Consider the following 70,361-nt stretch of genomic DNA (forward strand, 5'->3'; position numbering starts at 1 on the left):
CATTAAACTTTGCCAGGTATTGTGCTCAGGTTACCACCCCAAACTGATGTTCTTCCCTCAGCTCACCTCTCTCCCTGCATCTCCTGTGAGCAGAATAGCTGTGCTCCTCCTCTGGGTTCTCTCATCATATGGCACTGAAGATAGAGGAGGGGGGATTCAGTGGGACACACAGAGCAAGTATGCAGGAGACGGGGGGGGAGATGAGGAGACAGAAAATCAGGAGGGGTCGGCGGGGAGGAGCGCATCACGAGAGGTCTGACTAAATACAATCTCTTAGCAGCAGGGACCTGATCTACCCGTCAGCTAGCTGTGATTGACAGGTAGATCGAAGTGGAAGCTGTCATGGGGCCCCCTACTGGCAATGCCTGAATGGTCAGGTGTGCGGCACTTACTATTGTGAGCTGTGTCGGCAGCTGCTGGCGTTGCACCTGCCACACAGCTCGCATACTTCAAAGTCTTGCAGGAAACGGCTGCTAACGGGAACTCCCGCAGGACTTGAGCCCTGCCTGCAAACAAAGATATACTGTACAGGAAGTGACTGTCCACAATCACCTTCTTCTATCTGCCCCTTTAAAAAAGCAGCATCCCAGTAGGAACAAAGAGAAACTGCTCTGTCAAGGAGGAATTTTGGAAAGGAATATAATTTATTATAGAATAGATTGAGAGAAAGAGGCTATCCTGAGAAGATATTAAAAACAGCATACTACAGGAAATAAAAAAAATTATAAAATATAGTTGGTTGATCAGAAATCACAAGGTTAAAAATGGATTTGAAAGTTTGGAAATTACTCAGCTTGATCAAGTAAAATATATGGAATACTGAACAAAATGCCTTTGACACACTGTTAAGGTCAGTGTGCATGCGGGGATCCCATATAGTTGTAGTCCTGGGATTGAGCCTGATGAGCCTTAAATAACCCAACCAGCACCTGAAAGGACCATGAGATGGCTGGAGTAATATTGCAGGACATTTTGAGCGGTGCTGTTTTAGCTTTGCTTCTGGGTGAAAAATCTCTACCCTTAGAGGCTAAGTGGATATTTAACTTGGATACTAAGAATCCCAATGGACTAAATATAGCCTTTTCATTTATTTGGAAAAATAACGTTTTATGTGTAATCCAATATGCCAATGTAAATATGAGTGAGCACAATGAGATAGAAAATAAGATGTAAAATATTTTTAAACAAACGGGAAGTTACTTTAAACTAGCATGGATGCAATAATGACCCGAATAAAGAGGTCTGAAAAAAGGAAATACCATTATATGAAAAGAATATAATGAGTAGATTAAAATTGTTAAAAATGATGTCAATGAATTGACCATATTAAGACAATTACATGTTTGTAATTATAGATAAAACGAATAAATTGTAAAATAAAATATGACACTGACTGCTTTACTTGTAAGCACATTGTAGTTTATAAATGGTTGAATATATATATATATATATATATATATACATATGTATATGTATATATATATATATATATATATATATATATATATATATATATATATATATATATATATATATATATATGTATATGGCTTTACTTTTACTTTACTTTTAATTATAGGTGGCTTTTCTTTGAGTTACCTTTAAATTTGGAACCATCTCACAGGAGTTTAGACCTCTTTCACACTAATGTGGTGTGGTTTGACCATGGCTGTAGCTCTGTGTACCACACTGGTTTGATGCAGGTTAGCTGGGTTTTCCCATAGAGTTCTGTTATGTCCATTGGTTTTGATGCACTTTCTGAAAACCAATCCAAAACTGTTGGACATAATAGAATACACGTCAAACCTGTGGTAACACTGCTCTACACATCTGGTGCGATCAAGCCCCACTGCATCAGTGTGAAAGGGAATTAAATAAATTTGTTGCGCTTAATTTAAAAAAATATTAAATGGCAGCTCACACTATATTGCTGGAAACAATAAACAAAATATAGAAAAGAAAAATGTGGCGCACTCAAAAAGTTCATTAACAGATGTGAACATATAAATTGTGTATAAAAAAGTCCAGAAATGTAGAAAAGATTCAACAAATCAGCAGCTGATCTCCCTCCACCTCATCAGACAGATATGAAGATAGCAGGGTCCCATCACCATCACCCAACACGACAGACCCTTACCATCAGTGCAAGGGTAATGCACATGTAATAACACCACTCTGCTTTGTAATTCCTCCCAAGCAATACTCTGGAGCTAGATCTTTCGAATCATGCAACAGGTGCAGGGATCCTTGTACAGCTCAACGGTCATATTAATACAAAAAAATGACATCGCTCATTGCGCAGATATCTTATAAAACATCCATCAGTTTATTGTTAAAAAAGGTTCCACTCACATTTTAGTTGAATCATGAATTCAAAAAACTAAAACGTCCAGCGCTTCAGAAACAGTCGCTGCAGTGTGGTTTGTCCGCGTCCCACGTCAAGCCAAGTTCCACCCAATGTTTCGTCACACAAAGTGCATCATCAGGGGCGTGGTTTTGACGTCTAAAGGGACGTTTTAAATGGACAAACACACCCGGACGCGACGGATGAGAACAACCAGCCTAACCATAAGTATCCCTTTACTGGAACCCCCAGTAACCAACCGCTATTATACGGCAAATATCTAAACAAAGTTCCTTAAATACTTAGAAATACCTCTCTGTTTTATCTATAAAAATAGAAAAAAGGCATCAAATAGGTGAACTAGCCCACTAATGGACTTAATCCTACGGCAAGGCTATAATAGTACATGGACAAACCCTAAAGCAGAAACACCTTGTGGTAGCACAATAAACATACAAATATAAAACATTGAATGGCGCCATATTCAAAAAATAAATAAAAATAAAAACATAAAAAATGAAAATAATAATGAAAATAAAAGCAAAAATAAAAAATAAAAAATAAAAAAATAAAAAAAATCCATAAATCCAAAAAACAGCAATAATAAAAAGTTAATGAAACAATAAAAAAACAATAATCACAATATGCTACACCAATTAGTAACACACTATCACACATGGAAAAAGACCGATTCAACCTCTATTAATAAAATAATTCAGGTCCCACTCAATATTCATTCCATGTGGATGGTATGCCTGGGCCTGTTAGATCCATTTGACTCACAATTGGAAACCCCCCCGAATGTTACTGCCCCCCCCTCCAGTGACCTGTAAATTTATCTATCCCCAAGAAGGTAGTACCTTATGTTTTAACGCATAATGTTTAGTCAGACTATGCTTTGGGTATCCCTTCCTAATATTACCCACATGCTCGCCAAGTCTGACATGTAACATGCGTATCGTGCGTCCAATATACTGTAACCCACATGGACACCTAATCATGTAAACCACATTCTTTGTAGTGCATGAAATAAAGGCTCATTCCCAGGACTACAACTATATGGGATCCCCTCATGCACACTTTTGCCGAATAATAGCGGACTATGAAACTATGAAACTATGAAAAACCACACCCCTGATGATGCACTTTGTGTGACGAAATGTTGGGTGGAGCTTGGCTTGACGTGGGACACGGACAAACCACACTGCAGCGACTGTTTCTGAAGTGCTGGCCGCTTCAGGTTTTTGCCTTCATGATTCAACTAAAATGTGAGTGGAACCTTTTTTAACAATAAATTGATGGATGTTTTATAAGATATCTGCGCAATGAGCGAGGTCATTTTTTTTTGTATTTATATGACTGTTGAGCTGTACAAGGATCCCTGCACCTGTTGCATGATTCGAAAGATCTAGCTCCAGAATAGGGATGAGCCCGGTGTTCGATTCAAACCCATGTTCGAATCGAACATCGTCCGTTCGTCCGATTGTCGAAAACAGAACTTTGTGGGCCGTTCGCATCAAATTCTTGTGATACGAACGGCCCATAATGCACTGGGGGCACCAATTATAGCTCAGGGGGGTTAGTACACACCCCACACTATATAAAGCCACCAGCGCGGCGGCCTTGTGTAGTGTGTTGCGGTATTCATAGAGAGCAGGATAGGCAGGGACAGTGTCAGCTTTGCTTTGCTTCTTTAGATAGCACTGTTACAGTGAGTGTAGTGTTCAAGGAGAGAGCAGGATAGGCAGGGACAGTGTCAGCTTTTCTTTGCTTCCTAACCTAGCGCTGTTACAGTGGGTGTAGTGTGCCTCCCGCACAGCATACACCTGAATCTACCCCCCCTCATTGCTGGTTTTGTGTAGTTGATTTGTGCAACGCAGGCATCTGCCTAATATTCTGTCAGTGTAGTGTGCCTCCTGCACAGCATACACCTGAATCTACCCCCTCGTTGCTGGTGTTGTGTAGTTCATTTGTGCAACACAGGCATCTGCCTAACATTAACATAACATATTTTGGGTGCGGGGTTCCCCTTAATATCCATACAAGACCGAAAGGGGCTGGTAATGGGCTGAGGCAGGGGGGTGATGGGGTAGCCATGCCATTTTTCTCAAAGATTTTCCTCCATATTGCCAGGACAAGACATTACTTAATAATTACTTCATTAATGCTTTAATAGCCGCAAGCAATTTTAAATGGCTTTTTTTCCTTTACAAATGTAATTTTGTGCAGGGACTGTTCTAAACATAGGAAACACATGCCACTTCACAGGCATACTTTAGACACCCCCCAGTTACGATATTTAAAGTAATATTTCACTTTTTATTTTCTCTTTATGCATCATTAAAATGACTGCTCCAGAAAAAACATCAGTTTTTAAAACTTCTTTTTGCATCGATACATGTCCTCTGGGGCAGGTCCCGGGTCCCCAAACCCTTTTTAGGACAATAACATGCATATTGGCCGTTATAATTAGCACTTTATATTGTGAACGTTCGCGTCCATTTTAATTAATAGGGTTCTAACATTCGTGCGAACTTTCGGTCCGTTCGCAGGTTCTGGTGCGAACCGAACCAGGGGGTGTTCGGCTCATCCCTACTCCAGAGTATTGCTTGGGAGGAAGTACAAAGCGGAGTGGTGTTATTACATGTGCATTACCCTTGCACTGATGGTAAGGGTCTGTCGTGTTGGGTGATGGGACCCTGCTATCTTCATATCTGTCTGATGAGGTGGAGGGAGATCAGCTGCTGATTTGTTGAATCTTTTCAAAATTTCTGGTCTTTTTTATGCACAATTTATATGTTTACATCTGTTAATGAACTTTTTTTTTTTTTTTCTCAAAAGATTTTATTCAGTTTTTCATAATACAATGAGTAGGTGACAGTGGATATACATTCTTGTTTAACCAAACGGTAGCACATGTGATAAGTCACAACATCATAAGCGATATATCCATAGAATCTGGTAACCATATAGTCCAAATGAAGTTATACAATGAGTAATATGGTTCGTTTGTTCTTAAGAAATAGAACTGTTGAACATAGATAAACGAGAGAGAACATAAGAGAGGAAAAAATAAAAAACAAAAACATAGAACATCTTCATTGTTGAGAAAACGCTAGTGAGACATAACAGGAGTTTTCTAGTCCGTTAACTAGGATAGTAATAATAACCTGGGACACACACAGTGGGGTGAGTATCACCCCTGAGATACAAAGAAGTGTTGATGAGCTAGCTGGTATCTAGGACAGTGGTAGACTGGGTCAGGAAAGCGGTGAAAATCGGCCATTACCTGAGAGAAGGAAGATGTTCGCCCGGGCACCCCCTAAGGGATCTATGCTGTGCCCGAGCGAGGTCACCCGCCTCTCTGCTTATGTTTGCTTTCGAAAGTCATTTCAAAGATTTAGGATTTAAAGAGAGAAGTTAGGTCAGAGGAGCTGACCCAGTCTCTCCACTGTTGCCATCTGGAAAAAAGTTTACTTTTAGGACCTTGTTTAATTGCTAGTATAGTTTCATGTGAGTAATGCGACTGGGTAGTTTGAACTACCTCCAGTAGCGTGGGAGGATCAATGTTCCTCCATTTTCGAGCTATAGTTAACCTCGCCGCTAACAGTATATGAATTATGATATTTCTTGTCGGGTTAGAGAATTGATCAATAGTCAAGGATAAGAGGGCTAAATGGGGAGATTCTGGTACAGATTGTTTGGTAACTACATAGATGAGGTTGAATACTGAGTGCCAGAAGCCCTGGAGTTTGGGGCAGCTCCAAAAGGTATGAATTAAGTTCCCATAGTGACCACATTTTCGCCAACACGTTCCATCATTGTTCGAGTCGAATTTAGAGAGTTTGTCAGGGGTCAAATACCAACCGTAGTTCAGTTTGTATGCTAATTCCCATAGGGAGGCACAACATGTGGCTTCATAGGTGGATTGGCAAGCTATCTCCCATTGTTCCAACGTAAATGTGCGGTCCAGAATTCTTTCCCAGTGTAGTAGTGCCGCTGTTTTAATAAAAGTAGTTTTATGTTGGAGTAATTTGTAAAAGAGGGAGATACCTTTGGTACGTACCGTGGCGGATTTGTAGAAAAGCCATACTGCACGGGGCAGCGTACATTCCCATGATTTAAGTGACGCGAGGCAGTGTTTGGTGCGCAGATACAAGAAGATATCGGAGTTTGGGAGGCGGAATTCTGTTTGCAACGTCGGAAATGATTTTATGGTTTCGCCGTCGATAAGATCTGTTAGAGAAGTTATACCCTTGGACTTTCAGCACTCGTAGGATGTCGATTGCATCAGTAGATGTAGGGTTTCTATAGGGATATGAACTGTTACCCCTGTGGAGTGAGATTTTACTGATTGGGTGAATCTTATCCAGGTTTTAATTGTTGCTACCATGGGCAGAGAGATTTTGTTAGGGGTTTTGGCCCCTAAGCATGTGGCGAATAGCCACAAGGATAAGTTGCCTCCTGGAATCAGAGAAGCTTCCATTTTTCCCCATAGGGAAGAGCTAGGAGAGAGTGGGGACCATGCTTTGGATTGTGTCAGGATAGAGGCCATGTAGTAGTCCTGGAAGTCAATGTAGCCTGTGCCTCCAGCTAGGCGGTGTTTGATTAGTTGGGAGTGTCTGCATCTGGCACGCTTACCTTGCCAGACATATTTGGATAGTAGTGATTGGAGAGATCTAAAATAGCTAAGGGGAAGCGGGATGGGTAAGGTGCGGAATAAATAAAGAATTTGAGGAAGGTGTAACATTTTGAACGCCGCTAGGCGCCCTGTCCAAGAAAATTCAAGGGTCGCTAATTTGGTGAGATCTGATTGTAGTTCGGTTCGGAGTGGTAGATAATTGGCAGCAAATAGAGATTTCGTAGTTTGGGTGAACTGGATACCTAAGTATGTTATGCTCTTTTCTGCCCAGGTGAAAGGGAAGGATGATTTGATACGGGTGCTAACGGAAGGGTCTAGACCTAAATCCAAGATATATGATTTGGATTCGTTTACCTTATAATATGACACAGCGCTAAACCAGGCGAGTGTCTTTTGGATGACCGGGAGGGATCGTTCAGGGTTAGTTACCATAAGGATCACGTCGTCCGCAAATAGGTTAATTTTGTGGACCATTCCAGCGAGGGGAATGCCAGTAATTTCAGTATTCGTTCGAATTCTTTCGGCAAGAGGTTCCATAATTAGATTAAAAATGATGGGTGAGAGTGGGCAGCCCTGTCTTGTGCCATTAGAGATTTGAAAAGGTGCTGAAAGGACATCCCCAGAGAATACTCTGGCCGAGGGAGAAGAATATAGAGCCAGTATAGCATCTTGTATTGGGCCAATAATTCCAAACTTGGTTAGTACTGCTGCTAAGTAACCCCAATGGACCCTGTCAAAGGCCTTTTCGGCGTCAAGGGATAGGAGAATGGCGGGGAGTTTAGAGGATTCTGCGTGGTGTATGATATTAAGTAATCGTCTTGTGGCGTCTGACGTTTGGCGGCCCTTGGTGAATCCAGATTGATCTAAGGAGATTAAGGAGGGTAGGATGTCTTCAAGTCTATTGGCTATCATTTTTGCGTAGATTTTTAAGTCAATATTTAGTAATGAGATGGGACGGAAGTTCTTAGGAGATGTAGGTTCTTTCCCTGGTTTGGGCAAGGTCACTATCATGGCAGTAAGCATTTCTTTTGGAAAGGATGCGGACTTGGCTGCTAGATTGAGTGTTTGGGATAGAGCAGGCGCTAGTATGTTATTGAATTGTTTGTAATATTCCCCCGTGAAGCCGTCCGGGCCTGGGGATTTGGCACAAGGAAGTTTGTTTATCACTGCTATGATCTCAGTGATCGAAAAGGGCGAATTTAATTCTGAGAGTTGTTCTGGAGACACAGTCGGGAGGGACAAGTTTTTTAGAAATGATTGAATTAATTCAGGGGTAGGTTGGGTGCTGCTTGAGTCTTCGCTAAGGTTATAAAGGTCTTGGTAGTAAGTGCTAAATGCATCAGCTATGGATTTAGGTTTAAGTAGCTTTTCGTTTGAGTGTGGGTGGTAAAGATACGGGATTTTCGTTTTATCTCTATGTCCTTTGATTTTTAGTGACATTATTTTACCCGCTTTGTTACTGGTACTGTAGGATGTGGCCTTAAGTAATTTGTACGTTTTTACCTGTCTTTCCAGTAACAGTGATCGAAGTTCGTTACGTAACGTAAATATTTTAGCTTGGATTGCTTGGGAGGGGTTGGTTTTGTTTAGGGATTCAGCGGAGGCAATGTCATGCGTGAGTGTATCTAACCTCTGGGTTCTTTGTTTTTTGGCTTTCGCCCCCAATTGGAGGAACACACCTCTCATGACCGCTTTGTGAGCATTCCACACCACCCCCGGGTCGGAAACTGAGGATTGATTAATCAGGAAGTATTCTTCTAAACTTTGCTTGAGTTGACCGGAGAATTGTGGTGAAGTAAGGAGGTAATTGTTTACTCTCCATATAAAAGAATCTGAATGGTAGGAGTCATCCGAGATGGTAATGCTAACGGGGGCATGGTCCGACCAGGTGGTGGTGTGGATGCTGGAACCCAAAGTTCTCTGGAGAACTCGTTTATTCGCTAAAAACAAATCAATACGTGAGTAGTGATGGCCGAACGGTTCGCCCGGCGGTCGTTTCGCGGCGAATTTCCGACTTTCGCCGTCCGCGGGTTCGAACGCCTTTTTCCGTCGTTCGCCCCGGCGGACTTACGTGTTTAATGTATACAAGAACTTTAACCTTTCGTGACACGTTTATCATGTGTTACAGGACAACCAATTGAGACATGACAGCTCATGGACACTTGGACATTCCCCCTAACCTATAAATACACCCGATCCGGTGGCCATTTTACATTCTTTCTTCTGTCACTGTAGGGAAAGGATCCTGTGTGGAGTAGGGACAGAGAAAACGCTAGCTATTTGGTACACAAAAGTTCTTTTCAGGACTGGTATAGGTGTTAGGTCAGCAGCCTGAGTTTCTTTTGTCAGTTTAGATAAAGGGACAGAGCGCTGTATGCTGCTATTTTAGGGACAGCTCAGCCAGATTAGTCTTTCTTCATCATCATCATCATCATCATCATTAGCTGTTACTATCAGGTCCACAAAAGAGCTGTTCCAGCTAATCGTTCCAGCCTACTCTTTTTTGCCAATTTGTATAGGGACAGGCAGGAAGCAGTGTGTCAGGCAGTGAGGATAATTTTAAAGACTTGCTGTTACTATTAGTTCCACAAAGGTTCTTTTCAGGACTGGTATCAGTGGTACGGTAATAGGCTTGTACACGTATAATATTCTTTCTTCCAAATATAGAAAGAATATTATACTTGACTGCTGCCCTTCTGCTGCAGTCTGCTAATCATTCACAACTCACTTGTTCCACAAAGCTCTTTATCAGGACTGGTAACTTGGTCTGTCTAGGGTGCTACGGTACATAGGCTTGGGTGCGGTACAGTCTGCTGTTCTGTAAGGACCGCTATCGGTCCACAATACATAGGGTTGCCGTGCACTACTGCTGACCGCTGCCCTATACTGCAGCAGTCCTTCAGCGGTATAGGGACTGACGCACAGTCTGCTAAACACTAATACACAACCTGCTTGGTCCACAAAAGTTCTTATAAGGACTGGTAACTTGGTATAGGGTGCTACGGTACATAGGCCTGAGTGCAGTACAGTCTGCTGTTCTGTAAGGACCGCTATCGGTCCACAATACATAGGGTTGCCGTGCACTACTGCTGACCGCTGCCCTATACTGCAGCAGTCCTTCATTGGTATAGGGACTGACGTACAGTCTGCTAATCACTAACACACAACCTGCTTGGTCCACAAAAGTTCTTATAAGGACTGGTAACTTGGTATAGGGTGCTACGGTACATAGGCCTGAGTGCGTTACAGTCTGCTGTTCTGTAAGGACCGCTATCGGTCCACAATACATAGGGTTGCCGTGCACTACTGCTGACCGCTGCCCTATACTGCAGCAGTCCTTCATTGGTATAGGGACTGACGTACAGTCTGCTAATCACTAACACACAACCTGCTTGGTCCACAAAAGTTCTTATAAGGACTGGTAACTTGGTATAGGGTGCTACGGTACATAGGCCTGAGTGCGTTACAGTCTGCTGTTCTGTAAGGACCGCTATCGGTCCACAATACATAGGGTTGCCGTGCACTACTGCTGACCGCTGCCCTATACTGCAGCAGTCCTTCAGCGGTATAGGGACTGACGTACAGTCTGCTAAACACTAATACACAACCTGCTTGGTCCACAAAAGTTCTTATAAGGACTGGTAACTTGGTATAGGGTGCTACGGTACATAGGCTTGAGTGCGGTACAGTCTGCTGTTCTGTAAGGACCACTATCGGTCCACAATAGATAGGGTTGACGTGCACCACTGCTGACCGCTCACCTATACTGCAGCAGTCCTTCAGCGGTATAGGGACTGACGTACAGTCTGCTAATCACTAACACACAACCTGCTTGTTCCACAAAAGTTCTTATAAGGACTGGTAACTTGGTATAGGGTGCTACGGTACATAGGCCTGAGTGCGTTACAGTCTGCTGTTCTGTAAGGACCGCTATCGGTCCACAATACATAGGGTTGCCGTGCACTACTGCTGACCGCTGCCCTATACTGCAGCAGTCCTTCATTGGTATAGGGACTGACGTACAGTCTGCTAATCACTAACACACAACCTGCTTGGTCCACAAAAGTTCTTATAAGGACTGGTAACTTGGTATAGGGTGCTACGGTACATAGGCCTGAGTGCAGTACAGTCTGCTGTTCTGTAAGGACCGCTATCGGTCCACAATACATAGGGTTGCCGTGCACTACTGCTGACCGCTGCCCTATACTGCAGCAGTCCTTCATTGGTATAGGGACTGACGTACAGTCTGCTAATCACTAATAGTGATGGCCGAACGGTTCGCCCGGCGGTCGTTTCGCGGCGAATTTCCGACTTTCGCCGTCCGCGGGTTCGAACGCCTTTTTCCGTCGTTCGCCCCGGCGGACTTACGTGTTTAATGTATACAAGAACTTTAACCTTTCGTGACACGTTTATCATGTGTTACAGGACAACCAATTGAGACATGACAGCTCATGGACACTTGGACATTCCCCCTAACCTATAAATACACCCGATCCGGTGGCCATTTTACATTCTTTCTTCTGTCACTGTAGGGAAAGGATCCTGTGTGGAGTAGGGACAGAGAAAACGCTAGCTATTTGGTACACAAAAGTTCTTTTCAGGACTGGTATAGGTGTTAGGTCAGCAGCCTGAGTTTCTTTTGTCAGTTTAGATAAAGGGACAGAGCGCTGTATGCTGCTATTTTAGGGACAGCTCAGCCAGATTAGTCTTTCTTCATCATCATCATCATCATCATCATTAGCTGTTACTATCAGGTCCACAAAAGAGCTGTTCCAGCTAATCGTTCCAGCCTACTCTTTTTTGCCAATTTGTATAGGGACAGGCAGGAAGCAGTGTGTCAGGCAGTGAGGATAATTTTAAAGACTTGCTGTTACTATTAGTTCCACAAAGGTTCTTTTCAGGACTGGTATCAGTGGTACGGTAATAGGCTTGTACACGTATAATATTCTTTCTTCCAAATATAGAAAGAATATTATACTTGACTGCTGCCCTTCTGCTGCAGTCTGCTAATCATTCACAACTCACTTGTTCCACAAAGCTCTTTATCAGGACTGGTAACTTGGTCTGTCTAGGGTGCTACGGTACATAGGCTTGGGTGCGGTACAGTCTGCTGTTCTGTAAGGACCGCTATCGGTCCACAATACATAGGGTTGCCGTGCACTACTGCTGACCGCTGCCCTATACTGCAGCAGTCCTTCATTGGTATAGGGACTGACGTACAGTCTGCTAATCACTAACACACAACCTGCTTGGTCCACAAAAGTTCTTATAAGGACTGGTAACTTGGTATAGGGTGCTACGGTACATAGGCCTGAGTGCGTTACAGTCTGCTGTTCTGTAAGGACCGCTATCGGTCCACAATACATAGGGTTGCCGTGCACTACTGCTGACCGCTGCCCTATACTGCAGCAGTCCTTCATTGGTATAGGGACTGACGTACAGTCTGCTAATCACTAACACACAACCTGCTTGGTCCACAAAAGTTCTTATAAGGACTGGTAACTTGGTATAGGGTGCTACGGTACATAGGCCTGAGTGCGTTACAGTCTGCTGTTCTGTAAGGACCGCTATCGGTCCACAATACATAGGGTTGCCGTGCACTACTGCTGACCGCTGCCCTATACTGCAGCAGTCCTTCATTGGTATAGGGACTGACGTACAGTCTGCTAATCACTAACACACAACCTGCTTGGTCCACAAAAGTTCTTATAAGGACTGGTAACTTGGTATAGGGTGCTACGGTACATAGGCCTGAGTGCGTTACAGTCTGCTGTTCTGTAAGGACCGCTATCGGTCCACAATACATAGGGTTGCCGTGCACTACTGCTGACCGCTGCCCTATACTGCAGCAGTCCTTCAGCGGTATAGGGACTGACGCACAGTCTGCTAAACACTAACACACAACCTGCTTGGTCCACAAAAGTTTTTATAAGGACTGGTAACTTGGTATAGGGTGCTACGGTACATAGGCCTGAGTGCAGTACAGTCTGCTGTTCTGTAAGGACCGCTATCGGTCCACAATACATAGGGTTGCCGTGCACTACTGCTGACCGCTGCCCTATACTGCAGCAGTCCTTCATTGGTATAGGGACTGACGTACAGTCTGCTAATCACTAACACACAACCTGCTTGGTCCACAAAAGTTCTTATAAGGACTGGTAACTTGGTATAGGGTGCTACGGTACATAGGCCTGAGTGCGTTACAGTCTGCTGTTCTGTAAGGACCGCTATCGGTCCACAATACATAGGGTTGCCGTGCACTACTGCTGACCGCTGCCCTATACTGCAGCAGTCCTTCATTGGTATAGGGACTGACGTACAGTCTGCTAATCACTAACACACAACCTGCTTGGTCCACAAAAGTTCTTATAAGGACTGGTAACTTGGTATAGGGTGCTACGGTACATAGGCCTGAGTGCGTTACAGTCTGCTGTTCTGTAAGGACCGCTATCGGTCCACAATACATAGGGTTGCCGTGCACTACTGCTGACCGCTGCCCTATACTGCAGCAGTCCTTCATTGGTATAGGGACTGACGTACAGTCTGCTAATCACTAACACACAACCTGCTTGTTCCACAAAAGTTCTTATAAGGACTGGTAACTTGGTATAGGGTGCTACGGTACATAGGCCTGAGTGCAGTACAGTCTGCTGTTCTGTAAGGACCGCTATCGGTCCACAATACATAGGGTTGCCGTGCACTACTGCTGACCGCTGCCCTATACTGCAGCAGTCCTTCATTGGTATAGGGACTGACGTACAGTCTGCTAATCACTAACACACAACCTGCTTGGTCCACAAAAGTTCTTATAAGGACTGGTAACTTGGTATAGGGTGCTACGGTACATAGGCCTGAGTGCGTTACAGTCTGCTGTTCTGTAAGGACCGCTATCGGTCCACAATACATAGGGTTGCCGTGCACTACTGCTGACCGCTGCCCTATACTGCAGCAGTCCTTCATTGGTATAGGGACTGACGTACAGTCTGCTAATCACTAACACACAACCTGCTTGTTCCACAAAAGTTCTTATAAGGACTGGTAACTTGGTATAGGGTGCTACGGTACATAGGCCTGAGTGCAGTACAGTCTGCTGTTCTGTAAGGACCGCTATCGGTCCACAATACATAGGGTTGCCGTGCACTACTGCTGACCGCTGCCCTATACTGCAGCAGTCCTTCATTGGTATAGGGACTGACGTACAGTCTGCTAATCACTAACACACAACCTGCTTGGTCCACAAAAGTTCTTATAAGGACTGGTAACTTGGTATAGGGTGCTACGGTACATAGGCCTGAGTGCGTTACAGTCTGCTGTTCTGTAAGGACCGCTATCGGTCCACAATACATAGGGTTGCCGTGCACTACTGCTGACCGCTGCCCTATACTGCAGCAGTCCTTCATTGGTATAGGGACTGACGTACAGTCTGCTAATCACTAACACACAACCTGCTTGGTCCACAAAAGTTCTTATAAGGACTGGTAACTTGGTATAGGGTGCTACGGTACATAGGCCTGAGTGCGTTACAGTCTGCTGTTCTGTAAGGACCGCTATCGGTCCACAATACATAGGGTTGCCGTGCACTACTGCTGACCGCTGCCCTATACTGCAGCAGTCCTTCATTGGTATAGGGACTGACGTACAGTCTGCTAATCACTAACACACAACCTGCTTGGTCCACAAAAGTTCTTATAAGGACTGGTAACTTGGTATAGGGTGCTACGGTACATAGGCCTGAGTGCGTTACAGTCTGCTGTTCTGTAAGGACCGCTATCGGTCCACAATACATAGGGTTGCCGTGCACTACTGCTGACCGCTGCCCTATACTGCAGCAGTCCTTCAGCGGTATAGGGACTGACGCACAGTCTGCTAAACACTAACACACAACCTGCTTGGTCCACAAAAGTTTTTATAAGGACTGGTAACTTGGTATAGGGTGCTACGGTACATAGGCCTGAGTGCAGTACAGTCTGCTGTTCTGTAAGGACCGCTATCGGTCCACAATACATAGGGTTGCCGTGCACTACTGCTGACCGCTGCCCTATACTGCAGCAGTCCTTCATTGGTATAGGGACTGACGTACAGTCTGCTAATCACTAACACACAACCTGCTTGGTCCACAAAAGTTCTTATAAGGACTGGTAACTTGGTATAGGGTGCTACGGTACATAGGCCTGAGTGCGTTACAGTCTGCTGTTCTGTAAGGACCGCTATCGGTCCACAATACATAGGGTTGCCGTGCACTACTGCTGACCGCTGCCCTATACTGCAGCAGTCCTTCATTGGTATAGGGACTGACGTACAGTCTGCTAATCACTAACACACAACCTGCTTGGTCCACAAAAGTTCTTATAAGGACTGGTAACTTGGTATAGGGTGCTACGGTACATAGGCCTGAGTGCGTTACAGTCTGCTGTTCTGTAAGGACCGCTATCGGTCCACAATACATAGGGTTGCCGTGCACTACTGCTGACCGCTGCCCTATACTGCAGCAGTCCTTCATTGGTATAGGGACTGACGTACAGTCTGCTAATCACTAACACACAACCTGCTTGGTCCACAAAAGTTCTTATAAGGACTGGTAACTTGGTATAGGGTGCTACGGTACATAGGCCTGAGTGCGTTACAGTCTGCTGTTCTGTAAGGACCGCTATCGGTCCACAATACATAGGGTTGCCGTGCACTACTGCTGACCGCTGCCCTATACTGCAGCAGTCCTTCATTGGTATAGGGACTGACGTACAGTCTGCTAATCACTAACACACAACCTGCTTGGTCCACAAAAGTTCTTATAAGGACTGGTAACTTGGTATAGGGTGCTACGGTACATAGGCCTGAGTGCGTTACAGTCTGCTGTTCTGTAAGGACCGCTATCGGTCCACAATACATAGGGTTGCCGTGCACTACTGCTGACCGCTGCCCTATACTGCAGCAGTCCTTCATTGGTATAGGGACTGACGTACAGTCTGCTAATCACTAACACACAACCTGCTTGGTCCACAAAAGTTCTTATAAGGACTGGTAACTTGGTATAGGGTGCTACGGTACATAGGCCTGAGTGCGTTACAGTCTGCTGTTCTGTAAGGACCGCTATCGGTCCACAATACATAGGGTTGCCGTGCACTACTGCTGACCGCTGCCCTATACTGCAGCAGTCCTTCATTGGTATAGGGACTGACGTACAGTCTGCTAATCACTAACACACAACCTGCTTGTTCCACAAAAGTTCTTATAAGGACTGGTAACTTGGTATAGGGTGCTACGGTACATAGGCTTGAGTGCGGTACAGTCTGCTGTTCTGTAAGGACCGCTATCGGTCCACAATAGATAGGGTTGACGTGCACCACTGCTGACCGCTGCCCTATACTGCAGCAGTCCTTCAGCGGTATAGGGACTGACGTACAGTCTGCTAAACACTAATACACAACCTGCTTGGTCCACAAAAGTTCTTATAAGGACTGGTAACTTGGTATAGGGTGCTACGGTACATAGGCTTGAGTGCGGTACAGTCTGCTGTTCTGTAAGGACCGCTATAGGTCCACAATAGATAGGGTTGACGTGCACCACTGCTGACTGCTGCCCTATACTGCAGCAGTCCTTCAGCGGTATAGGGACTGACGTACAGTCTGCTAAACACTAATACACAACCTGCTTGGTCCACAAAAGTTCTTATAAGGACTGGTAACTTGGTATAGGGTGCTACGGTACATAGGCTTGAGTGCGGTACAGTCTGCTGTTCTGTAAGGACCGCTATAGGTCCACAATAGATAGGGTTGACGTGCACCACTGCTGACCGCTCACCTATACTGCAGCAGTCCTTCAGCGGTATAGGGACTAAGAGTTTTGTCACAGGGTCATTTAAAAAATGACATGCAGAGGAAGAGGCAGGCCCTTCCGCAGGGGTGGTAGGGGTAGGGCAGGAGCAACAGGCTTGAGCCAAAGTGGGAAGTTGCAGAAGGTGCGTTCAATTACTTTAAAGGATGCACCAGACTTGGTTGAGTGGCTCGCTCAGCCTTACTCTTCTGCACCCTCCTCATCCTCTCGATCTGCACCCTCTTCTTCACTCTCTGCTATGTGCACCCCCAAAGACACTACCACCAACAACACGACCACCACCACCACCACCACATACCTTCCGCTTGAGTCACTGGAATTATTTTCCGATCCATATCAAGAGGACATTTCTGATGCGCAGCCACTCTTGGTATTGGATCAGGAAGAGGAGGTAGCAACAAGCGCTACTCAGCAGTCTGACGCCAGTACCCAGATCAGCCCAAGGAGGAGGTTGGTCCCCGGTGTTGCTGCCTACTCTACTTATAGCGGTGGGGAAGGTGACGTTGATGATGACGTGTCTAGTGATGTCACGTGGGTGCCCACAAGAGAGGAAGAGGAGGGGAGTTCAGAGGGAGATATGGACCAGCAGATAGGGAGGAGAAGCAGCAATGACTTACATTGCACAGCAGGGACAAAGCAGACTGCAAATGTATCAGGAGCGAGTCATCGACCATGTACGGTCACATCTGGCGCTCCCAGGACACCGGCACATGGCTCCGCAGTGTGGGCTTTTTTTAACGTGTCCGCTGCTGACAATAGCGTTGCCATCTGCAATCTTTGCAGTCAACGCGTTAGTCGCGGTAAGCCCAATACTCACCTAGGGACGACCGCCTTAAGAAGGCACATGAGCAGCCATCACCGAGCCCAGTGGGAGCAACGGAACACACAAAGCCACACTGCAGGCTCTCACCGTCCAGCCTCGTCTTCTACTTCTCCTTCTCCTCTCTCCTCACAATTGTCCTCCACTCCACCTTCCATCACGCCAAGCTCACATTTTTCTGCAAAAAGGCAGGCTTCCGTGGGCCTAATGTTTGAGCGTAAAAAAATGATGACGCCGGATAACCCTCTTGCCCAACGGTTGGCGGCTGGCTTGTCAGAACTCATAGCCCGCCAACTACTGCCATATAAACTGGTGGACTCGGAGGCCTTTCGCAAATTTGTGGCCATTGGAACACCACAATGGAAGGTCCCAGGAAGGAAGTATTTCTCAGAGAAGGGCATCCCAGAGCTATATGGCCATGTTCAGCGGCAAGTGAATGTATCTCTGGCACACAGTGTCGGTGCCAAGATACATCTGACCACAGACACGTGGTCTAGCAAACACGGGCAGGGAAGGTATATCAGTTTTACTGCCCACTGGGTGAACCTTCTGACGGCCGTCAAGCATGTAACCCGTGGCACCCGTGTAGATTTGGTTTTACCGCCACGGATTGCATGCAGGCCTGACTCTTCTTCTCCTCCTCCTACTCCATCCTCCTCCCTCTCCTCCTCAGCTGCCTCCTCCTTTTCCGCTGCTAGCGTCTCTTCCACTGCACCGCCCAAGCTCCCCAGAACCTATTCCACATGCCAGGTGAGACGTTGCCATGCCGTGCTGCGTCTGTTGTGCCTGGAAGCAAAGAGCCACACTGGCCCGGCACTCCTTTCAGCTTTGCGTTCACAGGCAGATGAGTGGCTAACACCGCTCAATTTGACAGTTGGTAAAGTGGTGTGTGACAACGGTGCCAATCTGCTTAGCGCATTGAAACAGGGCAAAATCACGCACGTGCCGTGCATGGCACACGTCTTAAACTTGGTCGTGCAGCGATTCCTTGTCAAATACCCTGGGGTCCAGGACATCTTGCGGCAGGCAAGGAAAATCTCGGCCCATTTCAGAAGATCTTACACGGCCATGGCTCGCCTTGCTGACATTCAGCGGCGACACCATCTGCCGGTCAGACGTCTTATTTGCGATTGCCCGACGCGATGGAACTCAACCTTCTATATGCTTGATAGGCTGCTCCAGCAGAAACGTGCAGTTAACGTCTACCTGTATGAACTCTGCGAAAGAAACGGTTCTGGGGAGCTGGGTTTTTTTTCACCGCGCCAGTGGCTGCTCATGCGCGACACATGCAGACTTCTGCGGCCATTTGAGGAGATCACCAAACTGGTCAGTCGCAGCCATGGCGCCATCAGTGACATGGTACCTTATGCCTTCTTTCTGGAGCGTGCATTGCGTCGTGTCATTGATCAGGCTGTGGAGGAGCAGGAGCGGGAAGATGAGGAAGTCGCAATGCTGGATGAATTCCCAGGGGGGGCTACTCTATCTGAGACAAGTCAACAACAGGAGTCTGATGAGGAGTCAGAGGAGGATGGTGCCGGGGCGGATGAGCAGGAGCAAGAAGAGCATGCTTTAAACCTTTCTGGGATCCCTGTTGTGCGAGGATGGGGAGAGGAGAATGAAGAGGACGACATTATCCTGGATGATGAGCAGGAGCCAGGCCACCACACCGCTTCCACTTTAGTGCAAATGGGGGCCTTCATGCTCCAGTGTTTTAATAGGGACCCCCGTATAAAAAGCATGAGGGTCAAGGACCAGTACTGGGTGGCAACGTACTTAGACCCCCGGTACAAACACAAAATGGCGGAAATGTTACCGCCGTCGCAGAGGGCTGTCAGAATGCAGCACTTCCAGGCCTTGCTTCGAGAAATGCTGCATTCTGCTTTTGCGTGCGCTGGCAGAGGAGCAATTCCCACTCCCAGAGAAGGATTTGCGGGTACCAATCCAACAGCGCCTGCAAGAAGAGGCCGGTTTGAAGATGTGTTGGTGACTTCGGATATGAGGTCATTCTTTCAGCCGACCCATCGACAGGTGTCATCCGGATCCAGCATCAGGGAACGCCTAGACCGTCAGGTGTCCGACTACATTGGGTTAACGGCCGATGTGGACGCTCTGAGGAGTGATGAACCCCTAGACTACTGGGTGGGCAGGCTTGACCTCTGGCCAGAGCTTGCCCAATTTGCAATCGAACTGTTGGCTTGCCCCTCATCCAGTGTCCTGTCCGAAAGGACGTTCAGCGCAGCAGGGGGGATTGTGACCGATAAGCGTACTCGCCTAGCTCACCACAGTGTTAACTACCTCACATTTCTAAAAATGAATGAGGCATGGATCTCGGAGGAATTCAACACATGTGATCAGTAGACCATGTATATGTCTATAAACAATTTTTGGAATCAAGCACACAGACCTTCTTAATTCATTTGGCTCACTTCCCTGACCCAAAAAAGCACACCGTACTATATGCCCCTACCCTCCTCTTTGAAGAGGTTGAGCGGTGTCATATTTCTACTGGGGCTGCTTATTATGAGGGGTTCCCACCATCCCTGTGCTGTGCTGACTTCCTCCTGGGTGTTCTTATTATGAGGGGCTCCCACCATCCCTGTGCTGTGCTGACTTCCTCCTGGGGGTTCTTATTATGAGGGGATCACACCATCCCTGTGCTGTGCTGACTTCCTCCTGGGGCTGCTTACGGTGCTGCTGTCAGCGCTGTATGTCACGGAGCTGCTGTCAGCGCTGTATGTCACGGAGCTGCTGTCAGCGCTGTATGTCACGGAGCTGCTGTCAGCGCTGTATGTCACGGAGCTGCTGTCAGCGCTGTATGTCACGGAGCTGCTGTCAGCGCTGTATGTCACGGAGCTGCTGTCAGCGCTGTATGTCACGGAGCTGCTGTCAGCGCTGTATGTCACGGAGCTGCTGTCAGCGCTGTATGTCACGGAGCTGCTGTCAGCGCTGTATGTCACGGAGCTGCTGTCAGCGCTGTATGTCACGGAGCTGCTGTCAGCGCTGTATGTCACGGAGCTGCTGTCAGCGCTGTATGTCACGGTGCTGCTGTCAGCGCTGTATGTCACGGAGCTGCTGTCAGCGCTGTATGTCACGGAGCTGCTGTCAGCGCTGTATGTCACGGAGCTGCTGTCAGCGCTGTATGTCACGGAGCTGCTGTCAGCGCTGTATGTCACGGAGCTGCTGTCAGCGCTGTATGTCACGGTGCTGCTGTCAGCGCTGTATGTCACGGAGCTGCTGTCAGCGCTGTATGTCACGGAGCTGCTGTCAGCGCTGTATGTCACGGAGCTGCTGTCAGCGCTGTATGTCACGGAGCTGCTGTCAGCGCTGTATGTCACGGAGCTGCTGTCAGCGCTGTATGTCACGGTGCTGATGTCAGTGCTCTGTATTACGGTGCTGCTGTCAGTGCTCTGTATCTCCTGCACCCTCTTGTTTGCCTACCCTGGTCCCTGACCTTCCCTCTCCTCCATTGCCTTCATTAGCTCCATAGTCCTGAATTGTCAGAACAATTTCCCAAATAAAAAAAAAATGCTTGTAGTTATCGATCCCAAATTCACCTCATACATGTATTATGCTATTGTCCAGGTGGTGGGACTACGTGCTACCCCCTAATAATTACCCCGTGGCCGCAAATTCGACCTAAAGGTTTGCGAAATTCGCCTCCCATTGAAGTCAATGGAGCCCGCGGCGAACGGTCGTTTTCGCGAACGTTTGTGCCCGTTCGCGTTTCGCGTTCGCGAAACGTCCCGTCGGAAGTTCGTCCATCACTAATCACTAACACACAACCTGCTTGGTCCACAAAAGTTCTTATAAGGACTGGTAACTTGGTATAGGGTGCTACGGTACATAGGCCTGAGTGCAGTACAGTCTGCTGTTCTGTAAGGACCGCTATCGGTCCACAATACATAGGGTTGCCGTGCACTACTGCTGACCGCTGCCCTATACTGCAGCAGTCCTTCATTGGTATAGGGACTGACGTACAGTCTGCTAATCACTAACACACAACCTGCTTGGTCCACAAAAGTTCTTATAAGGACTGGTAACTTGGTATAGGGTGCTACGGTACATAGGCCTGAGTGCGTTACAGTCTGCTGTTCTGTAAGGACCGCTATCGGTCCACAATACATAGGGTTGCCGTGCACTACTGCTGACCGCTGCCCTATACTGCAGCAGTCCTTCATTGGTATAGGGACTGACGTACAGTCTGCTAATCACTAACACACAACCTGCTTGGTCCACAAAAGTTCTTATAAGGACTGGTAACTTGGTATAGGGTGCTACGGTACATAGGCCTGAGTGCGTTACAGTCTGCTGTTCTGTAAGGACCGCTATCGGTCCACAATACATAGGGTTGCCGTGCACTACTGCTGACCGCTGCCCTATACTGCAGCAGTCCTTCATTGGTATAGGGACTGACGTACAGTCTGCTAATCACTAACACACAACCTGCTTGGTCCACAAAAGTTCTTATAAGGACTGGTAACTTGGTATAGGGTGCTACGGTACATAGGCCTGAGTGCGTTACAGTCTGCTGTTCTGTAAGGACCGCTATCGGTCCACAATAGATAGGGTTGACGTGCACCACTGCTGACCGCTCACCTATACTGCAGCAGTCCTTCAGCGGTATAGGGACTGACGTACAGTCTGCTAATCACTAACACACAACCTGCTTGTTCCACAAAAGTTCTTATAAGGACTGGTAACTTGGTATAGGGTGCTACGGTACATAGGCCTGAGTGCAGTACAGTCTGCTGTTCTGTAAGGACCGCTATCGGTCCACAATACATAGGGTTGCCGTGCACTACTGCTGACCGCTGCCCTATACTGCAGCAGTCCTTCATTGGTATAGGGACTGACGTACAGTCTGCTAATCACTAACACACAACCTGCTTGGTCCACAAAAGTTCTTATAAGGACTGGTAACTTGGTATAGGGTGCTACGGTACATAGGCCTGAGTGCGTTACAGTCTGCTGTTCTGTAAGGACCGCTATCGGTCCACAATAGATAGGGTTGACGTGCACCACTGCTGACCGCTCACCTATACTGCAGCAGTCCTTCAGCGGTATAGGGACTGACGTACAGTCTGCTAATCACTAACACACAACCTGCTTGTTCCACAAAAGTTCTTATAAGGACTGGTAACTTGGTATAGGGTGCTACGGTACATAGGCCTGAGTGCAGTACAGTCTGCTGTTCTGTAAGGACCGCTATCGGTCCACAATACATAGGGTTGCCGTGCACTACTGCTGACCGCTGCCCTATACTGCAGCAGTCCTTCATTGGTATAGGGACTGACGTACAGTCTGCTAATCACTAACACACAACCTGCTTGGTCCACAAAAGTTCTTATAAGGACTGGTAACTTGGTATAGGGTGCTACGGTACATAGGCCTGAGTGCGTTACAGTCTGCTGTTCTGTAAGGACCGCTATCGGTCCACAATACATAGGGTTGCCGTGCACTACTGCTGACCGCTGCCCTATACTGCAGCAGTCCTTCAGCGGTATAGGGACTGACGTACAGTCTGCTAAACACTAATACACAACCTGCTTGGTCCACAAAAGTTTTTATAAGGACTGGTAACTTGGTATAGGGTGCTACGGTACATAGGCCTGAGTGCAGTACAGTCTGCTGTTCTGTAAGGACCGCTATCGGTCCACAATACATAGGGTTGCCGTGCACTACTGCTGACCGCTGCCCTATACTGCAGCAGTCCTTCATTGGTATAGGGACTGACGTACAGTCTGCTAATCACTAACACACAACCTGCTTGGTCCACAAAAGTTCTTATAAGGACTGGTAACTTGGTATAGGGTGCTACGGTACATAGGCCTGAGTGCAGTACAGTCTGCTGTTCTGTAAGGACCGCTATCGGTCCACAATACATAGGGTTGCCGTGCACTACTGCTGACCGCTGCCCTATACTGCAGCAGTCCTTCATTGGTATAGGGACTGACGTACAGTCTGCTAATCACTAACACACAACCTGCTTGGTCCACAAAAGTTCTTATAAGGACTGGTAACTTGGTATAGGGTGCTACGGTACATAGGCCTGAGTGCGTTACAGTCTGCTGTTCTGTAAGGACCGCTATCGGTCCACAATACATAGGGTTGCCGTGCACTACTGCTGACCGCTGCCCTATACTGCAGCAGTCCTTCAGCGGTATAGGGACTGACGTACAGTCTGCTAAACACTAATACACAACCTGCTTGGTCCACAAAAGTTCTTATAAGGACTGGTAACTTGGTATAGGGTGCTACGGTACATAGGCTTGAGTGCGGTACAGTCTGCTGTTCTGTAAGGACCGCTATCGGTCCACAATACATAGGGTTGCCGTGCACTACTGCTGACCGCTGCCCTATACTGCAGCAGTCCTTCATTGGTATAGGGACTGACGTACAGTCTGCTAATCACTAACACACAACCTGCTTGGTCCACAAAAGTTCTTATAAGGACTGGTAACTTGGTATAGGGTGCTACGGTACATAGGCCTGAGTGCAGTACAGTCTGCTGTTCTGTAAGGACCGCTATCGGTCCACAATACATAGGGTTGCCGTGCACTACTGCTGACCGCTGCCCTATACTGCAGCAGTCCTTCATTGGTATAGGGACTGACGTACAGTCTGCTAATCACTAACACACAACCTGCTTGGTCCACAAAAGTTCTTATAAGGACTGGTAACTTGGTATAGGGTGCTACGGTACATAGGCCTGAGTGCGTTACAGTCTGCTGTTCTGTAAGGACCGCTATCGGTCCACAATACATAGGGTTGCCGTGCACTACTGCTGACCGCTGCCCTATACTGCAGCAGTCCTTCAGCGGTATAGGGACTGACGTACAGTCTGCTAAACACTAATACACAACCTGCTTGGTCCACAAAAGTTCTTATAAGGACTGGTAACTTGGTATAGGGTGCTACGGTACATAGGCTTGAGTGCGGTACAGTCTGCTGTTCTGTAAGGACCGCTATCGGTCCACAATACATAGGGTTGCCGTGCACTACTGCTGACCGCTGCCCTATACTGCAGCAGTCCTTCATTGGTATAGGGACTGACGTACAGTCTGCTAATCACTAACACACAACCTGCTTGGTCCACAAAAGTTCTTATAAGGACTGGTAACTTGGTATAGGGTGCTACGGTACATAGGCTTGAGTGCGGTACAGTCTGCTGTTCTGTAAGGACCGCTATAGGTCCACAATAGATAGGGTTGACGTGCACCACTGCTGACCGCTCACCTATACTGCAGCAGTCCTTCAGCGGTATAGGGACTAAGAGTTTTGTCACAGGGTCATTTAAAAAATGACATGCAGAGGAAGAGGCAGGCCCTTCCGCAGGGGTGGTAGGGGTAGGGCAGGAGCAACAGGCTTGAGCCAAAGTGGGAAGTTGCAGAAGGTGCGTTCAATTACTTTAAAGGATGCACCAGACTTGGTTGAGTGGCTCGCTCAGCCTTACTCTTCTGCACCCTCCTCATCCTCTCGATCTGCACCCTCTTCTTCACTCTCTGCTATGTGCACCCCCAAAGACACTACCACCAACAACACGACCACCACCACCACCACCACATACCTTCCGCTTGAGTCACTGGAATTATTTTCCGATCCATATCAAGAGGACATTTCTGATGCGCAGCCACTCTTGGTATTGGATCAGGAAGAGGAGGTAGCAACAAGCGCTACTCAGCAGTCTGACGCCAGTACCCAGATCAGCCCAAGGAGGAGGTTGGTCCCCGGTGTTGCTGCCTACTCTACTTATAGCGGTGGGGAAGGTGACGTTGATGATGACGTGTCTAGTGATGTCACGTGGGTGCCCACAAGAGAGGAAGAGGAGGGGAGTTCAGAGGGAGATATGGACCAGCAGATAGGGAGGAGAAGCAGCAATGACTTACATTGCACAGCAGGGACAAAGCAGACTGCAAATGTATCAGGAGCGAGTCATCGACCATGTACGGTCACATCTGGCGCTCCCAGGACACCGGCACATGGCTCCGCAGTGTGGGCTTTTTTTAACGTGTCCGCTGCTGACAATAGCGTTGCCATCTGCAATCTTTGCAGTCAACGCGTTAGTCGCGGTAAGCCCAATACTCACCTAGGGACGACCGCCTTAAGAAGGCACATGAGCAGCCATCACCGAGCCCAGTGGGAGCAACGGAACACACAAAGCCACACTGCAGGCTCTCACCGTCCAGCCTCGTCTTCTACTTCTCCTTCTCCTCTCTCCTCACAATTGTCCTCCACTCCACCTTCCATCACGCCAAGCTCACATTTTTCTGCAAAAAGGCAGGCTTCCGTGGGCCTAATGTTTGAGCGTAAAAAAATGATGACGCCGGATAACCCTCTTGCCCAACGGTTGGCGGCTGGCTTGTCAGAACTCATAGCCCGCCAACTACTGCCATATAAACTGGTGGACTCGGAGGCCTTTCGCAAATTTGTGGCCATTGGAACACCACAATGGAAGGTCCCAGGAAGGAAGTATTTCTCAGAGAAGGGCATCCCAGAGCTATATGGCCATGTTCAGCGGCAAGTGAATGTATCTCTGGCACACAGTGTCGGTGCCAAGATACATCTGACCACAGACACGTGGTCTAGCAAACACGGGCAGGGAAGGTATATCAGTTTTACTGCCCACTGGGTGAACCTTCTGACGGCCGTCAAGCATGTAACCCGTGGCACCCGTGTAGATTTGGTTTTACCGCCACGGATTGCATGCAGGCCTGACTCTTCTTCTCCTCCTCCTACTCCATCCTCCTCCCTCTCCTCCTCAGCTGCCTCCTCCTTTTCCGCTGCTAGCGTCTCTTCCACTGCACCGCCCAAGCTCCCCAGAACCTATTCCACATGCCAGGTGAGACGTTGCCATGCCGTGCTGCGTCTGTTGTGCCTGGAAGCAAAGAGCCACACTGGCCCGGCACTCCTTTCAGCTTTGCGTTCACAGGCAGATGAGTGGCTAACACCGCTCAATTTGACAGTTGGTAAAGTGGTGTGTGACAACGGTGCCAATCTGCTTAGCGCATTGAAACAGGGCAAAATCACGCACGTGCCGTGCATGGCACACGTCTTAAACTTGGTCGTGCAGCGATTCCTTGTCAAATACCCTGGGGTCCAGGACATCTTGCGGCAGGCAAGGAAAATCTCGGCCCATTTCAGAAGATCTTACACGGCCATGGCTCGCCTTGCTGACATTCAGCGGCGACACCATCTGCCGGTCAGACGTCTTATTTGCGATTGCCCGACGCGATGGAACTCAACCTTCTATATGCTTGATAGGCTGCTCCAGCAGAAACGTGCAGTTAACGTCTACCTGTATGAACTCTGCGAAAGAAACGGTTCTGGGGAGCTGGGTTTTTTTTCACCGCGCCAGTGGCTGCTCATGCGCGACACATGCAGACTTCTGCGGCCATTTGAGGAGATCACCAAACTGGTCAGTCGCAGCCATGGCGCCATCAGTGACATGGTACCTTATGCCTTCTTTCTGGAGCGTGCATTGCGTCGTGTCATTGATCAGGCTGTGGAGGAGCAGGAGCGGGAAGATGAGGAAGTCGCAATGCTGGATGAATTCCCAGGGGGGGCTACTCTATCTGAGACAAGTCAACAACAGGAGTCTGATGAGGAGTCAGAGGAGGATGGTGCCGGGGCGGATGAGCAGGAGCAAGAAGAGCATGCTTTAAACCTTTCTGGGATCCCTGTTGTGCGAGGATGGGGAGAGGAGAATGAAGAGGACGACATTATCCTGGATGATGAGCAGGAGCCAGGCCACCACACCGCTTCCACTTTAGTGCAAATGGGGGCCTTCATGCTCCAGTGTTTTAATAGGGACCCCCGTATAAAAAGCATGAGGGTCAAGGACCAGTACTGGGTGGCAACGTACTTAGACCCCCGGTACAAACACAAAATGGCGGAAATGTTACCGCCGTCGCAGAGGGCTGTCAGAATGCAGCACTTCCAGGCCTTGCTTCGAGAAATGCTGCATTCTGCTTTTGCGTGCGCTGGCAGAGGAGCAATTCCCACTCCCAGAGAAGGATTTGCGGGTACCAATCCAACAGCGCCTGCAAGAAGAGGCCGGTTTGAAGATGTGTTGGTGACTTCGGATATGAGGTCATTCTTTCAGCCGACCCATCGACAGGTGTCATCCGGATCCAGCATCAGGGAACGCCTAGACCGTCAGGTGTCCGACTACATTGGGTTAACGGCCGATGTGGACGCTCTGAGGAGTGATGAACCCCTAGACTACTGGGTGGGCAGGCTTGACCTCTGGCCAGAGCTTGCCCAATTTGCAATCGAACTGTTGGCTTGCCCCTCATCCAGTGTCCTGTCCGAAAGGACGTTCAGCGCAGCAGGGGGGATTGTGACCGATAAGCGTACTCGCCTAGCTCACCACAGTGTTAACTACCTCACATTTCTAAAAATGAATGAGGCATGGATCTCGGAGGAATTCAACACATGTGATCAGTAGACCATGTATATGTCTATAAACAATTTTTGGAATCAAGCACACAGACCTTCTTAATTCATTTGGCTCACTTCCCTGACCCAAAAAAGCACACCGTACTATATGCCCCTACCCTCCTCTTTGAAGAGGTTGAGCGGTGTCATATTTCTACTGGGGCTGCTTATTATGAGGGGTTCCCACCATCCCTGTGCTGTGCTGACTTCCTCCTGGGTGTTCTTATTATGAGGGGATCACACCATCCCTGTGCTGTGCTGACTTCCTCCTGGGGGTTCTTATTATGAGGGGATCACACCATCCCTGTGCTGTGCTGACTTCCTCCTGGGGCTGCTTACGGTGCTGCTGTCAGCGCTGTATGTCACGGAGCTGCTGTCAGCGCTGTATGTCACGGAGCTGCTGTCAGCGCTGTATGTCACGGAGCTGCTGTCAGCGCTGTATGTCACGGAGCTGCTGTCAGCGCTGTATGTCACGGAGCTGCTGTCAGCGCTGTATGTCACGGAGCTGCTGTCAGCGCTGTATGTCACGGAGCTGCTGTCAGCGCTGTATGTCACGGAGCTGCTGTCAGCGCTGTATGTCACGGAGCTGCTGTCAGCGCTGTATGTCACGGAGCTGCTGTCAGCGCTGTATGTCACGGTGCTGCTGTCAGCGCTGTATGTCACGGAGCTGCTGTCAGCGCTGTATGTCACGGAGCTGCTGTCAGCGCTGTATGTCACGGAGCTGCTGTCAGCGCTGTATGTCACGGAGCTGCTGTCAGCGCTGTATGTCACGGAGCTGCTGTCAGCGCTGTATGTCACGGTGCTGCTGTCAGCGCTGTATGTCACGGAGCTGCTGTCAGCGCTGTATGTCACGGAGCTGCTGTCAGCGCTGTATGTCACGGAGCTGCTGTCAGCGCTGTATGTCACGGAGCTGCTGTCAGCGCTGTATGTCACGGAGCTGCTGTCAGCGCTGTATGTCACGGAGCTGCTGTCAGCGCTGTATGTCACGGAGCTGCTGTCAGCGCTGTATGTCACGGAGCTGCTGTCAGCGCTGTATGTCACGGTGCTGATGTCAGTGCTCTGTATTACGGTGCTGCTGTCAGTGCTCTGTATCTCCTGCACCCTCTTGTTTGCCTACCCTGGTCCCTGACCTTCCCTCTCCTCCATTGCCTTCATTAGCTCCATAGTCCTGAATTGTCAGAACAATTTCCCAAATAAAAAAAAAATGCTTGTAGTTATCGATCCCAAATTCACCTCATACATGTATTATGCTATTGTCCAGGTGGTGGGACTACGTGCTACCCCCTAATAATTACCCCGTGGCCGCAAATTCGACCTAAAGGTTTGCGAAATTCGCCTCCCATTGAAGTCAATGGAGCCCGCGGCGAACGGTCGTTTTCGCGAACGTTTGTGCCCGTTCGCGTTTCGCGTTCGCGAAACGTCCCGTCGGAAGTTCGTCCATCACTATACGTGAGTAGGTGTTGTGACGCGGCGAGAGGAACGTAAAATCTCTCTCGCTCGCATGACAACACCTCCAAACATCATACAAGTCATTAGAAACAATAAAAGACTCCAAGGGGGAGTCATACCGTTTGGATCCCGCTGTGGAGTCCATTGAGTTATTTGGGACTAGATTAAAGTCCCCGCATATTAGTAAAAGACCTTTTTGCACTTTTCTTACTTTTTTCAATGTTTTCCTAAGAAAGGTTATTTGACCCTGGTTAGGAGCGTAAATTGTAACAAGAGTATAGGATACATTGTTAATTGTACAGTTCAATATAATATATCTCCCATCCGTGTCCGCAACGTAATCGTGCATCGTGAATAATACCGTGTTCTTTATAGCTATCAATACTCCCCGCTTCTTCTCTGAGGAAGAGGAGTGGAAGACATGTGGGAACAGTCTGTGTTGATATTTAGGTGTGGCGTCTGCAGCAAAGTGGGTTTCCTGGACACATAAAACATCACAGTTGTGTGCCAGAGCTGATTTCCAAAGAGAGTTACGTTTTACAGGGTGGTTGAGTCCGTTAGCGTTAAGAGAAAGGATGGTGATGCCCATGGTATGCTGGAGGGATGTGTGTTGTTAGCTTGAGTACTTACAGTAGCCGGGTGTAGCAGCTCCCAGTCTAGGGTAGTAGCTGGTAGTAGCGGATCCGATAGGAGCAGGTTCAAAAAGACCTAGTGAAACGAAATGGAAGAGAACGGCAGTGCAGTTGGAATAAAAATGAAAATACCAGGTAAGGTTTCAGGATAGTAGCAGGCCGTAGGTTTGGAGTGTGTGTGTCAAACACTCAAGGAGGACCTTCGATATCGGCAGTTTCCGAATGATAAAAAATGTACCAACGGAGAAGAAAACACTGGACTATGAACAAGTGATGAAAAATAAAACACAATAAAAACAAAAGAAAATGCAAGGATGTCAGTATCTAACCGCTTTCGCGAGCAACTGACTATTTTGTGGGGAAAAGTTCAATAAACAGGTGTATAGCCGCAGCTCCAGACCGGACTATAATAGTCGTGGAACATAGTAGGGCGGACATGTCATTCACCGTCGTGCAGGTTTGTTTTTCTCCCGAGAGGGGCCAAAGACAAATGGATTGTGTTGGCCATCAGGACCCTGTTGAGGGCGAGGGGGGTCTATTAGGATACCCCATGCGTGGAGGAGCTTCAATCCACCTTCTAGTGTAGAGATGGTGTGTGGAATACCATTATGGCTGGTCAGGATGGTCGCTGGGTGACGCCATTTGTAGGCTATCTTATGGTTGTTCAGGGCTTTAGTTATGGTACGTAACTGCCTCCTCAATTGCAGTGTATACTGAGACAGGTCTGCATACAGTTGGATAGTGGAGTATGGCGCAGGTAATGGAGACAGCTCTCTAGCCTTTTGAAGTAATTGTTCCTTCGCCTGAAAGAAGTGGACCCTGAGGAGCACGTCTCGGGGTATATCCGCCTCAAGATGGCGTGGTTTTGGCAGTCTGTGAATTCTATCAATAGTGAGTTCAATAGGCGTGAGCTCAGGTATCATGCTGGAAAACATTGTGGATGCAAAGTTATGCAGTTCAGTGGGTTGGATAGATTCCGGAATACCGCGTATTTTTATATTATTTCTCCGTGAGCGGTCCTCGAGGTCCGCGAGTTTAGCTTTGATCCAAAGAGCGTCATCTCTTTGTTCAGAATGTGCATCAATCAATTCATTGACCGTGTCAGTACATTCCCCCATCTTAGTCTCTAAGCACTGCATTCTATTGTCCACATGTTTCAGCTCTAGGGAGAAAGTATTGATCAGAGATGAGAGATTGGACATTAGGGACGATTGTAAAGATAAAAGCATATCTTTCATAGTCGTGTCAAGAACCGGTTGACCAGTAGTGGGGAATTGAGCAATGGATGATTGTAAATCTGATATAGCAGCTTCATTATGTAGGCCGGTACTCACTGTGCCTGAGGCCTGGTTGTGAGGATCCATCCGCATCTTCGATTTCACTGGGCTCTGTATGCCGGGGTTGAAGGAGATGAGTCAGGAGGATAAGGCGTTTGCAGATCAGACGAAATGTCCTGAGGATGGTCATCAGGGAGGTCAGTGTAACTCAGGGCTGCCCGTGCTGTGCTGGCGGCGCCATCTTGGGCCTTGTTGCGCGGCTGAAAGGAGAAGGATTCCAGGCGTTTCGGGCCTCTTTCCTGGTACCGCTTGCGAGACATCGCTGTGGCGGAGGTCCGGGGGAGATTTGTAGAGGCTTTTGGAGCTGATGGCGGCGAAGCGATCGTCCGGTAGTCGCTATTTGTCCGGTCTGGATAGCGGAGCTCTCAGTCTAAGCGTCCATCGCCGCGCGCGCTCAAGCCACGCCCCCTGTTAATGAACTTTTTGAGTGTGCCACATTTTTCTTTTCTATATCAGTGTGAAAGGGGCCTAAGTGTGACATGATGACATCACGTATATCAAACATGCATTACATGATGGTGTCGCCTATGTGAATGAATGAATGAAATACTTGTATAGCGCACAATGCGAACTGAATCACCTCTAGGCGCCTATGTGTGAACAATGCCAACTGAATCGCCTCTAGGCGCCTATGTGTGACGCCATATGATTGGATGTTAATTTAGGGACGTGGAAACATGCAAAACTATCTCAGACAAAGGTGCCAAGGATAGTCTATAAAGAAGACGGTATCCATAAATGCCAGTGGACAGTTTTTCTGTAAAATGGCACCATGAACAATGTCACAAAAAATTACACAATGTGCTTTTATACGCCTGAAGAAGTCATGAAAATAAAGGCAAAACACGATGTGTGAGAGTTTTAATAAGAACACTTTTTGCCACCCTGGACCAGTTATGTGCACCCCACAAGGACCCCAACCACTAACACAGTGACAACTTTTTACTTCGTCACACCTCTGGTACAGTAACATTTTTCACGTTCAGGGAACCCCCTGATGCATGGACCTTTTGTTCTTCCAGTGACACCATCAATGCAGTGGAATTTTTTTTACTATCAATGATGCTGAGGCAGCAGCAATTTTTCTTTCCAGTGACACCATTGACACTGGGACAATTTCTACTCACGCCAATTTATTTTTCCACTCTAACGACATGTACACACGATCATGGTGGATAATCGAATGGACTTTGCAGCTGAGGTCCGCCGGACTTTCAAGCGAACGGACTTTGCCACACACAATCACTCCAAAAGTCTGGTGGATTCGAACGTGATGACGTAGAATAAGGAAGTTCATAACCAGTAGCCAATAGCTGCCATAGCATCAGTTTTAGTCCACCGGACTAGCACATAGACGAACGGATTGTCCGCTAAAGCCAAGTCCGGCGGTCAATTTTGAAGCAAGTTTTATTTCTAAGTCCGCCGGACTTTTGGGAAGAAAAAGTCCACTGGAGCCCACACACGATTGAATTGTCCAAGTCCGCTGGATAGTCCGATCGTGTGTACACGTCATATGAACCCATACACACTATTAGATTTCCTGCAGATTTTTGTCATCATATTTACCAAAACCATGTAGTGCAATAACTAAACAAAATGTAAAACTTGCGCTTGGTGATAAATTAGTTGATATAGAAAAAATTTAAGATAAACAGCGGCTGAACACAAAAAAACAGATACTAGGTCTAAGTAACAGAAATGTGAAAAACAGTGCAGCGCTTACTATGAATAAATGTAACATGTGACTGAATACAATAAAGCAATTGATCAAAAAAAAACTTCAGAACTGGTGATTCCAAAATTGAACATCAATAGTAAAAAATATATATATATATATTGTGCAATAAACAAAAAATTAAAAGTTAATTGGTTGTTAAACCAAAAAAGATGTTACTCAAAATGTTTGAACCACAACTTGTTGCTGAAAAACTCAAAAGTGAAAAAGTAAAAAATGTGAGACACAAAAATATGATTATGTGAAGCGAATCAAAAAATCAAAAAACAAATCAAAACAAGTCCCATTCCTTGTATAAGTGAAGTGATTTACAAGGCCCCAGACACGTGGAGATAAATGTTCATTAAGTGAAACATAAGTGAATAAAACGTTAAAGTTGATCACAGGTGTCTCTGGTGCAGGTGCTTGACCACGTAAATTCTTTCACTACAGCAACTTAAGTGAGTAATAAAGGCTTACCAGAGCAACCATTAGTGTGCGCAGATACGAACTCCCAAACGATTAGGATCGGACAAGATCGCTCCTCCGACACTCCTCATACAAACGGATGATTCGAATCGCCTTTGGGGGCGGGAAGGTAAAACCTAACCCACACCTTCGGATGTTCCTTGAACGTCGTCCGTTCCGGTCAGTTCGGAAATTTCAAATTGGCGTGTCACCGAATGGATGAAAAAGGGAAAAAAACGCCCAATCGTGTGATAAAATCTAAAACACGTGGATTTTATTTTTCAACCAGATAAGCGTTGGAAGCTACAAATGACTCGATCGAGTCGCATAAAATTGATCGTAAAAAAGAAATGCTAGCTAAAGTATATAAGTAAATAAAAAACAAGCGGATAAAATAGCACGAGGTGTAGACGTATCTACCCGACGATCGTTTCGTCACAAATTGACGTCATCAGGGGTACGCCCACACCCTCGTGCTAAAGCTTTAAATAGCCTATGGGTAAGGTAGGGAGCCCTGCCATAGGTGCAGACAAAAACGTCCGTTCATGATCAGTTTAACCAACAAATGACCAGTCTCTTCGGACTGGTTACCATATAATAGAAAGGATAATAAAGTACAAAACGGTCTACGACCAGTTTGTTCGAGTAAAGTTGGAGTTCCCTCATAGTATAATGATGAAGCTCATATAAAAATGATAAAAAATACAAACATTCAATCCTGTAACAAATCCCCCCTTTTTAAAGCGGAGGTCCACCCTAAAATGGACCTCCGCTCATCTGATCCCTCCCCCCCTCCGGCGCCACAATCGGCACCTTTCAGGGGGGAGGGGGGTGCAGTTACCTGGATAATCCAGGTAACTGCACCCACTTCCGGGCTAGCTGTCTGCGGAACGAGCGTAGGTTACGCCCCCGTTCCGCAATGCCCCGCCCCCTTCAGCAAGTGCCCCGCTGCCTGCTGGGAAACACACAGCTCCCAGAGGCAGCGGGGACCGTCCGGATTGCGCCGCGCGGCTCGCGCATGCGCAGTAGGGAACCGGGAAATGAAGCCGAAAGGCTCCATTTCCTGATTCCCATACCCAAGATGGCGGCGGGACCCGGCAGCCGAGCGAGCGATCGGCTTCGGGTGCCGACATCGCGGGCGCGCTGGACAGGTAAGTGTCACTATTTAAAAGTCAGCAGCTGCAGTATTTGTAGCTGCTGGCTTTTAAAAAAAAAAAAAAAAAAAACGCGGAGTCCCGGTGGACTCCCGCTTTAACATATGGCCACATGCATTAATGGTGGCTATCTGGCTACATATATGTCCCAGAAATGGGTGGCTTGGTTCAAAAAACAAAAGATAATGCATACGTGTGGATTGAAAATAACCATCCACAAAAGGAAAAGAAATGTGACCGTAATATTGAGGGCCTACACAGCATTGACTACCCACCATTACCCATAGTCCAATCACAAAACTTCATGGGTGAAACATATATACCGGGTTTAGAAAGAACATTACATTCATTCTATTCTCATGAAATATATATAAGTTACATAACAAAAAATTATATAAGTTACATAACAAAAAATACTGCAAAAATACAGACAATGGTGATATAATTAATCATCACGGTATATACAGCCTAAACTGAATACAAAATCCGTGTACTGAAAGGGGAAAGAGGAATGGTAAATCAACCGTTGTTGATAAAACAATTGATGTCCCATTCGATATTAAGTCCCCCAGGGATGTGTGTCCCTAATTTATGGATCCAATTTGTTTCTGCCCTAGAGATAGTGCGCTTGGCATTACTGCCGCGCCAGTGCGGGATGTATTTCTCTAAAGCCAAAAAGGTGGTGCCTCTTGGGTCACGGTTATGTTTTAGATCGTAGTGTTTACTAACATTGTGTTTATCGAAACCTTTGCAAATGTTAGTTATATGCTCCCCCAGGCGCACATGTAACATGCGTACCGTGCGTCCCACATATTCCAAACCACATGGACACCTAAGCAAGTACACAACGCACTTGGTGGTGCAAGTGATAAATGTTCGTATAGGGTAAGTGAGTCCAGTACCAACCGAGGTGAACTCAGTGAATCTCCTACCCCGTAATGCATTCAGTTTACAAGCTCTGCATTTCCCACAGGGGAAAAAGCCCTTCAAATCCCCAAAAAATGTGGGTCTTGTCGGGGGGTCAGGGACATTTGGAGCAATCATGTTTCGCAAGCTGGTTGCACCCCTGAAAATCACATTTGGTCTGTCGGGAAGCTCGGGGCCCAAGATTCGATCATTTTTAATAACCGACCAATGTTTCTGTAAGATTCTTTTCACAGCCCAATGTTGACTCGAAAAAGTTGTGATTAAAGAGACCCCATAATTGTCCATGTTGTCAGTCCTAGGTGGTCTCTCAGCCAACAATGCTTGACGATCCCTACTGTTAACCTCCATTATGGTGGAATCAAGAGATTCACTGTTGTAGCCCTTAGCTAAGAATCTCTCCTTTAAGATTAGTGCCTCCCTGAGAAAATCATCATTGAAAGTGCAATTGCGTTTCAAGCGAAGAAACTGGCCCTTAGGGACCGCTGAGAGCCATGACTTATGATGGCAGGAATCAAGTGGAATATAGCTATTCCTGTCAGTTTTCTTAAAAAACGTTGTGGTGATTATGTTATTATCCCTAATGGAAATGTTCAAATCCAAGAGTTGGATGTTGGTGGGGCTTAAGACATGGCTGAGAACTATCCCACGGTTGTTATTGTTTAAATGGGACAGAAAGAGTTCTGCTGATGAACCGTCACCATCCCAGATAAACAAAATGTCATCGATAAACCTTTTCCAGGTCACCAATTCAGGGGGTTTGTCACTAAAGACAATATCCTCCTCCCACTTTGCCATGAAGAGGTTGGCCATACTGGGAGCAAATTTAGCCACCCCCTTCACTTGCAAAAAATGGGTCCCGTCATGCCAGAAGTGGTTATGCGTCATGGCGAAAAAAAGTAATTCTAAAATATAGTTACGCTGAGTCACCGAAATACTACCATCCTGGGCTAGAAAGTGATGTACTGCCTCATAGCCCAATTGATGGGAAATTGCGGTGTACAGCGAAGCTACATCCGCGGTGATCAGGAGATAGGTGGGTTTCCATTCGATCAATTGCAAAATGTTAATGACATGCTTAGTGTCTCTCAAAAAGGATGGGGTGCCCACCACCAGTGGTTGTAGATATCTGTCAATGTATTTCCCTATACGCGAGGTTACAGAGTCAATTCCACTGATGATGGGCCGCCCTGGTGGGTTTTCTAAAGATTTATGTATCTTAGGTAAAGAATACATGACCGGTAAGCGTGGCGCCAAAGGTACCAAAAAGTCCCTTTCTTTTTTATTCAAAATGCCCATGTTAAACCCTTTATCAACCAACTCTTTTAATTCACCTTTAAACTGGGTAGTGGGGTCTAAGAGTAATGGAGAGTAGGTCTCGGAATCTGACAAAATTCTAGTCATCTCATTGGAATACATGGTTTTATCAAGTATTACAATTGCACCCCCTTTGTCCGCCGACCGAACTACTATGTCTTTCCTATTAAGCAATGAATCTAGCCCTGCCTTGAATTCCCGTGTGGGTTGGGCTGGTCTCAATTTCAAACCATTAAGATCTTTTAATACCAGATCACAAAAAATATTTATGTTGGGTGCTGTGTTACCAGGAGGGTTAAACAAAGAGGCGTTTGCTAAGCCAGAGTGCATAATTGTTGTGGAATCCCTGTCTAGTTGACGGGAGGGGTTACTCATGATATACCTTTTTATATTCAACTTGCGTGTGAACTTTTGAATGTCTATAAATGTCTGGAATTTATTTAAATTCTGAGGGGGCACAAACTTGAGACCCTTCCCGAGAGTCTGCAATTCTTCATTAGATAACTCCTTATTACTTAGGTTAATGACACCACTGATGTCTAGGTCCTTCTTCTTTTTGGTGTGAAGACGTTTCCCCCCTCTGCACCCTCTCTTGTGTCTCCGTTTCTCTTGTGTCCCCCCCGAGTGCCCTCCTGAAAACCCTGTTGGTAATAACTACCCACTGAGGGTTGAATATATGATGGCTGAAAACCACCATGACCCCCAGGGGCTCCAGAGTGCCCCATCCTATCATCCCCAAGGGGGCCATATCTGTTGAAGGTCTCGACCCTATAATTGGATCCAACATCTCTTACATCCAGGGGGGATCTCCTATCCCTGCTGCCACCTCTACCTTGAAAGATGGGTTTATTTCCCTGAAAAAAAGGTTTACCACCTCTGGATCGCCAGGGTGGAGGGGGCGCCATTGAGGTGGGATGTTGGTAATGATTAGATGGAATTGGATAACGTTGGTGGTTAAATTTACGTTTGTCAATCCTTCCTCTGGAGGACTGAGGATGTGGTTGTAATGATGGGCCCATTCCTCGTTCAGTATGCACTGGAGAGGCCTGACTAGTGGGGCCCCAAAAAGAATTAGAATCCCCAACACCACCTCCTCTGACTCCCTCAATCTGACCTGGGGGATATAAACCTTGATCCCCCATGGGGGGCAAGGGGGCCAAGTTCTCAGTAGAGACCTGCCATTTAAATACAACATTATCTTTATAATCCTTTTTATCCCTATTATATTTTTTCTTTTTCTTAGTTTTTTGTTCAGTTTCCTCTTTGGTCAAAATAGTTTTTAAGGCTTCGGATCTTTGCATATACTCCGGATCATTTTTAAAGGGGACAAGCTTGGTTTTAATCAAACTGATCTCATAGTCCAATGAGGCAAGTTTCCTCGATTTTTTAGCAATCAGAAATTTCAAAAACTGAACCCCTGCCTCATTGAAATATTTAAACCATTCAGCTATCTCTGTGTCCTCCTTTTGTGGATTAACCTCCCATCTCAAACTCCTGGGTACCATATTTTCCCTTACATATTCTTCCAGGTAGGCTATATCCCATTTAGTGTGTAGTTCAGATATGGTTAAATTCTTCAACCTCAAAAAACAACCAGATAAATCATCCCTAGAATTCTCATTCCCATCAAAGACCCCTGTGGTGTCAATGACTGCTTGGGACCTATATTCAAAAACATCCATTATGGATGAACCAGCAGCAAATTAGTGTATCGTAAAACAATAACTAAACAAAATGTAAAACTTGCGCTTGGTGATAAATTAGTTGATATAGAAAAAATGTAAGATAAACAGCGGCTGAACACAAAATACTCAAAATGTTTGAACCACAACTTGTTGCTGAAAAACTCAAAAGTGAAAAAGTAAAAAATGTGAGACACAAAAATATGATTATGTGAAGCGAATCAAAAAATCAAAAAACAAATCAAAACAAGTCCCATGCCTTGTATAAGTGAAGTGATTTACAAGGCCCCAGACACGTGGAGATAAATGTTCATTAAGTGAAACATAAGTGAATAAAACGTTAAAGTTGATCACAGGTGTCTCTGGTGCAGGTGCTTGACCACGTAAATTCTTTCACTACAGCAACTTAAGTGAGTAATAAAGGCTTACCAGAGCAACCATTAGTGTGCGCGGATACGAACTCCCACGATTAGGATCGGACAAGATCGCTCCTCCGACACTCCTCATACAAACGGATGATTCGAATCGCCTTTGGGGGCGGGAAGGTAAAACCTAACCCACACCTTCGGATGTTCCTTGAACGTCGTCCGTTCCGGTCAGTTCGGAAATTTCAAATTGGCGTGTCACCGAATGGATGAAAAAGGGAAAAAAACGCCCAATCGTGTGATAAAACCAACTCTTGGATTTGAACATTTCCATTAGGGATAATAACATAATCACCACAAAGTTTTTTAAGAAAACTGACAGGAATAGCTATATTCCACTTGATTCCTGCCATCATAAGTCATGGCTCTCAGCGATCCCTAAGGGCCAGTTTCTTCGCTTGAAACGCAATTGCACTTTCAATGATGATTTTCTCAGGGAGGCACTAATCTTAAAGGAGAGATTCTTAGCTAAGGGCTACAACAGTGAATCTCTTGATTCCACCATAATGGAGGTTAACAGTAGGGATCGTCAAGCATTGTTGGCTGAGAGACCACCTAGGACTGACAACATGGACAATTATGGGGTCTCTTTAATCACAACTTTTTCGAGTCAACATTGGGCTGTGAAAAGAATCTTACAGAAACATTGGTCGGTTTTTTAAAAATGATCGAATCTTGGGCCCCGAGCTTCCCGACAGACCAAATGTGATTTTCAGGGGTGCAACCAGCTTGCGAAACATGATTGCTCCAAATGTCCCTGACCCCCCGACAAGACCCACATTTTTTGGGGATTTGAAGGGCTTTTTCCCCTGTGGGAAATGCAGAGCTTGTAAACTGAATGCATTACGGGGTAGGAGATTCACTGAGTTCACCTCGGTTGGTACTGGACTCACTTACCCTATACGAACATTTATCACTTGCACCACCAAGTGCGTTGTGTACTTGCTTAGGTGTCCATGTGGTTTGGAATATGTGGGACGCACGGTACGCATGTTACATGTGCGCCTGGGGGAGCATATAACTAACATTTGCAAAGGTTTCGATAAACACAATGTTAGTAAACACTACGATCTAAAACATAACCGTGACCCAAGAGGCACCACCTTTTTGGCTTTAGAGAAATACATCCCGCACTGGCGCGGCAGTAATGCCAAGCGCACTATCTCTAGGGCAGAAACAAATTGGATCCATAAATTAGGGACACACATCCCTGGGGGACTTAATATCGAATGGGACATCAATTGTTTTATCAACAATGGTTGATTTACCATTCCTCTTTCCCCTTTCAGTACACAGATTTTGTATTCAGTTTAGGCTGTATATACCGTGATGATTAATTATATCACCATTGTCTGTATTTTTGCAGTATTTTTTGTTATGTAACTTATATAATTTTTTGTTATGTAACTTATATATATTTCATGAGAATAGAATGAATGTAATGTTCTTTCTAAACCCGGTATATATGTTTCACCCATGAAGTTTTGTGATTGGACTATGGGTAATGGTGGGTAGTCAATGCTGTGTAGGCCCTCAATATTACGGTCACATTTCTTTTCCTTTTGTGGATGGTTATTTTCAATCCACACGTATGCATTATCTTTTGTTTTTTGAACCAAGCCACCCATTTCTGGGACATATATGTAGCCAGATAGCCACCATTAATGCATGTGGCCATATGTTAAAAAGGGGGGATTTGTTACAGGATTGAATGTTTGTATTTTTTATCAGTCATTTTTATATGAGCTTCATCATTATACTATGAGGGAACTCCAACTTTACTCGAACAAACTGGTCGTAGACCGTTTTGTACTTTATTGTCCTTTCTATTATATGGTAACCAGTCCGAAGAGACTGGTCATTTGTTGGTTAAACTGATCATGAACGGACGTTTTTGTCTGCACCTATGGCAGGGCTCCCTACCTTACCCATAGGCTATTTAAAGCTTTAGCACGAGGGTGTGGGCGTACCCCTGATGACGTCAATTTGTGACGAAACGATCGTCGGGTAGATACGTCTACACCTCGTGCTATTTTATCCGCTTGTTTTTTATTTACTTATATACTTTTGCTAGCATTTCTTTTTTACGATCAATTTTATGCGACTCGATCGAGTCATTTGTAGCTTCCAACGCTTATCTGGTTGAAAAATAAAATCCACGTGTTTTAGATTTTATCACACGATTGGGCGTTTTTTTCCCTTTTTCATCCATTCGGTGACACGCCAATTTGAAATTTCCGAACTGACCGGAACGGGCGACGTTCAAGGAACATCCGAAGGTGTGGGTTAGGTTTTACCTTCCCGCCCCCAAAGGCGATTCGAATCATCCGTTTGTATGAGGAGTGTCGGAGGAGCGATCTTGTCCGATCCTAATCGTTTGGGAGTTCGTATCGCGCACACTAATGGTTGCTCTGGTAAGCCTTTATTACTCACTTAAGTTGCTGTAGTGAAAGAATTTACGTGGTCAAGCACCTGCACCAGAGACACCTGTGATCAACTTTAACGTTTTATTCACTTATGTTTCACTTAATGAACATTTATCTCCACGTGTCTGGGGCCTTGTAAATCACTTCACTTATACAAGGCATGGGACTTGTTTTGATTTGTTTTTTGATTTTTTGATTCGCTTCACATAATCATATTTTTGTGTCTCACATTTTTTACTTTTTCACTTTTGAGTTTTTCAGCAACAAGTTGTGGTTCAAACATTTTGAGTAACATCTTTTTTGGTTTAACAACCAATTAACTTTTAATTTTTTGTTTATTGCACAATATATATATATATATTTTTTACTATTGATGTTCAATTTTGGAATCACCAGTTCTGAAGTTTTTTTTGATCAATTGCTTTATTGTATTCAGTCACATGTTACATTTATTCATAGTAAGCGCTGCACTGTTTTTCACATGTAGTGCAATAGCCTGCCTGTTGCATACAAATTGAAACTCTTAAGGTTTGACCTCATATTATATGGTTTTTGTAAATCCGAAGACAAAAATCTGCAAAAATCACATAATGTGTATGGAGTCTTAGCCTCATATTTTACTGGTGAATAGTATGTACATCGCTATTAAACTCTTCAATTTGCTACAGTGTGCCACAACCCTGGGCACTATTTCAGCAAATGTTGCATTCCTACATACATTTTGGTATGGTGCACTTTTGCACATGCCACTGTTGGCCACGTCATGTTGTTCTCCAATATAACTCAGGAGGACAAAATCATAAGTGGTGTCAGGTCTTCTGAAATGTTTCCTCTTGATGGTGGAGGAGATAAGAACATCTATCTCCATGAGTTCACTGAATGTAGCCGCCCATTGACACATCATTGGTCAGTTTGGCAGTATTTGTACAGTATTTAACTGTGTTTAAGTAATTGATTTGTAGGTTGTGTATACAGTCTCACAAAAGTGAGTACACCCTCACATTTTTTGTAAATATTGTATTATTTCTTTTCATGTTACAACACTGAAGTATTGACACTTTGCTACAACGTAAAGTAGTGAGTGTACATCTTGTATAACAGTGTAAATTTGCGGTCCCCTCAAAATAACTCAACACACAGCCATTAATGTCTAAACCGCTGGTAACAAAAGTGAGTACATCCCTAAGTGAAAATGTCCAAATTGGACCCAATTAGCCATTTTGCCTCCCCAATGTCATGTGACAGGACAGGTTCCACTCAGAACAGGCCTCGCCATGGTCGACCAAAGAAGTTGAGTGCACATGCTCAGTGTCATATCCAGAGAATGTCCTTGGGAAATAGACCCATGAGTGCTGCCAGCATTGCTGCAAAGGTTGAAGGGGTGGGGGGTCAGCCTGTCAGACCATATGCTGCACACTGCATCAAATTGGTCGGCATGGCTGTCATCTCAGAAGGAAGCCTCTTCTAAAGATGGTACACAAGAAAGACCGCAAACAGTTTGCTGAAGACAAGCAGACTAAGGACATGGATTACTGGAACCATGTCCTGTGGTCTGATGAGACCAAGACAAACGTATTTGGTTCAGGTGGTGTCAAGCCTGTGTGGCGGCAACCAGGTGAGGAGTACAAAGACAAGTGTGTCTTGTCTATAGTCAAGCATGGTGGTGGGAGTGTCATGGTCTGGAGCTACATGAGTGCTGCCGACACTGGGGTGCTACAGTTCATTAAGGGAATCATGAATGCCAACATGTACTGTGACATGCTGAAGCAGAGCATGATCCCCTCCCTACAGAGACTGGGCCGCAGTGCAGTATTCCAACATGATAATGACCCCAAACACACCTCCAAGATGACCACTGCCTTTCTAAAGAAGTTGAGGGTAAAAGTGATGGACTAGCCAATCATGTCTCCAGACCTGAACCCTATTGAGCATCTGTGGGGCATCCTCAAAAGGAAGGTGAAGGAGTGCAAGGTCTGCAACATCCACCAGCTCCGTGATGTCATCATGGAGGAGTGGAAGAGGACTACAGTGGCAACCTGTGAAGGTCTGGTGAACTCCATGCCCAAGAGGGTAAAGGCAGTGCTGGAAAATAAGGTGGCCACTCAAAATATTGACACTTTGGGCCCAATTTGGACATTTTCACTTAGGGGTGTACTCACTTTTGTTGCCAGTGATTTAGACATTAATGGCTGTGTGTTGAGTTTAGGGATGAGCCGAACACCCCCCGGTTTGGTTCGCACCAGAACTTTCGAACGGACCCCAAATTCAAACGAACTTTAGAACCCCATTGAAGTCTATGGGACTCGAACGTTCGAAATTAAAAGTGCTAATTTTAACGGCTAATATGCAAGATACTGTCCTAAAAAGGGTTTGGGGACCTGGCTCCTGCCCCAGGGGACATGGGTCAATGCCTAAAATGTTTTTAAAAATGGCCGTTTTGGCGGGAGCACTGATTTTAATGACGATTAAAGGGAAAAAAAGGGGAAATATTCCTTTAAATATGGTGCCTGGGGGGTGTCTGTAGTATGCCTGTGAAGTGCCACGTGTTTCCCGTGTTTAGAACAGTCCCTGCACAAAATGACATTAAACAGAAATAACACCATTTAAAACTGCTTGCGGTTTTAATGTTATATCTGGTTCCTGCAATATGGTTGAAAATCATTGAGAAAAATAGCATGCGTAGCCCTCCCTGCCTATTACCAGCCCCTTTGGGTCTCGTAAGTAGTGATGGACGAACTTCCGACGGGACGTTTCGCGAACGCGAAACGCGAACGGGCACAAACGTTCGCGAAAACGACCGTTCGCCGCGGGCTCCATTGACTTCAATGGGAGGCGAATTTCGCAAACCTTTAGGTCGAATTTGCGGCCACGGGGTAATTATTAGGGGGTAGCACGTAGTCCCACCACCTGGACAATAGCATAATACATGTATGAGGTGAATTTGGGATCGATAACTACAAGCATTTTTTTTTTATTTGGGAAATTGTTCTGACAATTCAGGACTATGGAGCTAATGAAGGCAATGGAGGAGAGGGAAGGTCAGGGACCAGGGTAGGCAAACAAGAGGGTGCAGGAGATACAGAGCACTGACAGCAGCACCGTAATACAGAGCACTGACATCAGCACCGTGACATACAGCGCTGACAGCAGCTCCGTGACATACAGCGCTGACAGCAGCTCCGTGACATACAGCGCTGACAGCAGCTCCGTGACATACAGCGCTGACAGCAGCTCCGTGACATACAGCGCTGACAGCAGCTCCGTGACATACAGCGCTGACAGCAGCACCGTGACATACAGCGCTGACAGCAGCTCCGTGACATACAGCGCTGACAGCAGCTCCGTGACATACAGCGCTGACAGCAGCTCCGTGACATACAGCACTGACAGCAGCTCCGTGACATACAGCGCTGACAGCAGCTCCGTGACATACAGCGCTGACAGCAGCACCGTGACATACAGCGCTGACAGCAGCTCCGTGACATACAGCGCTGACAGCAGCTCCGTGACATACAGCGCTGACAGCAGCTCCGTGACATACAGCACTGACAGCAGCTCTGTGACATACAGCGCTGACAGCAGCTCCGTGACATACAGCGCTGACAGCAGCACCGTGACATACAGCGCTGACAGCAGCTCCGTGACATACAGCGCTGACAGCAGCTCCGTGACATACAGCGCTGACAGCAGCTCCGTGACATACAGCGCTGACAGCAGCTCCGTGACATACAGCGCTGACAGCAGCTCCGTGACATACAGCGCTGACAGCAGCTCCGTGACATACAGCGCTGACAGCAGCTCCGTGACATACAGCGCTGACAGCAGCTCCGTGACATACAGCGCTGACAGCAGCACCGTAAGCAGCCCCAGGAGGAAGTCAGCACAGCACAGGGATGGTGTGATCCCCTCATAATAAGAACCCCCAGGAGGAAGTCAGCACAGCACAGGGATGGTGGGAGCCCCTCATAATAAGAACCCCCAGGAGGAAGTCAGCACAGCACAGGGATGGTGGGAGCCCCTCATAATAAGAACACCCAGGAGGAAGTCAGCACAGCACAGGGATGGTGGGAACCCCTCATAATAAGCAGCCCCAGTAGAAATATGACACCGCTCAACCTCTTCAAAGAGGAGGGTAGGGGCATATAGTACGGTGTGCTTTTTTGGGTCAGGGAAGTGAGCCAAATGAATTAAGAAGGTCTGTGTGCTTGATTCCAAAAATTGTTTATAGACATATACATGGTCTACTGATCACATGTGTTGAATTCCTCCGAGATCCATGCCTCATTCATTTTTAGAAATGTGAGGTAGTTAACACTGTCGTGAGCTAGGCGAGTACGCTTATCGGTCACAATCCCCCCTGCTGCGCTGAACGTCCTTTCGGACAGGACACTGGATGAGGGGCAAGCCAACAGTTCGATTGCAAATTGGGCAAGCTCTGGCCAGAGGTCAAGCCTGCCCACCCAGTAGTCTAGGGGTTCATCACTCCTCAGAGCGTCCACATCGGCCGTTAACCCAATGTAGTCGGACACCTGACGGTCTAGGCGTTCCCTGATGCTGGATCCGGATGACACCTGTCGATGGGTCGGCTGAAAGAATGACCTCATATCCGAAGTCACCAACACATCTTCAAACCGGCCTCTTCTTGCAGGCGCTGTTGGATTGGTACCCGCAAATCCTTCTCTGGGAGTGGGAATTGCTCCTCTGCCAGCGCACGCAAAAGCAGAATGCAGCATTTCTCGAAGCAAGGCCTGGAAGTGCTGCATTCTGACAGCCCTCTGCGACGGCGGTAACATTTCCGCCATTTTGTGTTTGTACCGGGGATCTAAGTACGTTGCCACCCAGTACTGGTCCTTGACCCTCATGCTTTTTATACGGGGGTCCCTATTAAAACACTGGAGCATGAAGGCCCCCATTTGCACTCAAGCGGAAGGTATGTGGTGGTGGTGGTGTTGTTGGTGGTAGTGTCTTTGGGGGTGCACATAGCAGAGAGTGAAGAAGAGGGTGCAGATCGAGAGGATGAGGAGGGTGCAGAAGAATAAGGCTGAGTGAGCCACTCAACCAAGTCTGGTGCGTCCTTTAAAGTAATTGAACGCACCTTCTGCAACTTCCCACTTTGGCTCAAGGCTGTTGCTCCTGCCCTACCCCTACCACCCCTGCGGAAGGGCCTGCCTCTTCCTCTGCCTGTCATTTTTTAAATCACCCTGTGACAAAACTCTTAGTCCCTATACCGCTGAAGGACTGCTGCAGTATAGGGCAGCGGTCAGCAGTAGTGCACGTCAACCCTATGTATTGTGGACCGATAGCGGTCCTTACAGAACAGCAGACTGTACTGCACTCAGGCCTATGTACCGTAGCACCCTATACCAAGTTACCAGTCCTTATAAAAACTTTTGTGGACCAAGCAGGTTGTGTGTTAGTGATTAGCAGACTGTACGTCAGTCCCTATACCAATGAAGGACTGCTGCAGTATAGGGCAGCGGTCAGCAGTAGTGCACGTCAACCCTATGTATTGTGGACCGATAGCGGTCCTTACAGAACAGCAGACTGTACTGCACTCAGGCCTATGTACCGTAGCACCCTATACCAAGTTACCAGTCCTTATAAAAACTTTTGTGGACCAAGCAGGTTGTGTGTTAGTGATTAGCAGACTGTGCGTCAGTCCCTATACCGCTGAAGGACTGCTGCAGTATAGGGCAGCGGTCAGCAGTAGTGCACGGCAACCCTATGTATTGTGGACCGATAGCGGTCCTTACAGAACAGCAGACTGTAACGCACTCAGGCCTATGTACCGTAGCACCCTATACCAAGTTACCAGTCCTTATAAGAACTTTTGTGGACCAAGCAGGTTGTGTGTTAGTGATTAGCAGACTGTACGTCAGTCCCTATACCAATGAAGGACTGCTGCAGTATAGGGCAGCGGTCAGCAGTAGTGCACGGCAACCCTATGTATTGTGGACCGATAGCGGTCCTTACAGAACAGCAGACTGTAACGCACTCAGGCCTATGTACCGTAGCACCCTATACCAAGTTACCAGTCCTTATAAGAACTTTTGTGGACCAAGCAGGTTGTGTGTTAGTGATTAGCAGACTGTACGTCAGTCCCTATACCAATGAAGGACTGCTGCAGTATAGGGCAGCGGTCAGCAGTAGTGCACGGCAACCCTATGTATTGTGGACCGATAGCGGTCCTTACAGAACAGCAGACTGTAACGCACTCAGGCCTATGTACCGTAGCACCCTATACCAAGTTACCAGTCCTTATAAGAACTTTTGTGGACCAAGCAGGTTGTGTGTTAGTGTTTAGCAGACTGTGCGTCAGTCCCTATACCGCTGAAGGACTGCTGCAGTATAGGGCAGCGGTCAGCAGTAGTGCACGGCAACCCTATGTATTGTGGACCGATAGCGGTCCTTACAGAACAGCAGACTGTACTGCACTCAGGCCTATGTACCGTAGCACCCTATACCAAGTTACCAGTCCTTATAAGAACTTTTGTGGACCAAGCAGGTTGTGTGTTAGTGTTTAGCAGACTGTGCGTCAGTCCCTATACCGCTGAAGGACTGCTGCAGTATAGGGCAGCGGTCAGCAGTAGTGCACGGCAACCCTATGTATTGTGGACCGATAGCGGTCCTTACAGAACAGCAGACTGTAACGCACTCAGGCCTATGTACCGTAGCACCCTATACCAAGTTACCAGTCCTTATAAGAACTTTTGTGGACCAAGCAGGTTGTGTGTTAGTGTTTAGCAGACTGTGCGTCAGTCCCTATACCGCTGAAGGACTGCTGCAGTATAGGGCAGCGGTCAGCAGTAGTGCACGGCAACCCTATGTATTGTGGACCGATAGCGGTCCTTACAGAACAGCAGACTGTACTGCACTCAGGCCTATGTACCGTAGCACCCTATACCAAGTTACCAGTCCTTATAAGAACTTTTGTGGACCAAGCAGGTTGTGTGTTAGTGTTTAGCAGACTGTGCGTCAGTCCCTATACCGCTGAAGGACTGCTGCAGTATAGGGCAGCGGTCAGCAGTAGTGCACGGCAACCCTATGTATTGTGGACCGATAGCGGTCCTTACAGAACAGCAGACTGTAACGCACTCAGGCCTATGTACCGTAGCACCCTATACCAAGTTACCAGTCCTTATAAGAACTTTTGTGGACCAAGCAGGTTGTGTGTTAGTGATTAGCAGACTGTACGTCAGTCCCTATACCAATGAAGGACTGCTGCAGTATAGGGCAGCGGTCAGCAGTAGTGCACGGCAACCCTATGTATTGTGGACCGATAGCGGTCCTTACAGAACAGCAGACTGTAACGCACTCAGGCCTATGTACCGTAGCACCCTATACCAAGTTACCAGTCCTTATAAGAACTTTTGTGGACCAAGCAGGTTGTGTGTTAGTGATTAGCAGACTGTACGTCAGTCCCTATACCAATGAAGGACTGCTGCAGTATAGGGCAGCGGTCAGCAGTAGTGCACGGCAACCCTATGTATTGTGGACCGATAGCGGTCCTTACAGAACAGCAGACTGTACTGCACTCAGGCCTATGTACCGTAGCACCCTATACCAAGTTACCAGTCCTTATAAGAACTTTTGTGGACCAAGCAGGTTGTGTGTTAGTGTTTAGCAGACTGTGCGTCAGTCCCTATACCGCTGAAGGACTGCTGCAGTATAGGGCAGCGGTCAGCAGTAGTGCACGGCAACCCTATGTATTGTGGACCGATAGCGGTCCTTACAGAACAGCAGACTGTAACGCACTCAGGCCTATGTACCGTAGCACCCTATACCAAGTTACCAGTCCTTATAAGAACTTTTGTGGACCAAGCAGGTTGTGTGTTAGTGATTAGCAGACTGTACGTCAGTCCCTATACCAATGAAGGACTGCTGCAGTATAGGGCAGCGGTCAGCAGTAGTGCACGGCAACCCTATGTATTGTGGACCGATAGCGGTCCTTACAGAACAGCAGACTGTAACGCACTCAGGCCTATGTACCGTAGCACCCTATACCAAGTTACCAGTCCTTATAAGAACTTTTGTGGACCAAGCAGGTTGTGTGTTAGTGTTTAGCAGACTGTGCGTCAGTCCCTATACCGCTGAAGGACTGCTGCAGTATAGGGCAGCGGTCAGCAGTAGTGCACGTCAACCCTATGTATTGTGGACCGATAGCGGTCCTTACAGAACAGCAGACTGTAACGCACTCAGGCCTATGTACCGTAGCACCCTATACCAAGTTACCAGTCCTTATAAGAACTTTTGTGGACCAAGCAGGTTGTGTATTAGTGTTTAGCAGACTGTGCGTCAGTCCCTATACCGCTGAAGGACTGCTGCAGTATAGGGCAGCGGTCAGCAGTAGTGCACGGCAACCCTATCTATTGTGGACCGATAGCGGTCCTTACAGAACAGCAGACTGTACCGCACCCAAGCCTATGTACCGTAGCACCCTAGACAGACCAAGTTACCAGTCCTTATAAGAACTTTTGTGGAACAAGTGAGTTGTGAATGATTAGCAGACTGCAGCAGAAGGGCAGCAGTCAAGTATAATATTCTTTCTATATTTGGAAGAAAGAATATTATACGTGTACAAGCCTATTACCGTACCACTGATACCAGTCCTGAAAAGAACCTTTGTGGAACTAATAGTAACAGCAAGTCTTTAAAATTATCCTCACTGCCTGACACACTGCTTCCTGCCTGTCCCTATACAAATTGGCAAAAAAGAGTAGGCTGGAACGATTAGCTGGAACAGCTCTTTTGTGGACCTGATAGTAACAGCTAATGATGATGATGATGATGATGATGAAGAAAGACTAATCTGGCTGAGCTGTCCCTAAAATAGCAGCATACAGCGCTCTGTCCCTTTATCTAAACTGACAAAAGAAACTCAGGCTGCTGACCTAACACCTATACCAGTCCTGAAAAGAACTTTTGTGTACCAAATAGCTAGCGTTTTCTCTGTCCCTACTCCACACAGGATCCTTTCCCTACAGTGACAGAAGAAAGAATGTAAAATGGCCACCGGATCGGGTGTATTTATAGGTTAGGGGGAATGTCCAAGTGTCCATGAGCTGTCATGTCTCAATTGGTTGTCCTGTAACACATGATAAACGTGTCACGAAAGGTTAAAGTTCTTGTATACATTAAACACGTAAGTCCGCCGGGGCGAACGACGGAAAAAGGCGTTCGAACCCGCGGACGGCGAAAGTCGGAAATTCGCCGCGAAACGACCGCCGGGCGAACCGTTCGGCCATCACTACTTGTAAGCATATTAAGGGGAACCCCGTACCCATATTAAAAAAAGGAAATGCGTGTGGCCCCCAGGCCCTATATAGTCAGAACAGCAGTATACAGGCGGTGCAAACAAGACAGGGACTGTGTAAGTTTGTTGTGTTAAGTTGAATCTGTTTGTAATTTTCAACTGGTACATTTTTAAAGTGTAGCTCCAGTCAAAAAAAGTTTTTTTAAGCTTTTTGGAAAACATAGGGAAGGGTTATCACCCCTGTATAATTTGTTTTGTCGTCCATCTTTTTTCATCTCACTTGCTGTTGTCTCCTTCCGTTTGCAAGTAGGAGATGTTTGTAAATTGGATGTTTGAAAGTAGGTGCCTGCCCTATATGCTCTGCAGAAATGGTGGAACAAGGTGTTGGTTTTGCCACAACATTGTAAGCCCTCAAAGTGACTCTTGGTGGGCGCTGGAGCTCCCTGCTGTGAACGATTATACCAAGAATTGTAATTACATGCCATTGTTGAACAGTGGTAGAAAAATTGACCTTTGGTGGTTGTGGTGCTGGTGCCACAACACTATACGTCCTCACAGTTACTCTGGGTGGGCACAGGAACGGGCCCTCCTGTGAAATATTATATCAAGAATTGTAATTACATGTCCCTGTTAAACAGGGGCAGAAAAATTGGGCCTTAGGCACTGGTGCTGGTGCCACGACACTGCAACCTCTCCCATATACTCTTGTTTTATTGCAGGAATTAGCCCTGCTGCAAAGCATTGCATCAAAAATTGTAATTAAACGCCCCTGTTGAACAGGGGCAGAAAAATTGGGCCTTAGGCAGTGGTGCTGGTGTCACCAAACTGCAACCTCTCCCATATACTCTAGTTTTATTGCAGGAATTAGCCCTGCTGCAAAGCATTGCATCAAAAATTGTAATTAAACACCCCTGTTAAACAGGGGCAGAAAAATTGGGCCTTAGGCACTGGTGCTGGTGCCACCAAACTGCAACCTCTCCCATATACTCATGTTTTATTGCAGGAATTAGCCCTGCTGCAAAGCATTGCATCAAAAATTGTAATTAAATGCCCCTGTTAAACAGGGGCAGAAAAATTGGGCTGATGGCATCACCCAGAGCCAGAAATGTTCTTCCAACATATCAGCGGAGGAGGAAGAGGATAGACAATCAACATAACAGGACAGTCACTCAGCATCAGCATAGGCAGTCTTGAAGGGATGTGATATTTAAAAAAAAATTATTCGGTTACATCAGCTTCAGGTGCTTGGTAGCTGTGGGTGATCCAAGACTGATTTATCTTGATGAAGGTCAGTCCATCAACTGATTCGGTGGACAGGCGCACCCTGTGATCGGTAACAAAGCTACCAGCAGCACTGAAGGTGCGTTCCGAAAGAACGCTGGATGCAGGACAGGCCAGTAGCTCAATTGCATACTGTGCAAGCTCTGGCCAGTGATCCATCCTCAAGACCCAGTAAGCCAAAGGATTTTCGGTGGGAAAGGTGTCCAAGTCTGACCTTGCCCCTAGGTATTCCTGCACCATGTAAATAAGACGATGGCGATGGTTGCTGGAACCGATCATACCTTGGGGCTGCGGACTAAAAAAATTGTCTGAAAGCATCAGTCAGACGGCCACCTTCTCCACCGCTCCTTCTGACCGATGCCTCCGCAACACGTTGTCCAGGACCAGGAGTTTGTAACCTCCCAGTCTCTGGGAATGCGTTGCACAGACCTTTCTGCAAGGCCTCCCGGAGATGTCTCATCCTCTGCTCCCTCTGCGATGGCAAGATAAGGTCGGCAACCTTACCCTTTTACCGTGGATCAAGGAGAGTGGCCAGCCAGTAATGGTCCCTCTCCTTGATCTGAAGAATACGAGGATCCTTCCGCAGGCTTTGCAGGATCAGGGAGGCCATGCAGCGTAGGTTAGCTGAGGCATTCGGTCCGGAGTCCTCTGGGTCACTAAGGACAACATGATCCGCAGCTACCTCCTCCCAGCCACGTACAAGTCCACGTGTTTCTTGGGACTGTAAATCATCCCTACAAGACTGCTGCTGCTGCTGCTGATGCTGAGTGCCAGCCTCCACCTCCATGCTGACACAATCATCCTCCTCCTCCTCTTCCTCCTCCTCATCCTCTTCCTGTGTGATGGGTGGCACAGCAGGAACACTGTCTGGATAAAGGGGGCCTTGAGAGGCAAGGAAGTCCTCCTCTTCCTGCCTCTGTTCTGCCTCAAGTGCCCTGTCCATTATTCCACGCAGCGTATGCTCCAAGAGGTGGACAAGAGGTACAGTGTCACTGATGCATGCACTGTCACTGCTCACCATCCTTGTGGCCTCCTCAAACGGTGACAGGACAGTGCATGCATCCCTGATCATGCCCCACTGGCGTGGTGAGAAAAAACCGAGCTTCCCTGACCCTGTCCTGGTGCCGTAGTCGCACAGGTACTCATTGATGGCCCTCTGCTGCGTGTGCAGCCGCTGCAGCATGGCCAACGTTGAGTTCCACCTGGTGGGCATGTCACATATAAGGCGGTTCTTGGGCAGGTTCAACTCCTTTTGGAGCTCATCCAGCCGAGGACAGGCATTAAATGATCGGCAGAAATGCACACAGACTTTCCTGGCCTGCTTAAGGACATACTGTAAGCCGGGGTACCTGCCCAAGAACCGCTGCACCACCAGGTTAAGGACACGAGCTACACAGGGCACATGGGTCAGTTGTCCCTGTCGGAGGGCGGAGAGGAGGTTGGTGCCATTGTCGCAAACCACCGTTCCTGGCTTAAGCTGGCGTGGCGTCAACCACCTCTCGGCCTGCCCCTGCAGAGCTGACAAAACATCCGCCCCAGTGTGGCTCCTGTCCCCCAAACAAACCAGCGCAAGCACGGCATGGCATTGTTTTGCCTGTGTACTTGCGTAGCCCTTGGAACGCCTACGGAGCACCGCTGGTTCTGAGGACAGAGCACTGGAAGAGGCCATGGAGGAAGAAGAAGAGGAGGGGGTGGAGGAGAGAGGTGTGTCACAACCAATAGTAGCATTTTGAAGGCGTGGTGGCGGAACAACCTCCAACACTACTGCACCTTGTCCTGCATCCTTCCCAGCTGCCAGAAGAGTGACCCAATGGGCCGTGAAAGACAGGTAACGTCCCTGTCCATGCCTGCTGGACCATAAGTCAGCGGTAATATGCACCTTACCGCTGACCGCCCTGTCCAGCGAGGCAAGGACATTGCCTTCCACATGCCGGTAGAGAGCCGGAATCGCCTTCCGTGAGAAAAAGTGGTGTTTGGGGACCTGCCACTGAGGAACCACACATTGTACAAACTCACGGAAGGGGGCCGAGTCTACCAACTGAAAAGGCAACAGTTGAAGTGCTAGCAATTTAGCCAAGCTAGCATTCAACCGCTGTGCATGTGGATGGCTGGGAGTGAACTTCTTTCGGCGGTCCAGCAGCTGGGGCAGGGACATTTGCCTGCTATAATCGTGGGTGTACTGCTAGCTTCATTCCTCTCAGAGCAGGTTTCAGAGAGGACTGAAGGTCTAGTGGGGTTGGAGATCCCAGCTGATGAGGAGCAAGGAGAGGTCCGCTTTGTTCTTTGGTGTGGGTCTTTGAGGTACGCTTGCCAACGAGCTGCATGGCAGGTCAACATATGTCTGGTCAAGCATGTGGTGCCCAAGCGGCTGATGTTTTGGCCACGCGAGATATGCTTGAGACATATGTTGCAAATAGCAGCGGTGCGATCTGATGCACTCGTCTCAAAAAAGGCCCACACCAAAGAACTTTTAGAATAACGCGCAGAGGCAGCGCCCTGCACAGGCGGAGCTCTGCGGTGTGATTCCAGTAAGCTGGCCCCCGGAGGGCATCCTGCCTCGTTGGACATGTGCCTCCTCCTCCTCCTCCTCCTCCTCTCTCCTACCAGGCACCCACGTGGAGTCAGTGCCCTCATCATCCCCTCCCTCTTCATCGCTGTAGCAAACCTGGCAGTATGCTGCAGCTTGTGGAACATGACTACCAGATTGCTGTCCTTCTTGAGCATCCCCTCTCTCTGCGCTCACGCTACTGCCTTCCTCTAGCTGAGTGTCATCATCAGAGCCTACAAAACACTGGGCATCCTCCTGGAGCATGTACCCAACACTGTGCTCAAAGAGTTCAGGAGACTCCACAGGAGGACGTGGTGGGTTTAGGGAAGGAGTCACTGATGATGACATTGAGAGGAGGGAAGACGATGCGTTGGCAGCTGCTTTGCTAGTACCCTGAGACTGGGTGAGAGAGGATGAGGAGGATGAAGAGGGCTTGGTCATCCACTCTACCAAGTCGTTGGCATGTTGCGGTTCAACATGTCCAGCTGCCGAAAAGAAGGACAAGCGTGTCCCATGGCCACGTGCTGATGACAATGCACCGCGTCCACGACCAGCACTGTTGTCTCTAGACACAGAGCCTGCTTGCCCTCTTTTATCGGCTCGCGCCTGTCTGCCTCTCCTTGCTGGCCTTCCAGACATGGTAATGGCCTGAAGGGAGTTGGGTAAAACAGCAGTTGGGTAGTGTATATTGTGCTGGAGGCACACAACACCCACTAACTCCTGCAGATACCTTTATTATAGAACACCAGAGATAAAGGGGTATACTGTAATGGAAGTCACACAACACCCACTAAGCCCTGCAGATGGCTCTATTAGAGAACAGCAGTACATCCCACCAGTATTTATATTGTTCTTCAACTTCCTTTATTAAACCAAACTATCCAAAAAAAGTGGTAGTAAGGCCTAATGTACACGGGACGTTTTTACAACCTCCCCTGAACGATTTAACTTGACAGATAGTAACCCACGTTTAAAATGTCCATTTTAGCGGGTTGACCCAAACCATTTACCACTGACAGGAATGCTTATAATGATCAGCTTTTATTTGTTTTTGTAAAACCTTTATCTCAAAAGAAAAAAAAATTGTTATCTAATATTTGACTGTATTTTGTTAGTCCGATCCTGATGGGACTTGTAGTTCCACAGCAATGGGAGGGCCACAGTCTCCCATCCCAGAGCTAAGAACTGCTAAGCTGCAATATACTCAACGTTCGTTTTTGGGTTTAGCTCTCATTTAGCTGATGAACACTTTACTTTATTTTTTAATCCGTAAGCCTAGAACACACCATGAGATTATCAGACTAATGATCATCTGTTTTTTTTTTTTTTTTAATGCTAAGCTCCATTTCGAAAATGAATAGGTTACTAAAGTACGAAAATTCTTGTATGACAGAATAAAAATTAGGAAGTGATGTAATGTATTTGTATTGTATTTCCAAACGAAAACTGTACTGATTAAATTAAAGTCGTACGATGTATTAAAAACTTTCGTGTTTGTCATTTTGGAAAATTTTGTACAAAAGCTGTGGACTAACGATCAGATTATTGTACGAAAAGCAATATTTATTGTACGATATTCTGATTATGTGTACTAAGTTTAAGGGTACACTTCCATCACAATTAAAAATTACGAAATAAATTTCATATAGGAGAGCAGCTTAGGTGGTACTAAAAAATAAGGCAAGTAATTCCCACTTTTTGCAATTGCAATTGTTTTTTGGTTTTGAAAACAAGGAGTTAAACCAGTTGTAAACTGCTAGTACTTAAAAAAAAAAAAAAATCCTGCAATGCATAGCATACTAGCAGATCATAAGAAACCTTACCTTAGAACAAAGCCCTCCAGTTCTGTGATGTCACTGTTGAGATGGCTGACATCTTCCCCTGGTCTTCCTTTCAGGTTTGTTATCTTCAGCTACATGAGTCACCGGGCGTGATGATGTCACACCCGCACATTCGCACAGAAGCCGTCATTTCCGGTAGGGGCTCTGAAGGTCTGGCACTGTAAGCTGGACCTTCAGAGCGCATGCGCCGATGATGTCATTGGCTGCTTGCACTCTGAATATCTCCTAAACTGTGCATGTTTAGTAGATATTCACAGTACCTACAGGTAAGCCTTATTATAGGTACATAGTAACCAATCAGTTTCTAGGTTTTAGGCCCCTTTCACACAGGCAATCTGACCAGGTCTATCTGTCACTTTTTCATGCTGACCTGATCGGATGGTCCATGTATCCCTATGGACCAGTGGGTGTAAAAAGAAGGAAGGCAGTCGGGTATACACCTGACAGCCCATAGAGCAGAGCAGGCTGTATCCATGTCCATATGCTCGGCTCTGCTCAGCAGAGGATCAGATGACAGATCCCCTCCATTTGATAGAGACTTTATTGTCAAGTTGAAGTTAAAAGCTGATTGGTTACTGTGCACAGCTGCACCAGATTCTGTGTGCTTCAGTTTTGGTAAATCACCCGCATAGTTTCCCTAATGGCAAGCACCAATGGATTCAAAGACACAATGAAAATTATCAAGGATAGTAAACACTCCAGTAGCATCCTGGAGGAAAACTGAAAAGGCTGAGACTCATGCCCCGCAGAAAGGTTGGAGTACAGAGTGGAGACCCAAGCCAAGATGAACTCTTCAAAGCCCCAGATTTGAGGCCAGGATAGGAAATCAAAGGTTTCGTAAATGTAAATGGCTAAATGTAGGCCAAGGATCTTATGTTGTTGTATTATATGTAAAAGTTGTACTACGCTCTTGAAATTGTCACCAGCTTCTAAATATAAAAAAGTGGCCGCAGAACAAAAAAACAAAGAAACTATTTCAGTGTATGTGCAACATCTGGCGCAGCTGTGCCTGGTAGCCAATCAGTTTCTAAATTCAGCTTGTTCAATTAAGCTTTGACAACAAAACCTGGAAGCTACCATGCACAGCTTTTACCAGATTTTACACTACAGTTTTAGTAAATCAACCCCTCACGTATTGCCTCACAGAACATGAATGGTATAAATATACCAAATACTGTGCAGTGCAGGGGCAGCCCGTCTATTACTGGGACGCAGCCCTCCCCCCCCGTCCTCACCACCCCTATATGCAGTGGATAGATTCATGCATAGCATTAATCTATGCACTGCCGCCGTTGCCGCCCCCTAATCATGTGTCCGGACCCTTTACGGGTCACAGGGCATATGAATTAGAGTGGTCAGGTTTTTTTTTTAAGCACTTGAATAGAGCCAAAACCTCTAATAGGCTTCAAAATAGGGTGGACTCGGGATACAGAGCATTACGTCTGGAGCCAACTGAGGTGTGTTGCAACAGCGAATGAAAATTTGCTGTTGCAGCACTGATCCTCCTCCCAGCCAATCACAAAGCAGGTATGAAACCGGTTTCCCAATTGGCCAAAATATTAGGCCAACCTATTGGAGGACTATCGCTGGGAGAAGGAGAGAGGAGACAACGTGGAAGCTGCTCCAGGAGAGGACTTTGGAGCAGCTTTCCCTGAGCCCGCCATGCTCTCATTGTTATACTTTCTTTCACCTACATTTTCACCATAGCTGAGAACAATCTAATCATTGTGCTGATTTTGAGAAGTGGCAAGTTTCATACTCCGATGTATTTCTTTTTGTGTCATTTATCCTTTTCTGACATCCTAAACGTGGTTCCATACCTATTGTGTATGCTATTAGGTAAATGTAAAACTATGTTGGCTAACTCCTGCCTTAAACAGTACTTTTTTGGTTCCTCTTCAACTGTTTCTAAATGTTTCTTCCTAATGGCAATGTCTTATGATCGATACTTGGCCATCTGTAGCCCATTACACTACCACACTATAATGGGCATGAAGGTTTGTTTTGTCTTGGGCAGTTGGATTTATCCTTAATCTGCCTTCTCTTATTCCAGTGACTCAGATGGAGTTCTGTGGTTGTAACATCATTGATGACCTTTACTGTGACCATGCTCCTCTCCTCCATGCTTCCTGCTCTGACACCTACATCATAGAACTAGAAACCATGATATTTTCCATACCTGTTGTGCTATTTCCCTTCATGTTTGTGATTATGACTAATGTTAGAATCTTCTTTGCTATCCTGAAGATTTTCACCACCTCCGGAAGAAGGAAATCTTTCTCTATCTGCAGTTCCCACATTATCATGGTTGCAATATATTATGGGACCTTAATTCCTAAATACACAGCTCCTTCTTCAGGAAGTTCACTGAATGTAAACAAAGTTATCTCCCTCTTATATACTGCATTTACCCCACTACTGAATCCTGCTGTATACAGTCTAATGCCGCGTACACACGGTCAAACTGTTTGGCGTACTTAGTCCGTCATACAATCCGACGGACAATCCGTCGTACTTTCCACTGAACGGACTTGACCACACACGGATGCACAAACAGTCCATCGAAAGCTTGCGCGATGACGTGTACAGCACGTACGACGGGACTAGAAATAGGAAGTCCAAGACACAGCAAAGCACCCTTCCGCCGTGTAAATCCTTTCTGGGAATGCGCCATTCTTAGTCCGTCGAACTAGCATACTGACGACCGTATTGTCCGCTGAAACCAAAGTACGACAGACAGATTTTTGGAAAATCCGAAATTCTTAGTACTCCGGACTGCGCGCTGAAAAAGTCCGCTGAAGCCCACACACGAGCGGATTGTCAGCTGAAATATGTTTCGACGGACTAAGTACGTCAAACAGTTCGACCGCGTGTACGCGGCATAAGGAACTGTGAAATAAGAGAAGCTATGCGTAAATGCATAGATGTTGCATAAAGTTATGAAAAGGGAATGCTAACATTTTTTGGTCAATTGATCTATATTTTAAAAGATCTTGTGGGTGAACTAAGCATAAAAATATCTTCCCCAAGTTGTCTTTTCTTGGGCCGAACTTTAATACTTGAAAGCTCCATGATTATAAATCTTTGGCTTTCCCATCATGTTTTCTCGCATCTGGACCCAAACGGAACCCTGCAAACAAATGAAAACATATGAAAACGATATAATTAGTAGATTAAAATTGTTAAAAATGATGTCAATGAATTGACCATATTGAGACAATCACGTTTGTAAGTATGGATACAATTAATAAATTGTTGTAAAATAAAATATGCCACTGACTGCTTTACTTGTAAGAACCTTGTAGTCTAGAAAGGGCTGAATATAAATATATATATATATATATATATATATATATATATATATATATATATATATATATATATATATATATATATATATATATATATATATATATATATATATATATATATATATATAAATATATATATATATATGATGTGGCTTTTTTTTCCATTGCCTTTAAATTTGAAACCATCTCACAGGAGTTTAGACCTCTTTCACACTGATGTGGTGAGGTTTGACCACACCATGGATGTAGCTCAGTATACCCCGCTGGTTTGGTGCAGGTTTGCTGTGCTTTCCTATAGAGTTATGTACATTGAATTTGATGCTCTTTCTGAATGCACACCAAAACCGTTGGACATAAAAGAACGCACATCAAACCTGCGGGTATACTGCTCTACAAATCTGGTGTGGTCAAGCCCCACTGTATCAGTGTGAAAGGGGCCTAAGTGTGACATGATGACATCACGTATTTCAAAAATGCATTACATGATGATGTCGCTTATTTGTGACATCATATCATTTGATCATCCATAAATGCCACTGGACAGTTTTTCTGTAAAATGGCACCATGAACAATGTCACAAAAATGACACAACACGCTTTGATACCCCTTAAGAAGTCATGAAAATAAAGGCAAAACATGATGTGTGAGGGTCTTAATAAGAACACTTTTTGCTACCCTGGACTAATTATGTGCACCCACAAGGACCCCAACAACTAACACAGTGACATTTTATACTTCATCACACCTCTGGTACAGTAACATTTTTCACGTTTTGGGAGCCCCCTGATGCATTGCTTTTTGTACTTCCAGTGACACCATCAATGCAGTGGCATTTTTTTATACTATCATCGATGCTGAGGCAGCAGCATCTTTTCTTTCCAGTGACACCCTTGACACCGGGACAATTTCTCCTCACGCCAATATAGTGACATTATTTATTTTTCCACTCTCATGCCGCGTACACACGATCAAACAATCGGGTGGAAAAGTCCGGCAAACTCAAGTCTGCCGGACAATCCCCCCATGCGTAGCCTCCGGCATACTTTTTTGACCCGAAAATACGGCGGACTTAGAAAGTAGTTTTGCACTCCAATCTTCCCGCTGGACTCGCATTTCAGCAGACAATCCGGCCGGCCGTGTGTATGCCAGTCCGCTGTACTTTTGAAATGAACAGACTTTTCCCGCCCGGAGAAAAGTCTGCTCATTTCGAGCGGGTCTCCAGGTAGGCGGGGCCCGCAAAGGAGACGTCGCTGGCCCCGCCACCTGGTATGGACTTAAAGGGGAACCCCAACGCCGAAAAAAATCGGCGTGGGGGTTCCCCCCAGGTTCACATCAGACCCTTGTCTGAGCACGCTACCCGGCCGGCCAGGAAAAGGGGGGCGAGCGAGCGCCCCCCCCTCCTGAGTCGTACCAGGCCATGTGCCCTCAACATGGGGTGTGCCTCGGGGAAGGGGGGGCCGCGCGCCCCCCCCACCCCAACGTACCTTGTTCCCATATTGATGAGGACAAGGGCCTCTTCCCGACAACCCTGGCCGTTGGTTGTCGGGGTCTGCGGGCGAGGGGCTTATCGGAATCCGGGAGTCCCCTTTAATAAGGGGGCCCCCAGATACCGGCCCCCCACCCTATGTGAATGAGTATGGGGTACAATGTACCCCTACCCATTCACCTGTAAAATAAAGTACAAAAAAAACACAACACACAAGATAAAATAGTTTATTGCACAGCTCCGGGGGTCTTCCGTCTTCGAGGGGGTCTTCTCGCCGGACTCCTCCGCTATCTTCCTCTAGCTCTTTTACTAGCGGAGGAGCCCGGCTTTCTTCCTCGCCGTGGCCTCTTCTTCCGACTTCTGGGGTCTTGTCCCCCTCTTCGGTTCTTCTGCCGGGCCACCGCGCCTTCTTATAGCTCTTTTACAGGCAGTGGCCCGGTCTTCTGTCGCCGCCGCCGCCGCCGCCTTCTGTTCTTCTCTTCTTATCTTCAGATGTTGCATCGTCGGATCCTCCGCTCACAATGGCTCTGACCGGGCGCGCGGCGACTTATATAGGGACATCGCCGGATGATGTCCCCGCCCATTATGGTGTCACAGTCCCAGAGGATGCTGGGACTGTGACATCATAATAGGCAGGGACATCATCCAGCGATGTCCCTATATAAGTCGCCGTGCGCCCGGTCAGAGCCATTGTGAGCGGAGGATCCGACGAGGCAACCTCTGAAGAGAAGAAGAGAAGAAGAGAAGAAGAGAAGAACAGAAGGCGGCGGCGGCGGCAGCGACAACAGCGGCGACAGAAGACCGGGCCACCGCCTGTAAATGAGCTATAAGAAGGCACGGTGGCCCGGCAGAAGAACCGAAGAGGGGGACAAGACCCCCGAAGTCGGAAGAAGGGCGGCGGCGAAATGAGCGGACTTTCCTCTGCGTGTGTGGGCGAGTCCATTCATTTCAAAAGTAGGGCGGATAGTACGGCGGACTTAGTATGCCGTATTAGTCCGCTGAAAAAGTGCCGTGTGTGGGCAAGTAGCTCGTTCGGAAAGTCCGACGGACAGTCTGGCGGGAAGTCCGCCAGACTAAGTCCGTCGGATAGTCCGCTACGTGTGTACGCGGCATTAGACCCCATAAACACTATTAGATTTTCTGCAGATTTTTGTCATCGTATTTACCAAAACCATGTAATTCAAGGGCCTGCCTGGTTGCATATAAATTTAAACTCTTAAGGTTTGACCTCATATTATATGGTTTTGGTAAAACTGCAGAACATCTAATAGTGTGTATGGAGTCTTAGCCTCATATTTTACTGGTGAACAGTATGTACATCGTTATTAAATTCTTCAATTTGCTACAGTGTGCCACAACCATGGGCACTATTTCAGCAAATGCGGCAATCCTACATACATTTTGGTATGGTACACTTTTGCACATGCCACTATTGGCCACGTCCCTGCTCCACCTGAGAGGAATGGGGCACAGTTAGGTATCTTCACTTTGGCAACCAGATGACCTTATCCCAGCCTTGTTTCCAGCACAGGGTATTGGCTGTTTAGCAGTAAGTAAAATATGCAGGCCGTTCCAGCATAAGCGACTTTTGCAGATCATGTTACTGTTGAAAAAGTAAATTTCACAAACAACAATGGCATGGTGAATGAGGACTGAGGGGCAGGGTAGTTCTATTTTCATGTTGATCTCCAATATAACTCAGAAGGACAAAATCATAAGTGGTGTCAGGTCTTCTGAAATGTTTCCTCTTGATGGTGGAGGAGATAAGAACCTCTATCTCCATGAGTTCCTTGAATGCAGCAGCCCATTGACACATCATTGGCCAATTTGGCAGGGATACAGTATTTAGCTGTGTTTAAGTAAAGGATTAGTGAGTGCACATGCACGAGAGCCCCAAGATGGCTGCTTAAGCCCGGAGCTCCGCACCACGCTGCAGCCTAAGCGCCCTCAGCACACCACCCAGCTCTGCTCCAGCACCACATTCCACCACCGCCACTCACCCCAGGTGGACTTCCGTACCACAATAGGCAAGGAAGCCGCGCTACCTCCTCTCTGCCTCTAGCTGCAAAGCACCCCGCAAGGTACCTACAACCCCCCACTCAGGAGATCTCCCCTGCATGTCCAGACCCAGTGCCAGACAGAGTCTGGTCCAGGAATTCACCGCCGCCTCACAGCCCGGGGGTACCAAGATGGCCGCCATGTCTGCTGCTGCTTCATAGCCTTCTCTCCCCCTCACAGAAACCACACAAGATCACAGGTAAGTGATAGCCCCTGCTCTGCTTCAATTCACTTCTGGGGCCACATCACAGGAGCACAGGCTCAGACTCCTTCTCCAGCCACCACAGAGTCCTTGCTCAGCCACTCATTCGGGGACCAGGCCCTCTTCCCAGCAGTGACACCCGCCATGGTTGCCCCCAGCCCTCATGGCTTTGCCACCCACATCTCTCAATTCTCGGTGGACAATCTATTTCTTATTTTCTCAACACTCCTGGAAAGGGGACTGGCTGCTACTGTGGCTACTATTACAGGAGAAATCAAAGCAGACCTCCAGAACATTGGATCCAGGATGGATTCGATAGAAGGCAAGCTAGATCAGACAGCAGCAGTCTCCCACCAGAACTCTGACCTTATCCAAACGTTGCAAGAACAACTAGAAACTGCGTTCTCACGTTCAGATGACTTGGAAAATAGGTCCAGGAGACTCAATTTCAGGATTAGAGGCCTACCAGAATCGATTCTTGATGTCACAGCAGCCACACAGGATTTAATGAAGTCACTCATCCCAAACATCCCACCGTCTCGCCTAGAGCTGGACAGAGTACACAGAGCCCTGCCCCCCCCCCCCCCCCAGGAAGGATTGCTCTCCCAGGGACATCATTGCTAAACCACATTGCTATGCTGTCAAAGAATCTGTCATGAAACAAGCCCGGGCCCTCCCCCAGGTCACCAGCCAAGGACACCCCATTCAAATCTTCGCAGATCTCTCTCCCACCACCATTCAACGGAGAAGAGCTCTGAGGCCGCTCTTGTCTGCCATGGCCCAGAGGGATTAAGTACAAATGGGCCTTCCCATTTGTGGTGAAATTCTCCCACAAAGGTCAGCAACACTCCTTCTCCAACTTCGCTACGGGTGAGAAGCTACTCCCCAACTTGAAAATAATATCTCAGGAGATGGACATGGAAGCTCCTTCCTCCCTATCGGGATCCAACAAACGTCCTCCTCCGACAAGCTCACCGAATCCTCTCTGGAACAAGACCAAGTCCAGAAGATCTTCTCACAATGGACCTGCATGATTACGGGTTACCTTTGATACCAAAAACCGATTCTCAGACCAGTCTCTGCATTTAAATATTTTTATTTGTTATAAAGTCTGGTTCTCTCCCAACACATGGGAGTGGGTGAGCCAGATTTCTCCCTTCACTTGAGGGAGAGAACAAATCCCCTTGCTGACTAGTCAGTCCCCCTAAGGACGCCGGGCCTGCCCTCCCCCCAAACCCCCCCTTTTCTCTTTTTTCCCCTGGGTGGTTTTATTAGCTACGTATGTTATAACCTGTTTTATTATTGTTGACTGGTTTCTCTGTTGGTAGCACAGCACTACAGGTTTAAGGGCGCTCTGGCGCAGTGTGGTACACATGTGCCTCCTCCTATCCCTTTGATGCCTCCTGTTGTCGGGGGGATAGGGCGTCCAACCATTTTGGTTGGTATTTTTGACCTTCCTACAACATCTCACGACTTTCAGTGAGATGACTACCGGGGACTTTTCTCTTCCTTGGGTCCTCGGCACCCTTGGAGGGGGTAAACTCCTCTCTTCCTTGACTCTGCTTTCTTTTCTACTCTCTCTCTTTCTCTCCTTGGGGCACCACTCACTCTTAATATCTGTTACAGACCCATTCTACAGTGGGTCGAAGCAGATGGAAACTACATGCGGGAGCCGTATAATATGCCCCCTCTCAGCTTACGCCCAGCAGAACTTTTTGAAGGTAAGTGGTGATGGATCTTACAGCTCACCCCCCTCCCAAACCCATGGCTGATCGCACACACAGTGTCTTATGGGTTGCTACCCATAACGTTCAGGGCTTAAACCCCCCCTCAAGCGTAAGAAAGTTTTCAACGCTTACAAATCCTCAAAACTTGATATCGTCTTACTGCAAGAACTAATTTCCCCACTAGGTACTGTCCCAAGTTTCTCCATTCCCACTTGCCAAAATTTTGCATGGCGAGTGCAGGAAATAAAACCAAAGGGGTGGCAGTTGTGATAGCTAAAACATGCAACTTCAATTGGGTGTCAGATACTAGAAATCCAGGAGGCAGATACATCATGGTCAAGGGAACAATAGATGGTCAGCTCTACTCCCTGATCTCCTACTACGCCGCTAATAAGGGGCAGGCAGCTTTCTTAAGACGTCTCTTCTAAACCCTCTCCCCATCACTGGCAGGGGCGGATCCAGAGTCTAGTTTCGGGAGGGGCACTGGCAAAAAATTTTTTTTTTGCGATTTATCGGGAAAATGCCTGGCGTTGTCGCTTCAATCATCACGGCGCCATGGTTGATATGGTGTCAGGATGATTGAAGTGCATTATTTATATTATTACATTTTTAAATAAAATTAAATGGTTCAACTCACCATAATCCAGAATCAGTGGGAGCCCTGAGGGTGTCACTTGCCACCGTCGCCTGCCACCAGATGTGGCTTGTCACTAGCGACGTCGCCTGCCACACCTTGCGGATTGTCACTTGCCACGTCACCTGCCGCACCTTGCGGATTGTCACTTGCCACGTCACCTACCACACCTTGTGGATTGTCACTTGCCACGTCACCTGCCACACCTTGCGGATTGTCACTTGCCACGTCACCTGCCACACCTTGCGGATTGTCACTTGCCACGTCACCTGCCATACCTTGCGGATTGTCACTTGCCACGTCACCTGCCATACCTTGCGGATTGTCACTTGCCACGTCCCCTGCCAAACATCCCCTGCCAAACCTTGCGGATTGTCACTTGTCACGTCACTTGCCACACTGCGGATTGTCACTTGCCAGGTCACCTTTCACACTGGGGAGGCAGTAAATGCCTGAAAACTGCCTCAGTGGTGCAAATCGGCACACATTTCCACTTGAATGGTGCTTCCCCCCTTCTATATAGCAGCTCAGTGACAGAGTTCACTCACAGCCTCCATTTTTCTCCCACCAAGCCCTGATAGCACGCCCACTCTCCTCTTTCCTTCAGACATGCACTCCTTCCAGCGTGCAAACTCCATCCAAAGCCCTTTGCGCCACCGCCCCTCCCCTCACACACTGCTCAGAGGGCAGAGGGGATCCGGAAATTACTTACTGCTTTGCGCTGCGTGGTGTTATAGGTCCAGCGTTGCATGCCTCGTCATCACGTCGGCTCCGTGACTGACTCCAAGACATCACTCATTGCTAGACGCCAGGCGGCCCAGGCGCTAGCAACGAGTGCAGGGTTGCCATGCCAGCACTCCAGCTGCACCCACCTCCAGGCTCCTCCTGGTCCCAGCGCCGCATAATTGATCTCTAGAGTCTCTCTCTGTGCCGCTGATCGGATGATGAGAGAGAGACTCGGGCAGCGCTGCAGCTTGCAAATGACTGTGACAATCATGTCGGTGTGATATTTTCGGGGGGGGGGGGGGCAATTGCCCCGTTGCCCCCCTAGATCCGCCCCTGATCACTGGAGGGCACGATCAATTTTGAGGGTGACTCAAGTGTGGCTTTTGACCAAGGGCTAGATAAATCTAGACCTCTTAATGATCAGCTTACTCACCCAATCAACGAAAGCCTCAAAACAGAAAGACTCATTCATGCCCAAGGGTTGGCGGACATCTGGAGGGAGCTGAACCCCAACAAAATCGATTACCTGCACAGCTCCTACTCCAGGATTGATCACCTCCTGGCTCACACTCACTCTATTCCACTTATTGTGAAATCTCATATTGCCGACTCCACTCAAAAATCCCTAAAAGAATACTTCCGTTTTAATGACCAGGGGGATATTTCAGTGGAAATGTTGTGGGCAGCTCATAAGGCCTTCATTAGAGGGGACATCATTAGCATGGCTTCTACCATTAAAAGGGAAAAAGAAGCAGACATTAAAATACTAGAGGCTGAGTACACAAAACTTAGGGCGCTCCACAAATTAAACCCCTCCCCTTCCATGTTGCCACAACTTGACAAAGCCAGACTGGAGCTCAGCCTAGCTCTGGCAGCCAAGGCGGAGAAATAAATCCACTGGAACAAACATCGGTTTTACACTCAAGGGGACAGGATGGGCTCCATGCTGGCTGCTAAATTAACACCCTAAATCAAATCAAAAGTAAGGATCCCAGGTCAAGGCACCACAGCTGATTCCTCCAAGATTTTGGACTTATTGCATGAGTTTTATGAAACCGTTACTCGCCAAGCACTCCCCCCACTGACTACTTTAAGTGCTTTTCTAGATAGCCTTCCCATTCCAAACCTCACACTGGAAAGGATACAAGGATAGCCTAGAAGCCCCATTCACAGATGGGGAAGTACTGGGAGTGAAAAAAACCCTGAGGATTGGCTCCGCCCCTGGGCCGGATGGCCTATCGAATCCCTATTACAAAACATTCTCCACCACCATATCTCCATTTATGACCAAATTCTTTAATATAAAAACTAAAGGAAACCCACTTGATCCTCAGCTCAATGTGGCTTATATTGCAGTTATTCCAAAGCCAGACAAAAACCCATAAGAAGTAGGGAATTACCGCTCCATATCGCTGATAAACTGCGACATCAAGATCCTAACCAAAATTCTCGCTAACTGCATTGCCCTCTTTATTAACACATACATCCACAAGGATCAAGTGGGTTTCATCCCGGGCAGGCAAGGTCCGGATCAGATACTAAGGACAATAGATGTAATGTCCATCCTCCAAACTAACTGGGATGGGGGCCCCAAACAGTCAGGAATACTCTTATCATTGGACCTACAAAAGGCCTTCAACTCGGTCTCCTGGCCCTATATTTTTGCCATATGAAAACGGTGGGGCTTTGGCCAATGATTCATGGGCCTGATACAGGCACTTAACTCTAACCCCTCAGCGCAGGTAAGGCTCCAAGGCTTCTATGCTAAACTCATAACAATAAGAAAGGGGACCAGACAAGGATGTCCGCTCTCGCCGCTTATTTTTGCGATTGCGATAGAAACGTTCGCAATAGCGATCCGCCAAAACCAGAGTATTAAGGGCGTATCCTGCGGTTCCCAAATTCATAAGTGTGGCCTTTTTGCAGACGAAGTTATGCTCTTCCTCACCTCTCCCATAACTACTCTCCCTAACCTTTGTAAAACATTAGATACCTTCGCAAAAATATCGGGCCTCCAAGTGAATTATTCTAAATCTCAGGCACTAAATGTTTCCCTTGAAACTAACACTGTGACTCTTCTGCAAAAGTCCTTCCAATTTAAGTGGCGTGACTCCTCCATTAGATACTTAGGAATTAATTTAACAGCTAAAATTGAAAACCTATATAGCCATAACTACCCTCCCATGTTCTGCAAACTAGAAACAGAATTAAACACCTGGGCCCAACATTTCCTGGCTGAGACGGATTAATTCAATTAAAATGACGCTACTCCCAAGATTATTGTATCTCTTTCACTCTCTTCCCATCCCCATTCGGAAGGACCATATCAAAACTTTCGAAAGTAAGATTCTGAAGTTTACGTGGGGCAAGGCAGGCTACAGATTCCTCCAAGGATCCCTAAACACACACAGGAGAAAAGGAGTCCTGGGACTTCCCCACCTCTACAAATATTTCCAAGCGGCTAGGCTGGCCCACTGTCAATAGTCTACTCTAGATTCGAGAACTGACTGACTGGGTCCAAATACAAAAACAATCAGTCTCTAATTTTACCTTAGATTTTCTGCTTTGGACCCCTTCAAAAAATAGACCTCCGGTCCTGGCCCCTACCCTGTCTCACTCCTTCGCCCTCTGGGACTCCTTACGTTCTTCAGCCTCACTAGTATCAGCTTATAAACCCCTGACTCACATATTCAAGAACCCAAATTTCCCCCTGGGCAAAAACATCTTAGCCTTTAAATGGTAGGTCGATAAAGGCCTTTATAGGATAGGACATTTTTTCAAGGCTGCAGACCCTTTCACCCTAAAACACTGCACAAAAAAGCTCGACCTCCCCGACTCAGAACTATATTGGTTTTACCAAATACACCATTTCCTGCACTCCCTATGTAAAGATAACCCTCTCCCTCCGAAATTCACGGAATATGAAATGTGGTGCGGTCAAGCCATGGACCAGAGGGGGGGATCTCGATAATTTATTCGTCACTTGCCTCTCCTACATCTAAAACGTCCTTCATGGAAGCCTGGGAATCAATTCCATTGCAACATGGAGAAATGGCATTCAGTATGCTCTAAATCTTTCAAGGGCATCCTTAATACCACTTTAATGGAAACCAGCTTATAAGTGATAACCAGGTGGTACTATACACCTTCCAGACTGGCCTCAATGTTCCATACTGTCAGCCCTCTATGCTTCAGGGGTTGCCAACTTACAGGCACAATGTCACATATTTGATGGGAGTGCCCATAGATTTGTAAAAAAAAAAAGTCTTTAACATAATTGATAAGTTAGTGGGCTCCCAAATTCCCAGGACTCTCATGGTGGCCCTCCTAAATGACTCGATCCCTTGAATCTCTAAACCCTCCGGTAAATTAGCACATTTCGTGCTCTTTTCCTGCCCTGCAAAGCTTCGTAAGTGCTTTTCCAGTGTATTTGGCCGATGGCTCTACTCTTAAATCAGGGCCAGTAACTCAGGAGACTTTGCCTCTGCTTATCACCATTGCCAGGACTCACCAGGAGTTAGTGTGTTTAGATGTCATCAAGTCTCCACTATTTCCCATCATACTAGGCATGCCCTGGCTGAGAGCCCATAATCCACAAATCGATTGGATCTTGGGGAAGATTGAATTCCTTTCACCCTACTGTCATCAACATTGTCTACCGGAAATCAGCGATGCCCCTTCTTCTCTACTAT

At 47.0% G+C, this 70,361-nt stretch overlaps 1 protein-coding gene and 1 pseudogene across 1 annotated transcript in view; both read left to right on the forward strand.

Moving 5' to 3' along the window:
- Positions 1-1,222, forward strand: part of LOC143963894 (olfactory receptor 6B1-like) — a 2,871-nt gene extending 1,649 nt beyond the window's left edge. The window contains exon 1 of the mRNA XM_077473633.1: positions 1-1,222. This exon is cut by the window's left edge and continues 1,649 nt beyond it. The gene's annotated coding sequence lies outside the window, so the exon portion shown is untranslated.
- A 29,541-nt stretch (positions 1,223-30,763) lies between these two features.
- On the forward strand, positions 30,764-59,460 carry LOC143962368 (olfactory receptor 6B1-like; annotated as a pseudogene).
- Positions 59,461-70,361: the final 10,901 nt, after the last annotated feature.

The sequence above is a fragment of the Lithobates pipiens genome, unplaced genomic scaffold, assembly GCF_037356315.1.
Source record: "Lithobates pipiens isolate NorthernLeopardFrog02 unplaced genomic scaffold, aLitPip1_a1.2 Scaffold_8, whole genome shotgun sequence".
Classification (NCBI taxonomy): domain Eukaryota; kingdom Metazoa; phylum Chordata; class Amphibia; order Anura; family Ranidae; genus Lithobates; species Lithobates pipiens.